At 27.0% G+C, this 72089-nt stretch overlaps 3 protein-coding genes across 5 annotated transcripts; all 3 read right to left on the reverse strand.

Annotated features, from left to right (window-relative positions):
* Nucleotides 1-9953: 9953 nt before the first annotated feature.
* Nucleotides 9954-10775, reverse strand: LOC145832218 (guanine nucleotide-binding protein G(i) subunit alpha-like). Its single transcript, XM_082939541.1, has one exon. The coding sequence runs from the start codon at nucleotides 10773-10775 to the stop codon at nucleotides 9954-9956; it is 822 nt and encodes a 273-aa protein (XP_082795667.1).
* A 5464-nt stretch (nucleotides 10776-16239) lies between these two features.
* On the reverse strand, nucleotides 16240-36129 carry LOC145831452 (dystrophin-related protein 2-like). 3 transcript variants are annotated; one of them, XM_082938713.1, is made up of 12 exons: nucleotides 35817-36129; nucleotides 35372-35605; nucleotides 31420-31599; nucleotides 31009-31232; nucleotides 30614-30785; nucleotides 29906-30060; nucleotides 29048-29263; nucleotides 25454-25606; nucleotides 24890-25076; nucleotides 24028-24713; nucleotides 21857-21897; nucleotides 16240-16984 (listed from the first exon to the last, which is right to left on the reverse strand). In XM_082938713.1, exons 1-11 carry the CDS (start codon nucleotides 36087-36089, stop codon nucleotides 21864-21866), a joined length of 2514 nt encoding a protein of 837 aa, XP_082794839.1. In that variant the 5' UTR covers nucleotides 36090-36129; the 3' UTR covers nucleotides 16240-16984; nucleotides 21857-21863. The 3 variants fall into 3 exon arrangements, with proteins under 3 accessions (XP_082794839.1, XP_082794841.1, XP_082794840.1); XM_082938715.1 differs by lacking the exon at nucleotides 25454-25606; XM_082938714.1 differs by lacking the exon at nucleotides 21857-21897.
* Nucleotides 36130-36450: 321 nt separating this feature from the next.
* On the reverse strand, nucleotides 36451-42986 carry LOC145831453 (septin-11-like). Its single transcript, XM_082938716.1, has 7 exons — nucleotides 42814-42986; nucleotides 41617-41892; nucleotides 41191-41325; nucleotides 40758-40979; nucleotides 40228-40452; nucleotides 37889-38094; nucleotides 36451-37116 (listed from the first exon to the last, which is right to left on the reverse strand). Exons 1-7 carry the CDS (start codon nucleotides 42967-42969, stop codon nucleotides 37053-37055), a joined length of 1284 nt encoding a protein of 427 aa, XP_082794842.1. The 5' UTR covers nucleotides 42970-42986; the 3' UTR covers nucleotides 36451-37052.
* Nucleotides 42987-72089: the final 29103 nt, after the last annotated feature.

The following is a 72089-nucleotide window of genomic DNA, read 5'->3' on the forward strand; positions in this document are numbered from 1 at the left end:
TAATAAGTTGCAAATGGTATATAAATACGTTCAAAAACCTTCCTATAATAGTACTTATGAAAACAATTGCAGCATGCAAAGGCATACAATTAAAAGAGTTAAGAAGTTTCGAAAGACTTTACCAAAAAGTAACCAAATTAAAACTAGATGCAAAATATTTTGACAAATGTTTTGAAATGAAGCTCATACCAGAATTTTTAAAGTCTAGTCTACCAGATTTAGAAGTCTACAAACAACAAGATTGGCAACTAAAGGTAGTATCTATTAATAAACATACCTTTACTTTAGTTTTACTTGCTAAATCTCTAAATTTTGTATTTACTTGAATTTATTCATACATCATAATTTAAAGTTATATTTTAAGATGTTTACTAACTAAAAATTTTTTCAAACTTCACTTAACATTTACCATTTGAGAATTAAACTAGTATAGTTTTGAAAATCTTTGTCAAATAAAATATAAAACAAAATGAGTGGTCTGTTAATAATAAGTTGCAACTGGTAAATAAATTTAACATTAAATTTATATTAAATAATTTTTGTTAAAAAAAAAATCATTCTTATAAGAAAGCATTATTTAAAACTTAGTATGTTTAGAAATTGTTTTTAGAAACTTTTAAAGATTAAATATGTTATCAAATTTCATTAGCTTACACTTTAAAATACATTACATGTAACATTTCGTTGTACAAATTAACCTTTAAAATTAATATGGTAACAACGTTTTTAGCAAAAAACAAAAGAGCTAGTGTTGCCTGATTATTAGACAAAGTGTAAAGTAAAGAACAAAAAGGTTATTAAATCTTGTTTTTGAATTACTATAAAATTACTTACTGGAAACTGTCGATATGGGACTATATTTACAATGTTCAAAAAAAGCTAACTGTTTAGAAGTTTGAAAAGACTTTTTACCTTTACAATATTAAAGTTTTTGTTATACTGAATTAAAAATTGTGCTTACTTGAAAACTTTACACTACTGCCTAACTGTTTTTACACATTTATTTAGTATATAGAGGAAATATTTTTAGACTAGATATAAATGTGAGAAAAAAATGTTTTTTGTATTTATAGTAGTTCATGTAGTTTGAGTGAATCACACAACTAACTTAATCGGTAAAAATGTAATATTTAATTACAAGGTTTAGCTGATAAATAAGCTTCAGTACAGAAAGAAAACATAATTCAATTTATAGAGTGTTGATTTATTAAAAACCATAGTAATATTCATAAGACAAAAATAACATAATCAAAAAAAAACAGTCTGATTAAAAAAACAATTATAAACTTTTTAACACTGTCATATTTTCTATTTGCAACAATTAAATCCAAACTTCTTGAACAAAATTATAACTAAAATAAGATAAAATTCAATTCTTCAAACAACAGGCTAACGTTTTTCTTATCTACATTTTATACTAGTACATAAGTAGGTTTAAAAACAGGTGTGTGTTACCTGTTGCTAAATTAATTTTAAACTAATAACATTTTTCTCATTCTTTATTAAGTTAAAACTAAAGTTTTTCATAAATATAAATATTTGAAGAAATATTTTTACAATGTATTTATTCAAGTTAGTCTAAAATATAATAGATGAAGATTGAATAGCAGACAACACTGACTTTGTTATTTGAATACTAATACTTGAAAATTATTCAACTAAACAATTTTGTTTAAGTTTTAAGTTTATGCTGGATTAAAAAGAAACATTTACTAGTTGGGAACATAATTCCAACCTGCACACAATTCTCACCCAATCAATTCAGAGTAAAAGGAAAAGGTATATAGATAAAATTTCCAAGCAAGGGTAAGAGACAACTGTTATAGTAAAAAAAATAAAATTTTTGGATGGGATTTGAAAGGGTGGGAATTAATTTGGGTGAGAATTGTGAGTATACCCTGCATATTACTGTAATAGAGGGTGAGTATAGTATAGTATCATTAAATCTAGTCTTTATTATACTGTTTGGATTTGATTTAAAATATAATCGTACAACATTGTACAAAATAACTCACCTCATACCAGTGGTGACTTCATAATTGGTGTAGTAAATTACCTTAAATTCTTAAATCTTAAAGTTTCTTTATTTTTGTAAACTTAACATATTTACATAATTTAAAATAAAGTACAATAACATTTGAGGCTTTTTTCAAATGCTCTTCAATCCTATGATATAATTAGGCTTTTCTTTGTCTCTACCAATTTTTACACAACTTGAGACTGATTATAAGTTGTTCTTGAGAAAAACTCTGTTATGAAAAAAGTTAACATGATATTTTAGTTTTATTTTGAAGTTGTAACTCTTACCTTTAACAAATAGCTTAGTAGCATGGGGACGGGTCAAATATGCACAAATACACTGTTCCTTGAAGACTTTTTTACACCAAGGGTCACTTTTTAAGTAGGGGTCACATTTGCACAGAGTGTCATTTTTGCAGGTGAGTAAAAAAAAAAAGTAATAACAAATTTAAATATAATAAGAAGGTTAAGGACCATTGGTCAGGGTTAGGGGTAACAGTGACAGTAAAAAAGTATTGATGTGTATAGAAAGTCTTTAAGGTAAAAGTTAATAAAAAGTCTTATAGTACTTCTTAAAACTATAAGCTAATGTTAGTGGGAACAGGTCTAAATTGCACAAAAACAAAATTGCACAAGGTTACTAAATTTAACAAGTGCACAAGGGAACAAAATTGCACAAAGACAATTTTGCACAAGTTAAATTTTTGCTCAAGAAAAAAACACAGAAAAAAAAAAATAAAAAAAAAAATTATTACAAAAAAAAGCTACCGACTGAGGGTAAGGGTTAGGGGCAACAGTGATAGTAAAAAAAAAAAAACAAGTTACTAACCAACGGTAGGTGTAACAGTGAAAGTAAATTAATTAATTAAGGGCATAGGGGGGTAAACACCCTTTTTTGTTTTTTGATCTTATTTTTTTTAGTTTTTACTAAGCTACAAAATGATTTTTACACATTTAAAAAATTCAAAATAATTTTTGAGATATAGCCGGTTGAAGTCAGAGGCAACAATAGGTTCCTTATGGGAGGCGCAAACTAAAACGACAAAAATAGGCTATTTCACTAAAAATCTATTTTCTCGTATGTTTTTTGAGATAACTTCCTGAAATTTTCAGGAAATGTTCCTGAATTTATTTAGAAAATTCTGTCAAAAGAAATTTTTTTTAAATTAAAAAATAAGAAAATTATATAAAAAATAAACAAAAAAAAAACAGTTTTTATATTCCTTTATTAATATTATTTTAATTTATGTTTTATTGCTGGTAAATCTCTATTAATAATATATAATAATATCTTGTACAGACATGTTAAAAAGCTTTGCTTTGTTTACTCGAGCGTGAAATTACTAACTTAAAACAAACCAAAGTTTATACGCTTCAATGCTGAATGACCATAGTAACTATTAGCATTTTACCATCTCTGATCTTGTAGTATCTGTAGCAAAACTACACTACTTGAAGCAAAAAAGTTACAAAAAACAAGCCTGAGAGTTGCAAGAAACTATCCTCAGTCAGCAGAGTTTTCAAAAAAGTTGATTAATAGAGTGAAGAATTACAAACAGCAAAAAAAAAAGAAGTTAATCTAACTTATAAGCATCAAAAAAATATACTAAAAAAAGGATATGAGATTTAGAAGAAAATACTTTACTTTTAAACAATAAAAATAATTAACTTTTTAAATAACAAAAAAATTCTCCACACCAATCCATTGACTATAGTTTTGAGATTTAACATTTTTTCTTTAATAATAGAAAACTAGCTTAAAATTTAAGAAAAATAACCAGAACTTTTTTTAGTTTTGAAGTAAAGTTATAGTAGTTTTGGAGTTTTTAAAATAACCTTTAAAACTAACCCAACATAGTCAGTGTGGCCTAAGTAGTCCTATTATATGAAAACTAATAAAATAAATACAAAACTTATAAACTTTTTTTTAGTATATATGTTTGCCATGGGTTTTGATCTTGCAACATTCAACTCAGAGAGTTTTCAAAGCTGTCATTAAGACCCCTTTGCCATCAGACCAAACAGTTTACCACTTTAATCAGTAGAATTAGAGAGTAATAAATGTAGGATTGATTGCAATAAAGACTCATAATTCACATGCTTGAAATCAATTATTTTCAAATATTACATTTAAATTGTTTATTTTTTATTTTATCATGCTAAATTTCAGTGTTTTTATTCAGGTAAACTGGGTAGCTTTTAAAAGATTTACGTAAATAGGGAAAACTACCTAATACCTAAATTTGTAAAACAAGTTTAGCATCTATCAATAAAAATATTTTAGATAAAATTTAATACTGAAAATAGCGCTTTTGACAAAAACATACCAAATAAAAGTTGTATTAAAACAAGCTTAGTTTAAATTTAGTATAAAATGTAATGTTTAAAATGTATATATATTGTTTTTAAAACGAAAAAAAAGCGCTCAAAAAATTTGGTCCAAGGACCTGGTGTACGAAAAAACCTTTCGGTTATCGAGTCATACACCAGGATGTCATGGTTTAATGTCATGTCAAGGCTTGTTATTTTTGTGGTTCATGTTGAATTATTAATCATTATAAACCTTCTCAGTAAATTAATTTTTTGAATGGTTATAGAAACACATGTTATAGTCAACTATTTAGTTTTTTTTTTCTACTAATCCATTAATAATATCTTAGAAACAAATTATAACCAATAATAAGCATACCCGGTAAAACAAACTACCGGAATTTGATTTTCAAATTAATCTTGATCAAGAAAAGAAACGGAGAAGTTAAACAAAAAAAGTATTTTTTAGTAATGCATGATAAATTTGGTATGTAAGTAGTATACTTTAAAAAGCCGTATTGTTCTTGTTAAAAATTTACAACAACTAATAGTCGTTTAAAAGTTTGTAACAAACGTAGTGCTAAACAGATTTCATCTTCAATCGGACAGTTACATTTTGAATTTATATTTTCTATTGTTTGTTTTAGTCTGAAATCTGTATATAAAGAAATTAGCTAATAAATAATTACACTAGTTTTACTGTTTCAAGCTAATAAGACATTGAAAACGTTAATTTAAAAAGAAGGAATGAATCTAGTTAATGGAAAGGAGTTGTTCTCATTTATTTTTTTAAAATAATCCTTTTGTTCTTTAAAATATTAAACACATTAAGATAAATCTACATGCCTTAAGCAACAAACAAAGCTCGATTAAAACCTTGTTAAAAGAATTCGGCCCTGTTTTAGGAGTTTAATAAAAAACACTTATCTATTTTACAACACCTACTTTATCATTTAATTTAATAGTACTAAAAGCGTTCTTTAACAAAAAATTTTACGGTATAAATTCTGAGCTAAGTTTTAGAATAACTTTGCAAAAATGTGTTTAATTGATTTTTTTCTAATTATTAATGTTTTCTACTATCAAGACAACAATTTTATTTTCTAATTGCAAAAATAGTAAAAACTATCGGACAAAACCTATGTTTATAAAAATATTGTTTACTTACTTCTATTATGTTAATTGCTATCACTAATAACTATACAAAATGAGTTTTAAAAGTTTCTAAAATATTAAACCTTTATGTTACCATAATATATACATTTCTTTTTGCTAGCCTTTTACTCAAGTCCATAGCACATATATTTGTATAATATAAAGTCAGTGTATATAAATTAAAAAGATAAAAATATTTTTTAGTAAGGTTAGAGTCGTATAACAAAAAGTTTCGTTTTTACTTAAAAAATTAAAAATCTATTGAACTCCTTAGAAATTCATTGTATTTAAGTATAATTACTACTATTTGCACATTGATTATATTTAGTTGATGGAGGCTGAAAACTTAATACAATTTAGAAAATTTTAAGTTTTAATTGACAGTTCAGTTTGTAAAACTCATCGTTCTATAATTATTTACCTATTTTATTTTTGTTAACTTCTAAAACTAGTTTTATGTAACTACTAATGTTAAAGTTCAAAGTCATAATAACGAAAAAAGTTATATATTACTAGGTAAATTAAAGCTTGTAGAAATTTAATTTCTTAATTAAAATTATTTACATGTGCAATTATTTAATCAAAAAAAAAACCTATTGTAGTTAGTAGCTAAACTAAGCATGTTCTAATAGTAATGTATATTTTACATAACTTAAGTATTAAGTACTTGTATATTTTGGTTAAGTATTATTCAAGCATTTCATATTTCTAATATGTTTATTTTAAAATTATATCACTATTTATTAAACTTGTAGCTGCTTACAACCCTATCTTTAATTTAACTTTTGTATCAAAGCAATTTTCAGTGTTTAAAACGAAAATGAATAACTTTGTGTACATCAACAACCTAAATGAGAGTATGAATGAAGGTGAACTTAAACCTTTACCAACACCTCCGGCGTACAATCAGCTCACAATGCCGCCAATGCACAATCAGGTCCTAATATCACCGATGCACTCCCCTTTTGTTCCACCTTACCGTCATGTACCGAGTACCAGCGTATACGTCAGAGGTATGGCTGATGACGTAGGAGATGTTTAGCTGGAAGAAGCATTCATACGATTTGGAAGAATCGTGTAAGTCAAGGTAATTGTTGTTTGATGTTTTATAGCTTACTGTTAAACTTTATCAGGTAATTGTTTTGATTTTATTTTAACTTAGATAAATAACCTATTCAAATTCTAAACATTCTACAACCAATAAAGAATTTAAACAACCCAAATATTTTTGTAGCTACAGTAACCTCTCGCATTTTCACGCACTCGTGACGTTACGCACTCTCGTTTAGTTACGCATTTTAGAATTCTAAACAATTCAAAAAAAAAAAATTAATATTTTTTTAGTATTGCACAAATTAGGTTTATTTTATATTTTTAATGTAAAATATATTATTTAATGCTAGCTCTTTTCACTATATCTTTAGACTTTGTAAACTTATGTTCCTTGACTAATTGATAAACATTTAGTTATACCTTAGTATATCAGAAATTTTGTTAACAATAAGAGTTTAAATTAGAATTCTGAAAGAAATATGGCTGTGTTAAATAATGAAAGTATAATGGAAGTTTAAAACCCAAACAAATAATTAAGCACTCTTGCCCTATATATGAACAAAGATCTAAAAAAGAAATCTAATTAAACTTCCTAGCGAAAAGTAGCAGTGATACTTAATAAATATAGAGCTTACACTTAACACAAAAGCTTAATTATAAATTGAATTTGCTAAGTAGAATAGAATATAAATGTTAAGTATCAAATAAATCACATATAGATAAAGATAAAATCTATTTATTATTAAAATTAGTAAAATTTTTCTAAAATGATATTTTTGCAATAAAACTAGCATATTTCATAAAATTGTATAATTTTGACATTTGAAATAAAAGCTACACTTTCCATTAGAATCAATTTTGCAATGCAGCTTTATTACAAATTAAATCTTTAACGCGCTAAATGCATACAATTTAGATGTATTTAATTCGTTAAAGAGTACACAGTGCATAAGTAAGTACGAATGAATACTAAAAGCTAAGAAAGCAGAGTCTTTTCAAGCTGAAATAAAAGCTAGTTTTTTCGCACATAGGTATACGCTTCTGCAGACTTGCAGAAACGTACCAAGCACAAGCTACGTGCCTGGTACAGTGTACAAGTTTCTAAATTGTTATAATTTTATATAGTTTGTACTTTATTTCTACGAGAAACCTATAAAACTACTTCATTTTTGAGTAGTTCTTTTAAAAACAGAGCTAAACTTGATATAAAAAATTTGTTACAGTTATGAACTTTAGTTTAATATCTTTTTAAAATGTTCAACTGCTTTTTCATTACGTTTATTCCTTTTTTTTATTCAGGGGTGGCACAGAAAAGTAGTCAAAACAAACCCCTAATATGTATATATATATTTTTGTTATACAGCAATGTTTATATAAATCATTGAAAACACTTCTATGTAAGTGTTTCTTTTTAACCTGCTAAGAAAAATTCTTCGATTTTAACAAGGTCTCTAAAAATAAAGTTTCTACTTTTTAAATAAATGTTGTCTAGAGTTTTTACCAGTTTTATCAAAAACAAAAGAGTTAAATAACTTTGTGTGCTAGGATTAACTGCTCACCTTATTTCAATTTTTAAAACAAATAAAAATTTTATAAAAGCATGTTGCAGTTGCAGCACAACGTTCATGTTGGAAACGGGTCAAATATGCACGAATAAACTTTTGCTATAAGGGAAATTTTGCACGATGGTTTGTTTTTTGCACAAAAGTAAAAAAATAATTACCGATCAAGAATAAGAGTTAGGGGTGACAGTGAAAGTAAAAAAAAAACTAACAAAAAAATAGTAAAAGTAGAATAAGCAATTAAAACAATAAAAAGAAAACAAATTTATTGACCAAGGATAAGGGTTAGGGGTAACAATGGTAGTAATAAAAAATAAATAAGATGAAAAAAATTATTAAAACAAAAACAAACCTGTACAAAAGTGTCTTTGTGCAAAACTGTATTTTTGCAAAAATGACCCTTCGTGCAAAAGTGACTCTTTATGCATATTTGACACCTACCTGTATACTTTATGTAACTTTCAGTATGTGTAACTTTTTAAAGGTATGTATAAAGTACACGTTACTTGTTGGAAACTTTAAATGTTATTAAAAAAATAAAATTGTCCTTTTTTATTATTGAAAGCCTTTTGGTTTTTAAATACACTTGTACGTTAAAGGTTTGTTTGATAAAACTACGAACAAGCAATCGCATGTAGAGCTGTCGAGGAAAAATTATTCTAGAAGCTTTTTTGTCAGCACTCGATCAGTGTATTTATCATATGTAATCTTTTGATTAAGTATTTTATAAGTAATTTAATAAAAGACCAAAATAGATGTTTTTTAGTAAGTTTGAAGCAAGTATAAATTAAGATACGTTGTACAACGTTTGGATAAGTTTAACTTATATGTTTAGAATATTTCTACTTGACAAAAAACACGACTTTCTTTGCACATGTGACTATTACGTCATATACTTACGTATGTATAAATATTCTCTGTTTAACTATGACCTTTATACATATTTGCTACAATTTTTAAACGAAGGTTTTGGCATTTTAATATGCTACTAAATAATTAAATATCAAGCATTGTTGAAAAAGTATTAAAACTGTATAGTTTTTCTATTAAAGACTGTTTTTGAAAAAGGCAGAACTTTTCTTGTAAATTTTATATAAATTTCTTATATTATTATTTTTTAAAATATGCAAGTAAATATTTATGTGTAAAATTTATAAAAAAAAGCTTAATGGATTAAGTTGAAAAACTGATGTGTTTTAAAATAAAGCAATGTACTTACCTTAATTAAATGTCTAATAATTTTTTTTAAAGACTTGATTAGCACAAACGTTTAATAAAAATTACAAAACGTTTTATACATAATTTTAATATTTTTTTTCATAGTTTGTTTGCAGCGAAACGTCGTAAGTCAACGAAGTATTTGCGTACAAAAAAGTTTGTTTTTGTATCTTGAAAAATAAAAACTTAATTAAAGTTATATCTTTATGAACAATTTTTTTTCTTGAACTTTAAAAATTTTCCTAAATTTATTTCGGTTTAACAATTCAACTATTTACAAATGTAAAAAAAATTAAGAAAATTTATTTGTTTTTCTTATCAAGTTAAATTATTATTTTTTTATTAAATAATTTAAAAACTATAAAAAAATTCTAAAAGGTGTAAAAACTTAAACCAGTGTATACATAAGTTATAACTATAATTAAGTCTAAAAAAAGTATGTTAGTAGACTCTTTAAAGTAAACAAGAATCATTGTTTAAGAGCTCGAAATAGTCATTTATAAAACAAAGTTGCTAGCTTTACACAGTCATTGTAAATTAAACAAACGTTGTCACAAAACTGCAACCTTCATATCTAAATCAAGCATAAAACCAAACTCAAACAACTTCCCGCCAAGATACACGTGGTAGTTCCAACTACAACATGTGGTAGACCTTCATCATGCTCCTGATCAACACCCACACCGACGTGCTCATCAGAAACTTCATGTTTACGTCGTCGCCTATCTCCTTGCTGTCCAGGTAGTGCGCGTACGTCGAAGACCCCTTCCTGTCCTTGCCGAGCAACTTGTCCAAGTGCTCCGACGCCTCCTCGAAAGTGTCCCCGCCCTCGTACTCGCTAAAACACTCCTTGAAACCCACCACCTCCAGCCTCCTAATAAACTCCTCCTTGTTGTAAAAGTACAGCAGGATGTCCGTCTCCTTGAACGCCTTCATGCCTTCCACCTGCTCGACGAACTCGAGGCACTTGAGCATCTTGTTGCTCGTTCGGTGGTTCCCCTCATCCGAGTAAAACTGCTCGTACCACAAGAGGTCGATCATGACGACGAGCATGCTGATGTTCCTCGAGTCCAGCATCCTCATCCACTTGTGCTTGCGGGCGTTCTGCACCCCGAAGTCCTTCAAGCTGAACCCCCTGAAGTTCTTGTACCTGTGCAGGGTCTCACCAATTTCCTGCTCGCTCAGCCACACCGAGTCGTCCAGCACCTGGTAGCTCGGATTTGTGTTGAAGCACCTGAACATTTGGCTCAGCAGCTTTTTGGGCGAAAACCTGGAGTCCGCGCGGGTTTTGAAGTGCAGCTTGAGCTGCTTGGGGCGGATCGTGTTCAGTTGAGGGTCGATGTCGATGAAGAGCAGCTCCAGCCGTTTTTTGATCTCGTTCTTGGTTTTTTCGATCTCCTCGTCTATTCTGATCGTCCGCTGCCTTTCAAGTTTTTTCTTATCTTTATCGAAGGGCATGACTGCGGGTGTTTTTGTAGTTATATCACATTCAACTTGGTTTATAAGTTCAGAGAATAATGCTTTTATATCTTAACTTTTGATGATTAACGTAAAAAATTAAATATATTCAGTTTTTTCTTAAATAACAACTAAAAATCTGTGTAAGTTAGTTGCAACTAAACTGTAATTTAAAATAAAAAAGTTTTTATACACAACTTGTAACTGATTTTGACTTATTTTTAAACAGAAAACTTTAAGTGCTATTCATAAAAAATAACTGTTTGACGTGTTTCACACGCACTAAGTATTTAAATAAGAAGCTATTGAAATTTCTATAGTGAAAAAGTAAGTTTCTCGAATTGAATTAAAAACAACGTGACTTGACTGGCATTGTAAAGGCTTTTTATAAACCATACGCATTTGTTTTATGTCATTAGTAAAATCTTAACCTACCTTGTTAAATTAAATTATAGCTTAGTTTTAATTAAAACATAAACAAACATTACACAATAAAGCTATAATAAAAAATAAAACAATAGCTAAAATTATTTTAAAATAGTTCAAACTTTTAAAATATTTTTAAATGTTTATAAATTAAGAAATATTTTTTACAAAATGTAAGTTTTATATTATTATTTTTATTACCCTTGCTAAATTGTTTAATTTATGTATATTATTACATCTATAACTTTTTCTTTTTTATTTATATGATATATAAATAAAAATGAATATATAAATATGAATTGTTTTTTACTATCCCTGTTATCCCTAACCGCCACACTTGATTGACAATTTATTTATTTATTATTTTTATTTTTTTTCTCTAAATTATACCCCTTACCCTTAGAGAAGTCATCGCGCAAAAGTGATCCTTCATGCAAAAGTTTCTTTTTGCAAAACTTACCCGTCTCGATCTAATCAAGTTTGAATTTAATAACTTAAACTTTTGTTTTAATATGTAAAAACTAGTATTCTCAATTTAAGTTAAAGGAGATAAACTATTATTCAAATCTGAACAATGATTAAAAAATTATAACAATTTATACTTATTAAAGGTCTTTAATAAAGTAAAAAGAATATTTTGTAACGAAATTTTTGAAATATTTTTTTTTAATAACTGTGCTAAGAAGAATTCGATCGTTGTACAAAATTTATCGAAATAAAGTAATAAAAATTTGTACCAAAAACACTTATTAAATATACATAAAACAAAAATATTCTGTATAAAAAAATTTAAAGCATGACTTATATAAATAACTAAGTTAAAGCGTATGTAATAGCTTAGTAACAGTGTGGACGGAAAATATAAAATATTGAAGCGTTTCTTTAATAATCATATACAATAAATGTAAAATTTGTTATACTTTGTAAATTAAGGCCAAATAAAGTTTTAGTAAAGTCAAGCAATGTTTTCAGTCAGCGGGCTATACTAACCAGAAACAAAAACAATATAAAAACAAATACCAATAAAACTACATTTAAAGGGTTAAATTCATTAATGACCCTCAAGTACCGAGTGTAAACTTTAAATCTTAAATAAATTGTTTCTTGATATATATTGTGGATCTCAGAATATTTGGTCAAATATCAAAAAATCTACGTGCTCACACCATTAGTTTAAAAATAGCTTTAAATTTTCAAAGTTGACCTTTTGCGGGTCGTATTCTGCTTACAGTAGTATGTCTCTAACTAGTTTGTGTAATGTACTATAAGCTGTGAATGTTTGTTGAAATTTACCAAATCAATATGTTTTAAATATTGCTGAAAAGTATTGATTGCTGGTATTTTTTAAATTTTTATTTTTTTTAAGAAATTTAATTAATGTTTTACTCTCTATTTCAGACACTCTTTTATTTAAATGATTTTAACCTTTAAATTTTTAGCTTTTTAACCTTTGCTTTAATGTCCAACATAAAGTTTACTGGTTTCATTTAACTTAAATCAAGTTAGCTTTTTCTCCGTTAAGGAATTTTCATTGTTAAGTTTAGACTGTTTTTAAGCACTTAAAACCAATTTATTGTTTAAACAGAATAATTACTATATTAAGAATACTAAACTTTTTAACTGTTTTTTTTGTTCAAGCTATAAAGTGTGTAGCTAAAAAACGAATTAAAGTGAAAGAAAAAAATTATACAAAATGAAAAGTAAAAGGCTAAAATAAATTACTACACGTTAACATTTTCTAATTTGAATAAGAATAATACATGATAAAAAAGAGCAAGTAAAACATAAGCCTTTATATTTTAAATTTAGATTATTGTAGTTTTTACTGCTACTGTCCTAGACTAGATGTTTAAAGGTATCCAAGTGGTGTACGACTTGATAACCGAAAGGTTTTTTCGTACACTAGGTCTTTTGATTATATTGAAATAGCGCTTTTTTGTCATTCAATAAACAATAATAAAACAGGTTTATGAATATTTGTGAGCCTACAGAATTACAATTTGTAAAAATACTTATAAAATGTAATTTTTTTTTTCTTGGTACTTAATTTTTGTCTTTTCAATGTATAACAGACTTTTGTTTTTACAAAAAATGAGTATTAGTCCTTTTGAATTATTTGATCAAGATCCGACCGGATGCGGTAGATCACTAGTTTTCAATGGAATTATGTAGCATGAATGATACTTAGAGCTTATAAACAAACTATACATAAATAAAAGTTGATTAAAACTCTTACTAGCTTTGGAATATTTAGAAACGTAATAACTTTTTTTATTATTATCAAACCAGTAAAAAAATACTTATCTCTTATTAAACTTCTTAATTGAATTTTTAAGTTTTTATTATTGACTACTGTTTTTTACTATTATTAAATATTATCATTAGTTAAAAATCGTCAGAACCGTAATAATATTTGGATCTTTTCAGTTTTTTGACAATAAAACTTTACAAAACAGGCACAAAAAAAAAAAACTTTTAGCTGTTTAATCTTATAACTTTTCCACTCTTAAGAATTTTTGTTTGGATTGAAAATAAAAACTTTATAATGTCTTAAGTTGAATTATAGTTTAACTTTTAAAGTTTAAGAGGTTTTTTGTTTTATTAATCAATGGCTATAGCTTTAAAAAACTATGAATATTAACTTTAGGTAAAAATATAAGAAAAAAATATTTTTTATATCACAGTCTTTGAATAGCTTTAACAACTTTACAAGAACAACTTCTTTTCAATTAAAATGTAGAGTAGAACAACAAAATATTTTTGGGAACATTATTTGTATATATTTGAACTATAGGTTTATTACGCGGTACTAGAGGAACCTTGGCTAGTCTCACGACAACTATGACTTTCTAATTGTTATTTCAGTAGCTTTACAACCTTCTGTTTAGATTAGTAGGGAAAAGGTCAAGTTGATACCCTGGACCAACAGCTGTTGTGAGAAAAAACAAGTTAGTTATAAAGGTTTGTTCGTGTGCTGTTATTAGTAGTAAAAAACCTTCTTTCAAAAGCTTCTTCTATATTTTCTGTTAAGGTGTAGAACTACTTTGATCAATATCTGGTGGACAGCTTTATGATTAAAAAACTGTTTTAGTACTGCTGCATGCGGGATTACACTTGACAGCAATACGTTGTTTTTACTACACTTCTGCGTTACTATATAGACGAGCAGTTCATTAAGGAGGATAACAAGTTTCCATTCATCAGCTGTAAGAACATTTTCGAGCTTATATTTGTTGTTAGCCACGTAGCTCTGGACACTTGTTTTTAATTTTTCATATCTTTTCAGCATTAGGTAGGTAACGTCCAACCTTGTTTCCGCATCTTGCACAAGTAACAAAAGTTTTTGCATTGATACTGTTGAACCTAAAGAAACTTGTTTTTTTTTTTAGTTTCTCGCACGCTGTAGAAGAATGGTTAAAGTGGCCAATAGTTTCACGGGCATTGGCTATTAACACACATATATTACTTTCTGATTTTTTTTTACTTAACACGTACTACTATAACTTTAAAAAGTTTTGGCCAGGCCTTTGAAATTTTTACAGAAGTTGAATATGAAATATTTTTTTAGATTTACATGATAAAAATTGTTCAAGTATCTATGTGTTATCCAGGTTTTAAAATTTGTTGTTTAAGGATTAAATGCTATTTCAATGTTTAGGCTAGGCCTCTTAAAATGTATTATATTTTTTTAAATAAGCCATTTTATTTATTTTAAATAAATACAATTGTTACAATTTGTTAGTAAAAATATTTTAAGTAAAATCAGAATAAACTGAGCATTTCAGAATCTTGACTATATTTATAATGCAATTTTAGTTGTAAACTTTTGAATTATGCAACTTTATTTTAAAACAATTTACCAAGTAAACAAATTAAAGCTATTTTTGTTGATTAGTTAACTTAGTTTGTTATTGGCATTTTTGTTGATTTAATCTACATAATTTGCCATAATTAAATAATTCATTTTTGATCAAAAGTATTTAATTACTTTTTTACCACTATTTTATGTAAAATTTTACTGTTTGTTCAAATTATTGCGAAAAAAAAATTACATCTTAAAGAAAGCACAGAATTTTTTTAATTATAAAAAGTTGTTATCTATTTTAAATTTCAAGCTTCTGAAAAATATTATTAAGAACAGATTTTAAGTAAAAGACAATTATTTCCATAACAACAAAGTTAGCTAAAACTACAGATTTATAAGTTTTTAAAAACTATAAGTATTTAAATTTTATCTATTCTATGAAAGTTAACAAAAACTTAAAAAGTTCCAGGTTTTTTTCAAAATTTCTCAATTCCAGATTTTTTTGCCTATATTGTCAAATTCCAGGTAAAGTGGCAACCCTGTGTTATACAGAGACTTATCAAATTGAATACTAATTAAATTAACGAGTAAATTTTTACTTGAAATACATTTTTGCTCAGCGGGCCGCAGTTTGCCGACCCTATGCTAGGGCCTAGAATAGGGGTTGGCAACGTACGGATAAAGAATACCTGGATTGTGATTTAGCTTTTACACTGAAAAGAATTAAAGTAAAATTTATTTTTTTGGTAACAAAAATTTTTTAATGTGCCCTTGATGTGATTTTCCAGTACACAACAGTGCGCGTCAAATGATTTATTCATTTCCACTTTTATTTTAAATTTTTAAGCTGAACTTTTTAAATTTCGTGGCATTTAAAGACTTTCGCTGTTAAACTTAGCAGTCTTGCCCATCCCAAGCTAAAAGAGCAATACTAAACTAATCTAAGCATTCAAATTTATATCAGGTGTTGAAAAGTGAACGTTATTTACTGATTAATACTTTTAAAATATATGCATACCTGATAACTTAATAATTGCTAAATAAAAGTAAGTTTATGTTAAAAATAAATCAAATAAAAGATTGTTATATATGTGTACGTTTGAAGATAAAACTGATAGCTATCCCTAAAAATTTAATTTAATATTTTGCACTCGAAAAATACTTTACAAAACTAATAATAAATAAGTTTGTATTGTTTTATAGGCATACAATACTTATAAATCAAGTAACAAGTTAGTAGAAAAATTTTTGTTCAGAAATAAAACAGCTTTGTTATTAATAACCAAGTTAACTTTGACGCAGCTTAATTTTTGACTTGAAATACTATAGTAATCTTTTAAGTTTCATTTTAATTTACTGAAAAGCAATGAATGTTGCAGTTACAGTTTTTTTTTTTTAGCCAACCAACTTTAGTACATAAATAAGCATGTACACACTCAATATTTGACAAACTCTTTCAAAAGCTGCTCTTTAAGCAAACAGTTATAAAAAAATGGAACAAAATCATTATTCGTACATGAGCAGAAAATTATAGCACAGTAATTAAATTTGAAATTTCACGACCAAAACAGTTTATCAAAAAAAAAGCACCGTTATTTAAATAAGTGATCTGAAAAAACTATATGAAAATGCTTGAAGCGCTGATTATTTGTTAAAAGGACTGAAAATGCTGAAAAAAAAAACTAGACTTAATCAATCGATATTGCTGGAAAATAAGTAATACTCAAGTATTACTTTTTGGTACAGATAATTAGCTGTCAAGAAAAAAAAAATTTGTTCAATGTGCGTAGTTGGAATTTAAACTCAATGAAAATTTTATTCTTTTATCTTTTAAAAACCAATGTCAAAGCGACTTTAAGCAAGCAAAAAAAGCGGAGCAAAAAAAATTCCTTCCACAAAGATATATTTTCCAACCACAAATCGTTTTTCTTCAAACTGAACTGTGCCTTGAGATCAATTCCGGAATTTCCCGCAAAATCTGCAGATAATATTGGATTTTTTCTACTGTTTTTTTCACTAATTATTTAAGCTACTCATAGAAAATTTGAAAAAAGTGTTACAAAAGTTATGTAAGAGCTATTTTGACTATTATAATCTATTAATTAATTTGTTTTACAATTATTTAAATAGTTATGATTTACGAAACCCATTTTTGTAAACGACAGTTTATAAAACAGATTTTACAAACATGTAATTAAAGTTAATATCATGTAAAATATAGCGGCAAAGCCTAGATATAAAACTTCTGTATGACCAAGCTTACGAGCATTGATGTTTTGCAAACAAAACCGTTGCTTCGTATAATCTGTTAGTTTCAAGAAAATCAATACTCAACCGAAATGAAGGGGAAAGATTTTTTCGGGAAAAACCACAAATTTTGCAACGAATCACAACAGAGAAAAATATTTAGTATTTTACAGCTTACAAAACATTACACATTTTGTAAAAAAACACAATACCTTTGCAGAAAACCAATGTTTAAGTATTTTGTCTTTTATTTTTCTAGATTAAAAGTTCCGCTAAAAAAAGAAGTTTTATTAGTGATAAAATAAACAAAAATATTGTTTGAAATGTAAACAAAAAACAAAATACCAAAATAGTAGAGAAGAAACATCAAACCCAATTACATTTTAACTTCAAGTATACTTAACATAGCTTTTTGCAAACTTTTTTTAATGCTAAATAACACTAAGAATTTACTTATAAACCTTTAAAGAAAGTATGTAAAAACAACACTATAACATATATCTACAGAGACAAAAATAACTCTTACATTTTTATGACCTTTAAAATTATCACAAACTTAAATTAAAGGGATTCAAGGGTCGATCATGAGAGAGATTAAGTTCTTTTGAAAGGCCAAACAAAAGTTAAATGACTCAAAACTTGCCAAGTGCAATCTTCTGTTGAACTTTTGACTTTACGTGCAAACATTTACTCACACTTGAAATTTAAAAGGGTTTGGCGATCCAGAACCACTTTACGATTTTTACAAAAACTGCTGCAAATAATCAGTATTACAACAAGTTATTTTTATAGTCATTTCCATTTAGCAGCAAAAATTTAATCTGACTGAGTTTATATTTTAATTCAAAAAACGATAATAAAGTTGTAAATGTTGTTTACTAACAAAATAAAAATAATTCTAATCCAATAACGCTTGTGTTTAGACAACGCGTCGTACGTTGTTGCAATGAAAATTACTTGTATTAATTCCCACTTGAACTTTGAAGAAAATTGAGCGCAATTTCAATTTTGGCCGTATAATCTCATGATCAATAAAAATATTACACAAAAAACATAAACATGTTGTTTTACATGCTAACAGAATATGAAAGTTGTAAAGTTTGAGTATAAACACCAAAATAAAACATATAACTTTGAAATAAAGTTCATATTTGTTATGCTGTAAACTTTAACGGTTTTTTAAAGGATTTTCAGGAATAAGAAAGCTTTTCAATGGTTGAAAAGTTTCATGATATCATTCATTAATTAAGTTTTAAACTTTCTCTTTAATAGAGAACTAATACAAAAAGCTAATTTACTACTCACTATTGTGTTTTACTATTGGCAGCTTACCAACTAAGTTCAACGTTAGCTAGTTATTTAATTAGTAAAAATTTAAATGAATTAAAACTAATACAACATTCTAAAAAAATGTTTAGCTAAACAATGACACAACAAGCTAATAAATTAGCGAACAAAGCGCGGACTTAATTAGCTATTGACTGCTTTTTTGATACAAATTTAATTAAATAATTGCAAAATAAAACAAAAATCAAAACTTAATCCAAATTGTTTAAAGAATCAAAATATAGCATTAGTCTTTCTTTTAAATTTAGTAATAAAACAAAAAGCATAATGTTTGTTCAATTTCTTCAACAAAACCATTCAAATAAAAACACATATATATGAAATAAAGTGGCGTGTTCATTTGAAATGCACTTGTGTTTATAAAACAATGCTTATCAAAGTTATATCACAATGGCACATTTATATATGAGCGCAAATGGGGAGTGTATGAAAACTTCCATATAAGCCGATATTTTCACTTCCTTACTAACGCCAATGCTATTTCTCACTTACTTATTCAAGCTTGCAAAAACTTCAATCAGAAGTATGCTTTATTTACTTTTTTTCTTGAAACAAAACTGCTCAATAAGTAAATAAATTTATACTTTTTTGAAATTAATTTTTTGTTTATTAAATAAATCCGAAATATACTTTGATTAGTTTACACATTTATCAAAGTTTTATAAACATCATTGAAACTAAACTTTAAAAACTAATTTTATATTATAAAGATGTGGTTTAATTATACAACATACTATAAATATTTTTTCTATAAATTTATCTTAATAATTTATCTTTCAAAATAAATTCAATATTATATTTTTGTGAACTAATTTAAGCTGTGGTTAAAAAATTATTTGGCTTTTATTTGTTAACTTTAATGTTTTTAGTGTGTATGCGAAAATTATCTGTTATCAACTCATTTATCAAGTTGTGCTGAAATGCAGCTCTGGCCGTAGATAAGACTTTTATCTAAAGTCAAACAAAAACAAAACTTCAAGGAAATTTATAAAGTTGAATTAAATGTATTTCATTAAAATGTATTTTTAAGTTTAATTAAGAAATATCAAAAATGGGTAGATTATTAAATGAATATGTTAGTAATAAAGTTGCATATATGAAAAAAAAAATCATGCCTCAAAAAAGTTTTATTCCAATTACATAAAAGTAAAAATACATCTTACCTTTTACCAATAATTTAACAACTTTTGACCTATTAAAGCTTTTAATTTAGCTTGCTAGGAAACAAAACAATGACCTTTTTATTAATTATTTAATGTATATTATATATATATATATATATGTATTTTCAATATAATTAGTGTCATCATAAAAAGTAGGCCATAACAAACACTTCATGCATTATTGATAATATGCGCGCTAATTACGTTACTCTAAAACCTCTTCATAAAAAGTATTTTTACAATGCAACGTATGAAACCAAAGACTGCTTTAAAAATGAAACTCTTGTAAATCGAAAAAAAACGGACGTGTAACAAGATTAAAACTCTCGGCTCGGTGCAAGTTATACCGAGTGGCTCATTTCAATGAATAAGTAAACTTAATCCGCATTGATTTGACTTAGAGGCCATTGAAAACTCACAGCCGCTAGAATGTGTCCACTGCGTGAGCGTAAAAACAAAGGACGAACAGAGTTTAAAAAATCCTTTTGTTCTTTTGACATTTAATTTCAAGTTTTCGTCAATGCTTTCAGCGTTTTTAAGAAAAAATGCTTGAATGGGTTTTTTGTACTTGGTAAATGCAACGTAAAGTTTTTAATGCTATATGCATTGTGTGAAGTATTTTTGTAAAACTAAAAAACATTATGTACTTTTTTTGAATATAAGCAAGTTGTAAAAACATACCCAACTATGTGTACAAAACAACCAAAACTATGCAAGGTTAATTTTATGCTAGAAAGCAAAAATATTGTTCAATCAATAAAAAGTTTATATACTTCAATATTCGGATCGATCACTGCTGTATGAAAACTTGATGCAAGGAAGATTAAGGAAAAAAAAATACTTGTGCAAAATTTATAAAGAATGATGATATCAGATATGTCAGTAGTAGTTTTACAAACACATTTAGTTTTTTTATTCATACTTAGAAATTATAAGACTTTTTTTATGGCTTTTGTTTATTTCTAGCATTTTGTTAAAAAACACAAATTTTACTCTTTTTCCATAAAAAAACAGCAAAGCTATTAAACTTTATTTTTTACAATGACTGAAAAAATTCAGCAGTAAAAATTAGCCTTACCACAACAAAACATTTTATTGCAAACATAAAAATGTCTGCAAGACTTTAAAAGAACAAAACGTCACATTTTGCAGCTGGAAATTTAACGACCTAAAAGTTATCGAAGGAAGTTGATAAAGTTTGATGTTTTTCTACTGATAACTTCATACTAAAAACAACCATTTGTGCCTTGCAAGTGAAAAATATAAATAGTAGTTGTACAAGAATTTCACTGTTCATTTTTGAGACTTGTCTAGAAAAACAGTTCAAAGTGATTTAAATTTTTATGATCATTTCGTGATTACGCATTGTAATGTTTTATGTAAAAATATGTAAGAAACCACTTTAAAACCGGCCAAACCACATTACGCTTGTGAAATGAACTAGTATGTATGAAATTATTATAAAACATTGTACATAAATTTTTGTACAAGTCGTCATGACTAAGAAGTTTAAGCTGCACAGGTAAATAATTTCATTGTTGTGCAAAACAATCCTCATAAAGATAAATTTTTCAAGCCACATTGTTTTCACGTTAAGCATAAAAAAGATTTTTTTTTTTTACTTTACTAATTTCTTGTTACATAAATAAGCCGAGGCTCAAAAAGATGTGAGCAATTTTATCAAAACAAAACATTGTATGCTAAAAAATTGCAGTGCGAAATGATGGTTAAATTTCATCTCACGTTTTTAGAACGTTCTGGCTTTTAGTGGAGAAATTTGTAGAATTACTGCACATAACTGCACGCAACCATGAGCGTCATATGTCTTCAGTAATGCATATTTTAATGCATTATAAGTAAAATATCACAAATGCGTTTTATTCTCACATTATGCTTAGTTTGAGCGTACTCTTCTGTTGCAGGGCAAATGGAAAAAGATCTTAATTAGTTTTTCAAACTGAAAAGTTCTACAATTTAATACTGAATTTTAGTTTAGGATGTTTGTTAAACAAAAAATTACAATTCTTAACAGGTTAGCTACCCAGTATAAAGCTAAAACAACATATTTTGATGTGTACAAAAACAGCACTAACGTTTTTTTCAAGTTATCTTGTTGCAGGGTGTGTTCTTGTCACTGCAAAATAATTAAATTGATAAAAAATAGTTCATTTGTTTACAACGTTTTTGACATTATAAATATACAACAAAGTAATAACCAAAAAGTTAGCAACACATAAAGTTTTACAAAAAGTTCTAGTTAATATCAACCTATTTTTTACGAAACTTTTTTTTAATTTTCTACTCATACTAGGTCAATTTGAAATAAAAACATACTATTTATAAAATACTTTTTCTATTATTTTATGAATTTTTTACATTAACAGAAATGAAGTATTGTTAAGCAATAAAATAGTTTTTAAAATCCTTTGAACTAGTTTTGTAAAATAGGTAAAATTATTTTTAGAGAACAATGTTTTTTTTTAATTTACTTTTTTTATATTTAAACCTTACTTATCTAGTAAATAAATATAATGTAATTCGTAGTATTAAAACTAAATTCAAAAATCAATTTATTTAAAATTGATTTAATAAGTATACGTTAAAGTCATACTTTCTCAAATCTTTATTTTTGCGTTTAAACTACATATTTTTTTATGCATCTGTTTAATACAAGCTTTTATTAATTATTATAAATTAAATAAATTAAATTTTTATTTGAGCTGTAAGAAGTAAACAGCAATTGTTTATTTGTTGTCTAACCTTGTATTTTCAATAACTTTTAGCGGTTACATATCAAGTTCACACAATAGTTTTAAAAACTAAAACATATTTTAGACACATGATTTTATTTATTCAAAACAAAGTTTGAAACTTATCGTTAAAAAATTAGTACCAACTAACATCAACTTGGTAAAATGTGTTCATGCTTAGAGCCGATACACAATATTACATAAAATATTACAAAAATTATCAGAAGAACCACAAACATAGTAAGAACAACTGTTTCAACCAAAGAATAAAAAAATAGTTTATACACAAATTAAAGACCTTACCATCAACTGATCATACATTAAACAAACAAAATGGGTACTAGAATTAATATCGTGCCAATATTGTGATATAAAAAAAATATTTTAATTTTTGACACAAGTAAAAATATATCATTAAATAAACCCGTTGTTTATGACTTTATTACAAATTAAAATAAAAAAGTTTGACAGATACAGTCACGCTTTAAATTTGAAAATCACTCATTATAAAATTTCACACACACACCATTACACGAAAGTATATGTAAAAAGAATAAACCACACATCATTCATGCATTACTATGCAGGGGGAAAAATACTCAAATATTTGACAAGCAATTAACTTTGTTTGGACAACTGCTAGTTGAACGCAAAGTGATTGTAATAAGCTTCCAGCACACTTTCCATGTCGCTAACTGTTCATGCGTTGTATTGTTTGCACAAACCCTCTCTTAACAATAAACTGTAATATGGCTATGAAGCTTTTATGTTTGTGACACTTTTATTAAAATGTATGATAATGAAATAAAAATATGACTTGCTCTCAAAATGTTTAATAGCTAACAACTAGTCTCTATAAATTTCTTGTTGTTACATATTTTAAAGTTAGTAAAGTTAATAAGCCTACAAAATTAATTCAATATACAGGATCTCTATAAACTAAATTTTTAAATTTATAAATGAACTAATACAGGAGTATTTATATATGTATTATTAATTATATTATAAATCCGCTTATCAACTTTTCTTCATTTTAAGTTTAGTTTTTCTTATGTTCTAAAATTAAGTATACATGTATATAATAAGATTATTTATATTTGTACATTAAGTTTACGTGTGTTTTTTGTTTTTAATAGCAACACACGAAAAAGTGTTCAAACGTGTAAGGTTTGAATGAATACTTAAACTTTAGCACCTAAAAAATTAAAAAAAAAAGTTTAAAAAATTTTTGTGTAATTATCTTTTGACTATTCTAGTTAACATTTATCATATTACATACTTTTTTTTGCGAAATAAAAAGGAATTCAATCAAAGTTTTTAGAGTAGCAATGTTTGGATAGATATAAGCAATACTAGAATAATTTTTAGCTTAAATAAAATTCAGTTTAAGTTTGTATATATACGATTTACTAGCTTCCTTATAACTTATACAAGCAACTTACCAGAGACTTATGCCAGCTGATAAAGACTAAATACATAATTGCTTGTTTTATAATTATATTCAAAAAATCAACCTGAGACTCATGCCAGCGGCAATCAACTTGTTTATGTAATCCGACGGAGAAAGCAGCTCCGAATTCTTCAAATTCCCGTCACGCCCGGCTGATTTCCCAACTTTCTCCCAATCGGCAGCTTCCACCGTCGAAAGAACTTCGTCCAAATCGAACAGCTCCTTCACCAGATCTTTTGCTTTTTGCGAAAATTTTATAACATCGTCTTCGGTATTCATAACTTTCGAGGCGAAAACTTTCTCCAGGGAACTTTTTGGCGGGCTCGTTATTTTTGTCAGCTTTTTCGGAACTTTTTCTTCAACCGACGTTGAAGCGAAACTGTCGCTTTTCGACGAGCTCGTCGCTTCCCGCTCCACTTTCGTCAGCGACCTGGGTCCGTTGCCGTTGGAAACCGCCCACACGTCCTCCTCTGACGTCATGACTTTGCTAGGGGAATCACCTAAATGCTTTGTAGCATCTCCGTTGATGTTGTCGTAGTTTTCTGAAACGCCGTTGCACGTCGCGTGGGGAGGGGGCGTGGTGGGGTGGTAGCCATGGAAACGGGGGAGCGGGGTGCGGAGGACGACCTGATTGCTGCGCATGTCGAATATGGCCGAGTGGCGGTTGCTATGGAGGTTTTGAATTGGGGAACTTCCCGGAAGCTGGTTGACGCAGCCGATTATCAAATCATGAACATCCGGGTGGTTTGACTGTATAGAATTAACTTCGGTTATTTATTTTATTATGTTTTAAATGCAAAGAAAACTATTTATTTAAATAAAAAAATCTTAGCAATCGTTTAACAACAAGCATAAATTTTTAGCAGCAGTATTTAGGTTTTTAACTGTATGCAAACATCTATAAAAATTAAAAACAGTTTCCCAACATTTTGTTGTGCTTTGGGGCTGTCGTCGGTGACGGCGGTGGATGCGCTCCTTTCGTCTGTGACGTCATAATGACTCTGCTTTCTCTTGAGTTTGCCGGTGAGCTTGTTCCTTATCACCTTGGTCATGTCTTTCAAATTTTTCGCCGAAGAAGACTGCTCGCAATACTCCACTATCGGGTAGGAAAACCTGAGATGTTTTTTTATTTATTTACAATCATTTATTGAAGTGTATGTATAAAAACGTAGTGAATGTTGCTTATGTAAAGTTGAACAAGAGTCTTAATCACTTAAAATATTAGTAAATAAAAATACTTTTTTTTATCAATATTTTTAAAACGAAGTAACAAAGCTATCAGTTGTAACACTATACTCCAACTTTTATACGTCAAAACTTCCTTTGTGTTTATGTTACCGTTAACCGAAAGCCAAACTTTTATGTTGCTTTAAAATAAAAATATTCCACAAGAAAATTGCATAAAAAATTCTTGAAAGAATGCATGAAACCTATATAAACTTTATTTTAAGAAGCTTTTTTAAACAATAACGTTTACATGAAAAGCCTACTTGTAAGAAGAAGCAACTTTTCGTGAAAGAAAACATTTTTGGCAGAAATTGCAGTTGAATTTTTTCAGACACCTGTACAAAAGACCTGAAATCTGACTTCTGCAAACGACACACCTGAAGTTGTTGTGTGTTACTGACCTGGCTCCGTCCAATCTAATTATACGTTTAATTTTTAATTGAAAGAAAATGCTATATTCTTATTGAAATGCAACTTCATTTTGACTTTATATCATACTAGTACTAGACTTTAAAGGCAGCAAAGAACTCTCTGATAAAATACATTATTACTTAAAACTTATCCTGACCAATATGCAAACTGTATACTCTATACAAAAAAGGGTTGGTTAAAATATTAAATTAGAAATAATAGTAATTAATTTAATAACAATTAATTTACTAGTACATAATACAAGGAGTAAACTAGTGACGGTTTGATTGCTTTTAGAGTTATAGTTATTATTTTAAATTTGTCAGCTATTTGTCAGTAAAAATTTATTAACTATTTTTCAAGAAAATAATTAGTTTTACAGCAGTTTAAGTATGGAACATATAACAAAATATTTTAGTTGTTTTTTTTGCTTTTAAACAACAAAAAGTAGAACTACACCCAAGTATATTAGATATAGAAGCTTGTAAAAAAATCCTATTTTAAAATGCTTTTTATTAAATAAGCAATTAAATGCATCCAAGTAAGTACTATTTCATGTTTTTTTTAATCTTAATGTTGAAAATTAGGATGAAAAACATTACACAAACAATAATTGTACTAGCGTGTTCTGTACTTTTATTAAAGATAATTATCAAATACTTTCTATACAATAACGATTTATGCTTTCTGTGAAAATTCAGACAATTTCAAACTTTATTCACAAACCAGTGATGTGTGTTACGTCATAATTGAACACTAATCAATTGTCACTTTGGTGTTTACTAAAACAAACTAAATATCGCCTCAGGTAACATTTGAATTAGAATTTTTCCAATTCCACACGTGAGGAATAAATTTTTAAAGAAATTTATCAAGTTCTAAACTTTAAATAAACAAGCGTTTAATTAAACCAGCTTCGGCTTTCTAAATAAGTTTAAGTACATCAAAGCGCTAAGATGCTATTCAAAAATCTCGTGAAAGCTTATGAACAAATGGCAGTGTTGTGAAAAAGTTAATTTCTGCTAAAAATAGTTTTATGACGTGTAGCACGAATGGTTAGATATTCGCGGTTAAGCTTTTCTTCATAATTTTATAATTCAACTTTTATAAACTTTATTATATCCTTTAGTGCAGTGCTTCTGAACCTTTTTCTAGTGGCGGAACCCTTTTCCAAAGTTCAACTTTTCCGCGGAACCCCTAATTTAATTTTACATAAAATGTTTAATATAATATTTCCTGCAAAAAACAAAAGAATTTCAGTGAAAAACTAATTTTTCAGCATTACATTATTAGAAATCATACCAATTGTAATAGTATTAATTCGAGTCAAACTCAAAGTGCGCCTGAGGCAATAGGTATTTTATGATTCTATAATAAATAAACGAAAACAAACATGATTAATCGCAACGTCATACAAATCTTTCCTTGCATAATAAAAACAAAATGAGAGCTACAAACAATAACGAAATGAACATGAACCTAATCGAATTCACAGATTACTGTAATAAACGGGTAATATGCCTAACAAAAAATAAATAAAAAACATTTAGTGCGAAGCTTTAACTTGTCTCTTAGCAACAAGCATGTCAATGTGTGGCTGGATTTTGGATAGACTGAGACGGAAACAGGCAGATAAGGTTGGAGTCAGCATTCAGTTCCTTTGCTTTGTTTTAATGTTTGTTACATGCGAAAAGACGGACTCGCAAAGATAAGTGGTGGTGAATGGTAAAATAAATTTTACTACACGCTTTGCTAAGACGGGGTACTCTGAAATTGCACATATCCAAAAATCTAAAAACTCCTTCCCTTTGAAACTCAATTTTAAATTGCTATCTTCAGATAGTTGCAGGAATTCGTTTTTTGTATCTGTAGGAAGATTCACTTCTTCTGAAGCAAAATCACACATAAAAAGATTCAAAATCCATAAATTTCCGATGCGAACATCTTCAGGAAAATAATGTTGAAACTTTATAGACAAAAGATCAAGATGGTTGTATATTTCGTCAGAGAAGTTGAATTCTATGCATTTTTCATGGGCCTCATCAAACCGGTGAAACATCGCAAAATTACCATTGCTAACCTTTGCTAATCATTGCTTACTGGGTGAACACCTGCTTTTTTAATTCAACGAGACAAACCAGTGTCCGCCCCTTCGACAGCCAGCGAACTTATGTTATTGAAACACCTGGCCTTTGTGTCACTTTTCTTTATAAAATTAACAGTTTTAATCGACGCTGAGAGAAATTCTTGTAATCAAGAAGGAAGATGTTTTGTTGCCAAATTTTCTCTAAGTAAAAAACAATGTATCCATTTAGCTTCAAGTGCTTTATCCTTTATTTTCCTCACTACACTATTTTTGGACCCAGTCATAGACGCTGCACCGTCAGTAGTACAAATGCCGACACATTTATTCCACTCTAAACCCTTGCTAACGAAATAATTTTCGACACATTTCATTTCATTATAGTAGCATTTTTTAAGTAAAAAATAAGCTTTTATACATATTAAATTTTAAATCAAGCTAATAGACATCTTTTTAAACATTTTTACAGCAATTGAAACAATATAAAATACCAAAATAAGTTTATGATAAAGATCTTTTATTTAGTTTTATTGTGTAAACATTTAGAATTTGTTTTGATCGCTCCTACATTGTTTGCTTTAGTAATAATACCAGTATTTTAATGACTTCACTAAAAATATAAATTCAAAAAATTTACAAAAATTTGCGCAACGAGGACACCTATTAATAATGAATATCTCTTAATATTTCTACCACTAGATACACACTAAGCAGATCAATGAATGCTATAACTATATATGTTTTCCATTTTATGTGTTCTATTTTTTTGAAGTTTTAAAGTTTTTTTTTTCTTTCAAATTTCTTTTTTAAGTTTCGAAAGGCTTCGCGGAACCCCTGAGAGGCGTCGCGGAACCCTAGGGTTCCGCGGAACCCCATTTCAGAAGCACTGCTTTAGTGCACATAATTATTTATATACAGAAGTTGTATTACTAAACTACTATTTATATATAAACTAATTTACGGTTGACAAAACACTTTCTTTTTCTTAACATCTTGTATCAAACTTATAAAAAATATTTGCATGATTACTTTCTTAAAGTACAAGGTAGTTTTAAACAACGTTGGTAAAAAAACAAGGCAAAAAAAAAATCAACTATAACTTAATAATTAAAGTATTTAAGTACAAGTTAAACAAAACGAAGCAACTGCATTATTTGTTCACCAATCTCTTCATAACAAGAAGCCATATACGAAAACATTTGCATGATTACTTTCTTCAAGTAAGAGAGATTTTGAATTAGTTTTATAAAACGTTGAAAAATAAAACGATTACAGTAAAGTAGTGAAACTATTTTAGGAAAAGTTTAAAACTAAATTATGTTTATCAGTTTTATTATTAAACAAAATGAAACAACCAAATAACCTCTTCATGACGGGAAGCCACGATACGCACATAGGTTCGCTCAGCAGCCAGTCGATGAAACCCGAAGCTTCCATCCCCTGCATGGTGGGTGGTTGCGTGCCTCCGAACGCCTTCGACTCGTTCACCTGGGAGGGAACCTTCATTATGGAGGCGAGGAATGCGTTGATTTGCGCGCTGCTGATTGACGGTGATTCGGCGGTTCTGCAGTACAAGAACCTGTTCGGAATATTAATGTTCAACATTACCTGAAAGTATCAATAATTAAATGTGTTTCGGTTTAGCTTTGAGGGCAACTACTTTGTTTGTTTTGTATTGGTATAAAATGTTGTTATGTTTGGATGCAATGGTTTTTTGACATTTTAATTCAACAAAACTAACATGTTTTTGTTTGTTTTATTATCTATAAAAAAAAAGTATTTTAACAAAAACTATTCAAAATATAAACTTAAGCGTTTGTTAACAAAAGATCCTAGCGAAACAAGTTCACTGGAATATATAATAATAACAAATTATACAGTACCCTTTTTTTATTACACTGACATATGTTTCTGTGTGTTAAACGAGTTTTCTTCATTTTCATGTAAGTGGTTTATATTATAATCAACCTATAAAAACCCGTAGCAATTATTTTTAATGGACACATGTATACACCTACTTGAGCTTCTAATCTTTCCTTACAGCATTTACTTTTTTACCGAGCTCAGTTGAAGTGTGTTGACTCGTTTAACACACAGAAACATATGTCAGTGTTTACAAGAAGGATACTTTATAGTTTGTTATTATTTTTAAAGCAAAAAACCAATTATCACATTGAGAAAGCAAGTTTTTTTATAAATTCCGACTATGTTTTCAATCAACCTGTAAACGTCTTCAACGGGATCGGAGCACATGCAGGCGACGGCGCTGATGAAACCGAAAGTTGAAACTTCTCCCCGCCTCTCCGCGTCGTGCAAGTTGAGCAGCCAGTTGAGAGTCAGGTCGGCGTGGACCGCCGCGTCGCTGTCTCCCATTATCTGAACATTTAAGTTATTTATTGCATTATCAAAATAAACAAAAACTATGCAAATTATAAATTTAATTGCTTGGAATATATAATAATAACAAATTTTACAGTATCCTTTCTTTATTACACTAACACATGTTTCTGTGTGTTAACCCGTTAACACACTTCAACGGAGCTATGAAATCAATAAAGTGTCTCCCATTACCTGAACATTAAGTTTAAAGTTATGAATGTGTTGAAAAAACAAAAAATATTCAAGACAACAATCAAACTTAAAGAATATTTCAAGTATCACCCATTTAACCAATATACAATTATGTAAAAAAAGTTTATCTAAATATTATCTCCCATTATCTGAATGTTCAGTTTTTATGGTAAAATATAAATCTATTTGTCCAATCTGGTCAATGTGTTTTTATAATTTATATAAACTAAAAAACTTTAGAGAAAATTTATTTATTTAGTCCTGACGCTTAATAAAGTTTTTTTTGTAACAAACATTGATATGTTGCTTAAAACAAAAAGGTTTGAGTTTTTATACAAACTTGATCATTTCCAAATACCTGGTACAGTTTCAAGATGATCCTAGCGGTTTGGTCGACGTCCAAGTTCTTGTTGAGGTCGACGACGTTGCAAGAACCGAGGCACGTCTTCAGCTGGCTCAGCGTGACCTCGTTCAATCCCAGAGCGTCGCGAAGCCTGGTCACCTTCATCGCCGTTCTGTAAGCTGGAAACCTGCGGAGGTGAACATTTTGAACAATTAGTCTAGGCAACTTAACATGCTTTTACTTTTTATCTAACTATTATGGAAAATTCCATATAATCTCACACGAAATGCTTTTTTTTTCTTGGTTAAGCCTATCAATACTGTATTGCCTTTATGGAAACTACAATTTTCAAAAATTGTTTTCGTAAAAAAACATTAAAATACTCAACCAATGATATAATAAATTCAAACCTGATGTCTTCCAGGTCCTTCATTCCCGCCAACGCTTGTGCCAGCATCGGATGGTCCCAACTCGTGGTCAGGGTGTCGTCGTTGGCGTAGTAGGGGATCCCGTTGTCAGGGAGAACCGCTCGTTTCCACGGGTGACGCACCGACGTTGCCATGACGAACGAGGGGTCGTCCGAAAGTCTCTGCGTCATTTCGGCCAGCTCCATGCTTCTTTCGTTCCAAAAATTCTAAAAAGAAATTTTTGTTAAAAAAAACAATATTACCTTATTTATACTTAATTGGGTATAATAATTAAAACAAAAAAATGTTACGTTTATTTAATCAAAATTTTCAACATGACTTTATTACAAAAACTTTCAATTCTAGAGGATAACTTGATCAAACACAGCAATCACATCAAATTCATTTTGAAACCTGAAGCCGCTTCCACGTTGCAACGCAGTCGTCCACCTCGTCTTGCTTCGCCATCTGCAGCTTGGCCGCGCTCAGCTGAGCCAGCTCCTTCTTCAGCAGGACCGCCCTGCTGTGCGCGGGTTCGACCAGCCGGCACCTCACCCGCTCCATCACCGATATGTGGTCGTGCACCTCGCCCACCTGCAACGTGATTATTTGAATTTTTATTTGTATGTTTACAACATATATTATTTTTTAGCAAAAATAAAACATTTTGAATGCTCACAATTTGTCTACTTAAACTGCAATATATCAAAAAAATATTTTTGTTTAAAAAAGTGGTCAAAATTACAGTAATTCTTTGTACTTCTCAATTATGAGCTTCATCCACCTACAATGTTTAGTGATTTTATCTGGCCTTCGTTCTCAAATATTTTACGCAACAGTGATTCTCTAGTTTTGAATATCAAATAATGAACCTCACCACACGACCAACAGCATCCGAGACAACCTACGACCGGTTTCGTCCTAGTTAGGGACGACTTGCATTTCACGCGACTATACCTACCCAATGAGTCCTTACTAGGACGAAACCGGTCGTAGGTTGTCTCGGTTGTTGTTGGTCGAGTGGTGAAGCTCATTATTTGTTGTTGAAAGTTGAAGTTTATTTGTTGTTAATTATTTGTTGTTAATGGCGCGAACATCACAACTTTGTTGATGATGGCCGAAATAAGTATTGGTTAGTTCTCAATAACAGATATTATTGATCATCAACGTTTTTATGACATGCACTATTTATTACAATAAAAAATCACATGCTCAAATTTTGTCTATTTTGACCGACATAAAATAAAAAGAAACATTTTGAATTAATTTCAACAAAACAAGTTACAGTTTAATCTCTAAAATTAGATTTTTTTTCATTACAATACACTTTTATCTGTTTAAATAACCTAGTAATAAAAAAAGATAATAATAATAAAATTTATTTTAATTTTATACTTTGCTTCAAAATGAAATTTTGAGTTATAAAAAAAGTAAGACTAGTTTAGTATTAAAAGTTTAGTTGGTTAAAATTGTTTGTAAGGTTTTATATATTTAAACGAGATGAAAAAAAATTAATTATACTTGTTTATTTTAAGTAACACTATTTGTGTTAAATTGTTTTGTTTACAATATATTTTGTTCTTCAACATGCTGTAGTAAACTTTTATCAAACGATCATCTTTTTTTTTGAGTTGAAAATATCATTCAAATGCTTGATAGCATTCTTTTAAAAACAAAGGGAGTCATGTCACTATTTTCAAACAATTTCTTAATACATATTTTACCTACTGCCCGCATTTATTTAAAACTGCGAAGTAACAATTTTATTACAACCGAATTGTTAAATCACTATACTTTTAATATCTATCAGTATTTCGCATAACCGTAAAAGTTGAAGCCAAAACGTGAGAAGGCTGTTCAAGCTCAACTACTTCCGCGAATTTGCTTCAAATTTTTTCATGATTATTTTTTCTAAAATTAAACCTTGCTTTACCTAAAATAATTAATTACAGCTTAAAAATAAACTTGTACCTTTAAAAATACCTTTGTACAACAACTTTCTTTTCTAATGGACATATATAAAACACATATCACATTATCTTATTAGCATTAATAAATTAATTTTATTTTACTACTGCCATTTTTTAAGTTTTAAACACTGACTATTTTAAAAGTATTTCTTAAGAAATAACATTTTTAAATATCAAACTACAATTAGTTTTGGTCTGATATATAATCTTTAATAAAATAAAAGCATTATGATTCTAAATAAAAATAATTAAGTATCAGTATGTTGTTTTGTTTTTTAAGTGAAATATAGGATCTGATTAAGTTACGTCGTGTTTTCAAGCTTTGTTTCAATACTAACTTTAAAAGATAAATTTTTCAAAACAGGTTTTAAAGTTTTTGCCTGTAATGTTTACAGTATTGTTTACACTTTGCAATTAGTGTTTTTATAACAAAAGAGATAATGACACATATAGTCCATTAAAACAATTTAATTACATAAATCTTAAAAAGGGGTCGGCAGCTTAAAAATTAAGGATCCGAAACTGCACAAAAACATACTTTAAGCTAGAGTACTGTAAAAAAGTATTTTGTGGAAAATTTATATTTTAAAAAGATAAAATTCTAAGATCAATTTTTTGAAGACAACACTGAACTGAATTAAATGAAGTTAAGTTTTAAACGTGGGCTACAGTTTGTCAATGTATGATCTTAAGTGGAATTTTAAACTTTGTCCTCAATATAAATGGCAACATCAGACTATGTCTCCCAAGCGAAAAAACAATGCAGGGTATAATAAAAAGACATGACCTGGCAAAAAAATTAAGCTAACACACTTCTTTGCAAGTAGGAAAGTCAAACACATTTGACGAATGGTTACCAGCGATATATTAATGGTTTGGAAGTTTTAAGTTTAAGGAAAATTTGGTTGCCTTGTTTTGCGAATTTAGGGCTGTAATTAAGTTCCGAAGCTGTGAAATTTTATTTATACTGGACTAACAATCGTATAGTTTTAGTGGTGCAGCGTAGATTAGCTATCTTTTAGCTTTTCGAGACAAAAAGTTTTTTTTATAACACACATACAATATATCTTTTTTATCATAAATATTTTTATGCAGTTATTGGTTGTTGATCTTCAGAGTTTCACAATTAGTTTTTAAACTTTTAAAATTACTAATGCTAAATTAAACTCTGAATGCAGTTTTGTCATTTACTTATTGCGTACTGTTATGTTCTACTAGCTCTTAAGTGTCTAAATTGTGGCCCTTTTAATATTTCAAGTTGTTTTTTATCGACTAACCATCTCAATTAAATAAAAATTAATATCGTGTTGGTTTCCATTTAGTTGGCTTTAAAAGTATCTATTTATAATATCATAGTAAAATAAACTTTATTACCGTGCTTTTTATTCTTAATAGTCATATTTCTACAACTTTATATACAACAAGTATAGCGGATGGCGAAATTAATAATGTTCGAAACGTAGCCAAAACATGATAAGAAGTGTATGCTTTACCTACATACAACTTAAACAACTGCGTTAATAAACATTAAGTGTACAGAAAATAATTAATTTCTGAATAAAACATTTCCATAAAAACTATACATAAAAACAAAAATTTGAAAAGAAGGTGCTTTGTTATTGCCATTAACCAATCAGTCAGCATGCTTTTTATGATCCAATTAAAGAAGACATAGGCGAATAAAGCGCATGTTGAAAGCTTACTTTTGTAGTTTTCTTAATACATTTTTAAAGTTTGCAAGTAATAACAAAAGACTTTTAAGAGTTCGTAAACCTCTTAAACAAAAGTAAACTACAATTTATAATAATCCAAACACAGGTCTGTTTGTGATAGATAAATTAATTAAAGCACATAAATCTTTTAAGAAAACTTTTTATTACAAACTTAGTGGAATTATTTATAATTGTTGACGTTTTGTCATGACAAAAATAATGACTCATGCTCTTTTAAATTAATTTGATTCGATGTACAATCAACATTTGTGCAATGCAACTACTTATTTTTATGTTTTAATTTTGATGAAACGTCATTCCAAGTAGCTTTTGTTTCTGTTAAAATACAGAAACTTTTCGTACATTCTTTTTTAAACAACTAAGAACTTCAAACATCAAGCAGCTACTCGTAGAACAACTCTTATATTTGTTGTAATTTAAAGGTAAATCCCCTAATATTCGCGGAGTCAGCAAAACAAAAAAATCATAATTTTTAATTAATAAATTTTTGTTTTTTGATTAATTTTTAATATGTTTGGGTAAGGTGGGTTAGAGATAAGGGTATAAATAAAAAAAAAATAAAATAAAAAATAAGAAAATGCTGACTCAGCAAATATGAGGGGAACTGCCTTTAAATTACAACCGGACTTATTTTGCACACACTTTTCGACATGCTCCACTGACTTTGAGCTGGCTGACGGGCGGCCACTCGGCAACCACCGCCTCCAGGTCGCCCATCATCCCGTTCAGCTCCCCGCTCGCCTTTGTGACGTCACGCAGGATGCGCTGCAGGTGCAGGAGGGAATTATTAAGGAGGCGGCACTTGTCGTGTGCGTGATGCACGTAGTCGCGCAGCTGGGCGGCGAGGGTGGTGACTATCTGCAGGATCTCGTCCTTGCTGCTCGCCGGTCGGGCGTCCTGTTTGTTCAAGTTTGTAGGTGCAATTTAGCAAGTTTTTACATAGTTGTTTGGAACTTTGTGAGGGTAAGTTGTACAAATTTATGAATGAATTTATGCAAAATATTGGTTATGTTTTAGTTTAGCTTCTTTGCTTGAAGTTAAGCTTGTACTGATTAAAACCAATTTGAATTAGTTTTCTCAATTAACTTAATAAACGATAAAAACCCACATTTTCCTCGACCCCGTAAAACTTCAGCTCTCCCCCGTCGACCACCTCCTCCGTCCTCCGCAACGCCGCCATGGCAACGCGCTCCACCCCGTCCAAGCCCTCCCCCACCCCTTCCACTTCGCTCAAGTGCAGGGAAACCCCCTCGAGCGACACCCTGTCGACCCTGAACGCGACGAGCCAGTCGTTGAGCTTCTTGGCGCGCGCCAAGCACTCCCTCACCTCCGCCAGCCGCCACTTCAAGTCGTCCCCCGTTCCGTTCTCAAAACTGGCCATTTCACGGTTTCACGGGTTCATTTTTTACATTTATTTACTTTTCTGGTTACAAATATTAAGAAAACGTTAGTAACACTGATACGACGAGTCGAGAAAAAAAACACCAGAAATACTTTGTTGAATGTTTTATTAAATGTAAGAAATGTCTCTCTTTTTAGCTGTGAAATATTTTAGTGGAAATGCGGCGGAAAAAAGACCATCAGAGAAAATTTACACGAAAAATACTGATAACATCAACATAAACATACTAGTAAAAACTAATTCAAAATATTTTGGATCTTAAAAATTATTTAATAAAACTTATTACTTTAATAACTAATGCAAAAAGATTTTAATTCTTTATAATTCAATTTTTAAATCAGCAGCTATTTAGCTACTTAATAATTCAAAAACTAATCCAACAGACACAAAAAATAGTCAGCAAATATTTATGACTTTCAAAAATCACTAGGTAATCATGTTTATGCTAAATTAATTCTGGTAAATTTGTCATAAGTATTTTTTTTTCAGTTTTAGAATTTAATGGTATTTATGTAGAAGCAAAGGACAACAAGTGTAATGGTAATTAAAAGTATAATAATTAAAAACAAGTAATTTAAACAACGAAATTGCCCATTTAGTAAATAAAAATGCATGCCTCAAAATAAACTTCAACACTGAAATTATATACACAATACTAAGCTGGAAAACGTTGCTTTAAAAACAACCTTAAGTTTTTGCATAAACATTATTCGAATATTTAATTAAAGAGGCTGCTATTAAGTTTCAAGTTACTTGAAAAAAAAGGCACAGAGCCTGAAAACCACGGAAGAATTTACAAACTTTTGGCATAAGCATGCATTGAAAAATATTTTTGCCAGCCTCAACTTTACATAAAAAGTTTTCGTGATAAAACTCTGCTGAGGTCGAGACTTATGGCTGACTGTAAAAAAATGCGAAATAAAGTGTTCAACAAAAATGTTTTTATTTTTTCTTTCCTTTCGCAGCAGCCATTGAGTGGTTTTGATCCAGAGTTTGTTGCTTTAGTCTGTTTGAAAAATATTTATTGCTAAGTCAAAATAACCTTGAAATTTAAACAATACAAGAGTTTAGATTAGAAGTAAAATGACTGCTGGATTTTTTTTTTCTTATTTTGTCAAAGCATGATTGTAATAAAGTCAGTAAGTTAAAGATACAAGCTGCTAGTTGTTGAAAATGTATTTTCATCGCAAAAAAAAAAAAACTAAATAACCTAAGTCAAGCCGTAAAAAATCGGATATCTGGTTTATAAACAAAATAATAAATATTTCACTAAAAGCTATAAGTTGAAAAAGAGTTAACTGTAATATATTATCAATTTAAACATTAGTAAATTGTATTAGTAATTGTTTGAACCAGCATAAATCACCACACTTTTTTTACTTTATATTTCCTATCAGCAACCAACAACAACTTTCTAAAGACAAACATCTAATTAAGGTGAACAGTAAAACAGAAAATATTATTTTAGTTATTCCAAAGTTTAACGTTCACCTGTTAAAAAAAAAGTTCAGGACAAAAAGTTTCAATTAGCTCAATTGTCAATGAAACCCCTTTAATTTTTTTCATAGTAAATGCATGAATCAGTGTGAATCATTTAAATCATTAAAACTTTTAACTTTATTTTCCTCGCCAGCAACCAACAACAACGCTGCAGTTATTCTGAAGATCAACGAAATCTATTTTTTTTCATATTATACAGTAAATGCATGAATAGTAAGTGTGAATCACTGATTCTTTTCACTTTATTTTTCCTTGTCAGCAATCAACAACTTGATCACCTGTTGAACCCCTCGATCTCGTCCTGCATCGCCTTCTTCCGCTCCTCCAGCTTCCGCTTCTCCTCCCCGTGCGTCTTCTTCAGCTGGTCGTACTTGTCGTGCAGCTCCTTCTCGCTCCTCTTCAGCTCCGCCTCCTTCTCCTTCACCCGCGCCACGAACATCTGCCGCATCTCGTCCTCCTTCCGCTGCAGCTCCTCCATGTGCTCCTGCGTGGTTGGGTGCTACGTTGAAACAACAGAAGAAAAGTTTTAGAAGTTTTTTGTTGAAAGTTTCAAAAGTTGGCTTGGTTTAAGAACAGAGTTCTTAAATCAGGTTTTAAAAAGTTTGAAAAAATTAGTCATATAAAAACCTTAGAAAGAAGAAAGGTTTAGTTTGATCAGCTAGTTTTACTAATGTAGGCTTGCCAAAAGTTTGCTCCAGGTTTTCAAAAGTACACATTTGTGGGTATGTTTTTAGTTTAAAGTTATGTCTAAGTTAAGTTTAAGGTAAGAAACTGTGTTAAATAGTACAAAAACATTGAAAAGATACCTGCAATGCTACTTTAAATATGATTTTTAATTTAAAAAAATTTGATGATGGCAAAAATTTTTTACTTATATGATAGATTTTTTGTGTCAAATCGAAATTTGACTACTGAAGGTGTTTAAATTGTTAAAAATTCTAGGTTTTTTAGTCTAAATTAGCAAATTCCAGGTTTTTCCAGGTGTTCAGGCAACCCTGGAATAGCTAATATAATTACTATAGGAATTAATCAAACATTTTTCTATGTACTTCTTTATGAAACTTTTATATAGATTACCAAATTTATCACGAGCAACTTGTTTTTAAAAGTTAATAAGCTCTCACCAACTTAGTGTGCGGAAGATACGTTTAAGATAATATACAAATAATTTAAAAATAGACAAACTGAAACGAATATTTTTGAGGTTTGAGAGCAAAACTTTAACTTTATAAAAATTAAAGTTTTTTGTGAGAGAGCAATTATTATTTAAGCAGAATATGGATATAAAAAATGTTTGAGATGTTTAAAATAGTTTTGTTTAGTTTAAATGAAAAAAAGTTAATAAAAATTTGACTAGTTATCTAGAATAGCTACTTGAATAGTAATAAAAATATTTTATATATGTTACAATGAAGTTAAAAAGTTTATTTTTTGTAATAAACTTTTCGAGTTAAAATTTATATTTTGTAAAAGTTTTTTAATTTGTTGGTATTAAGGCATTATTTTATATAATAGTTGAAATATATCTAGAGAGGCTTGATTAGATTATCTTTTATTGATTTTTATGAGAAACTGATGAGCAAAATTTTGGAAGAGTTGTCTGAATATATACTTAATTATTCATCATTATTATATTTAGATACATGTTATGTTTTACCTTATATTATTTTATTTATATCTTTAACCAAATAAAAGTCTAACAAAGATGAAATTCAACAAAAAGTTTTAAAATTTGAACTAAAGCATAATCAAAGGAATAAAACTTCATAAATGCAATTAAAATTATTAAAAGCATTTATACTCAACAGTTTCTAGGTACAGCTTAAATTTGTCTCTAAATTTTATTTGAAGAAAGTATAAAATAAAAATACCATTTTAATAATAAAACAATGATTGTACTATGATACTTTTGGTGAAATAATGTTTGTTCATACATTATAAGTTATATAATTTATGTTTAATTGTTTAAAAAGTATTTTGTTATCAAAAAGGCATATTTTATGTATAGACTCTTTTAAAATGTATTAAGATAATAAGCTAAAAGTTTTTTAAGGTTTAAGTATTACCTTAAACAATATTTAATAAACCTAACTATTTTTTTACCTTTCTATATACTTTATAATAACAGTTAAGTGAGTTTAACTAAGATAAAACTGATTAATTTAGATTTAATAACTTGAAACAGGCAATAATTTTTTATTACAATTAATTAGCTAATTAAATGTTAAAAAATTTAAAATGTAATTAGCATTTGAAAGATTAAATATTAAGTTTAACTCAACTATAACAAACACATTTAACCTTATTAATAACTTAAATAATTGTAATTTGGTGTTAAAAAAAAGTTAATTAACTAATTTATGCTGATAGAAAAATCCAATAGAATTATTATGAAAGTTTAAATAAAAAAATTAGAAAAAACCCACTTTACAGTAAAACTTATAACTTAAAAAAATTTACCAAGCTTTTAAAACCATGTATTTCAAAATTTTAACCCTAAAATCTAAACAAATGTTTTTTTAACTTATTAGAAAACTAAAACAAGCTAACAAAAACTTGGCCCCATCAAATCAAGTAGATACAATATTATACCACAACAACAAAGAATCACACAAACCTGTCTTTTTGCCTCATACACCTCCTGCAGGCTGAAGCTCTTGTTGGCGCCGCCCTGGAACCCCATCTCGGTCAGCTTGCTCCTCCTGTACAGCTCGTAGTGCTTGAAGTGGGTCTTCTCCCGCAGGTCCTCCATGTTGGTCCGCACCAGCATCTCGCGCAGCTTCACGAAGTCGTTGTGGTTCTCGTTCTCCACCTGCACGATGCCCCACGGGTACTGGCGCGCCTGTTTGATAAAAAATCAGTTTGTTTTTGATGTTTGTTATGAAATCAACTTTGCTCTTTGTTATTCCGCTTCTTTTTATAAATCATCTTTTTTGCGAGTTATTTTGGTTTAATAAAATATACAAAACTACATAAAGTAGTAGGTAGTATCTTATATTCAATAAAATCAATATAAAGCACACCAACATACAATTGAAAGAAAAATAGACGACCAAGTATTTTATTTAATAAAAAACCTTATTTGCTTAACAAAATTTTATACAAGAAAGTAATTGAATTTGGAATAAGCTAAAACTTTACACTTACCTTGACCATTTTGTTGCCAATTTTGATCTCATCAGTGGAGCCAACGACGGCAAAGGGAACAATTTTGTTCATGAGCGCGTTCGTATCGGCAACATTTTCATCGTCGGTGGGAAACTCGTAGATCTGCACATCGTTCAACTCGTCCATTATCTTCTTCTTGAACTTGACGAGTTCGCTCTTTCCAATGATGTCAGCCTTTGCTATCACTGGGATCACGTTTACCTGCACGAATTTGAAAAAATAAAGTAAAGACTGTGTTTCAAGAAACTATGAAAACTCTTTACTTTAAAATATCAAGTTTCAATCAACAAAACTACCACAACAAAAAAAAAGCTTAAGTTGAATTTTTTTTAATTGTAAAATTAACTCAATTTTTCGAGTTCATTTTTCAATAACATGAGTACGTAAATTTGTAGAACATTGTTCTTCCAACCTTGCTGTCAAGATGCTTCATGGTGAGAAGGTCGAGGGTTTTGAGGCCGTGACCGGTGGGGCAGATGAAGTACAAGCAAGCGTGTATGCGGGTGTCGTGGTAGTTGTACAACGACCTAGAAACCTTCAGCTCTTCCTGTTTTGTTTGATTGAAATATATTTTAATGCTCTTGAAATGCTCTTAAAACAATTTGAGCCAGTATTTTGTTGTTAGAGTTAAAAAAACTGAGTTAGCAAATATTATTTTTTCAATTTCCAAAGCATTTAACCATTTACTCATTTAACAATATTTTATACTTAAAGTTTACAGTAGTTTATGTTGTTCCAATATTTTTATGTCGAATATTTATTCAAAAAATAATGACTTAAAAAATGCTAAAACTTAAAAAATCTCAAGAGATCTCAAGTTACAAACAACAAAACAAACCTGCAAGTAGTTTTCAAACTGCTGGTCGATGTACTCGACGATGGGCTGGAAGGAGTTCTCCTTGTTCATCTGGTCGCCGAAACCGACGCTGTCCACGATGGTCAGCTTCAGCCTCACCTTGCTCTCGTTCAGCTCGTAAGTGTTGGCCTTCAGCTTCACTCCCGGCATGTTGTGGTGCTGCGGCTCGTTCTCAAAGTTGGTGTTGAACAGCGTGTTCATCAGGGTGGACTTGCCGATGCCAGTTTCACCAATGCACAGGATGTTGAAGCAGAAACCCTGTTGGTAACAATGATGATTCAGATCGTAAAATGACATTTTGTATAAATGTATTATGAACATCACGTGCTAACCAACTCAGTTTGGTAGAGAAGTTCTTTAAATTAATAAATAATAAAACTTTATATTGTATTTCATTCTATAAATATATAAACTAACCAAAATATTTGTTAACAATACTGTTATAAAAATCATCAAAATTTTAAATTAATGATTTTAAATAACCATACTAATATAATAGCTAAAGGATTTGTTAACTATATAAATTAGTATAAATCTTACTTTTTGTGTAAAAATCATTCTGAGATAAATTTTCAACTTAAAAAATATTCAAGTATTTACAGTGTTGCATAATATAACAAACTAAAAATATAAGTATTTTTCTTTAGCTTAAATTGGCATAACGCTTGATACTTAATATTTGATTTATGTTAAATATGTTATTATTTTTTAACTTCGATTTTTGTTTATTGTGAACTTACATGGTTTATACTTCAGAAGAAAAACACTTGACAACAAAAATTGGAGTTTTTCAAGTAAAAGATATAACATTTTTTTTTATATAATTGTTATAAGACCGTTATATTTAATTTATTCATTAAGTGTCAGTTATCTATCCTGAAAAAAATCAACATCTGAGATTCGAAATATTTTTGCATATGATAATAAAAATAATACTTATTTTCTAGTCTATGCATTCAATAGCCTTATTACAAAACTACTAATTACATCTTAAAGTTTATTAAAATAAGCCAGTAGGTTATGAGTTCAACTAACCTGTGTTCCAAAGGGTCTACCTTTAACTTACTGCCAAAAAAACATTTAACTGGTAGTTTATTTTAGAGGCAAAATTTTCTACAGTTACCAAATGCATTCAAAAGGGTTGATTATTATTAAACAAAGCACACAAGTTTTTCAAACCTGGTTGGTGGCCTTGTTGACGAGCTGATCAGGCAAGCTGTCGAAACCAACATGACCTGACAAGTTGAGAAGTCTGGTGCCGTTGTTCGCCTCTTGCGGGGCTGGGACATCACCTGCACCTGCTAACACTTGAGAGTCTTCCTCCATATTTACCATACTATATTAACAGTCTGATAACTACAATGTTAGAGTTTTTTTATTCTTATTCAAGAATTTATGAAAGTAAAATGTTAGCACTAGATTTCACAATTTAAAATTAATTCTGTGTTAAGTTTAACCTTAAAAAAAATTAGAAAATTGCAGTTTTATAAAATATGTGTAATAATAAAAATACAGAAACTTTACACATTTTAAAACTAAAAACCTTTATTTAATTATCATTTTTTATTATAAAGAGAAAAAAATGCTATCAAAATAATATATAACTAAAAACCAAACTGTTTACTAGTAAATATTTAATAGAAGGAAAGTTCTACCATTAGTTTTCAATCTATCATTAAAAAATTATTTAACAATTTTTAAGTTTTGACTATTTTTGAGGAAGAAAAATTTATCAATGGAACAAAAAGGAATGTGATTAAATTACTTATTATGTGTTATATAAACAGCTAAGCTACTAATAACAATTTACTATTTTTTAAGCTTAATGCATTTTTGATATTCATCAATTAAAGTTTGAGAGTTTCATCATAGCTTCATAACAGAAAAAAAAAATACTACTCAACTAAAAACATATCACCTCTTACAATTTTGAGTAGTCTTTTTAAAAAATTCAAAATTTAATCTTTAAAAATATTTCTTAATTTTTTTATTTAAACTTTTTTGTTCTTATGAGTTGTTAAAATTTTGAGGTAGACTTTTAGTAAAATTTTAAGTTTTGGAAAAAAATAACATTGATGAAACTGATTCCATAGGTTTTCTTTCTGCAACTGTTTACAAAAATATATCTCAAAAGAAAATTGAAATTTTTACACTCTAAAAACTAAACAACAGTTCATACTTTAATTTTTTTCAATTTTAACAAGTAATTATTTTGGCAATAATCAACAAAGTTTAGATGTTTTGTGTCATCAATAGTGCCTATAATAATAATATGTCCTTTGTAAGTACAAATTTAAGGTTTCTCAGATGCTGTTGTTTATGGTTGTAGAGTGAAGTTATTTATTTATTAAGTTTTATTTTTTTACTATTTTATTTTTTTATTAAAACATGGACCCTCATCCATACTTGTTTTATGAGTTAAATTCAGTACATAAAACTACTAAAATCAATTCTGATTAAGACTGAAAACTTACTAAAATACTAAAAATTGATTCTAAATAAGTGATTTTTTTGAAAAATATTTTTGAAATTACAAACCAAGTATTTCCCAATATTAAAGTCAAAAAAAATAGATTAAATAAATCACATTAAATACTTTAAAAACTTTTTTGTTTACAGAAACTAACTGTAAAAAAAATAAAACATGTGCAAAAATTTTAAACACAAGTTTTTGACTGTAGTTATGTTTTTTAATTGTTCAAACCTTTCATAAGAAACTACTTAAAAACTTATTGAGCTTTGAATGATACCTGATAGTCAATATAAATCTTGTCACAATATAAATGAAAACCTTTGTTACAAATTTTATGTTATAACATGTTTAAAAAACTTATCACTCAAAATAAATTATTGAATTTTAAACAAAATAAGAAAACTATTTGTTTTTGTTCTTTTTATGTTTTTGAGTTAGATTCTATATGCAACATTTACTTATTGTGAAAAATTTTACAATAAAACACCTCATTAAAGTTTATTTTATTAGTAAATTTAAAATTTACAACTTATTAGCTATATTATTAAAAAAAATTTAAACTTTATAAAACGGTCTTAATACAAATTACCATTTATAAACACTTGGTATGTAGTGAACAAATGTATATAAATTAACTAGAAATAATTGAATTAGACAGCTAAAAAGGTGTTAACTTTACTTAATGCTAATCTATATAAAGTTTATTTTTTATAATTCTTTTTTTCTATTAAGTTTAATTTAAACTTTTAATAAACTTATATAAGAAATTTTAATTTACAGTTAATTGTGTAAAAACATAATTAATAAGTTTAAATTGACTAAACATATGTAAACACTTTTTAATCTAACATTAACTTATTTTAAAATATATAGAAAATATTTATTATGTTTCATAATGATTAAAATGTTCTTTACATGCTTTAAACAATATTTTGGTTGTAATAAATTAATATTGTGATTTTAAAATACAGAGTGTTTTAATATCTACAAGTAAAATTGAATAAAGACCCATGCTGATTGAAATACTTTTATCAAGTTGACTTTTTTTTTATCAAAATACCTTTAAATACAACAAAAAATTATATAACAACTAAAATTAAAAATAGAAAAACTAATGTTTTAAAGTACCTAATTTGTATAAAGGGGTTTAAGATTTATTTTTACTAAATAATTTGTTGCTGAGAACTTCAACACTGTTGTTAACAGTTTTGTTTACTACTTGTGAAACTACACAAAAAATTTTAAGTAAAGTAGTATTGAAGTCTTTAAGTTTTGTTGGTTCTTTATGCAAAATATAACTATAGAAATAGATCATATTAATTTAACAATACTTTAATATTTTTAAGCAACAATTATTAGTTTATTAATAAATTTACTATTCTCATACTTCTTCATTTGTTATAAAATTTATAATAACTTACATGATTTAAATAAAATGTTTCAACTTAACAGAATAATAGCTTCCAGTTTTCTTTTCTCAGAGATACCAAGTAATTAAAAAAAAAATTCTCAGAGATGCTAAGTAAAAGGGCATAGGGAGGGGGTAAGGCACTTACACTTTAAGGTACGTGTTGATCTTATTTTAAACTGGGTGTTGAAGTGTGTTGATTAGTTAACACACAGAAACATATGTTGGTACAATAAAGGAAGATTACTGTATAATTTGTTTTAATAAATCTAATAACACATTTTCTTATTTTTAATTTAAGATTTAACTGAGAAAGTTAGGGCATAGGGGTCAACCTTGTTTTTTAATGTTGAACTTTTTGTTAATTTTATCTATACTATCAAACCTTTTTAACACCTTAACAAAATTCAAAGTAACATTAAGATTTAAGTGATCAAAGTGGGTAAGCTCAATAGTATCTCAATCAAAGTGGGAAAAGCTATTTCACTACAAATGTATTTTTTTCATTTTCTAATTGATCTTCTTAAAATTTTCACAGTAAATCTTTAAATAATATTCAAATCTTTCAATGCAGAAACTTATATTTGTGAAGTATATAAGTTTAATAAAAAACACACTATTTTTGTTTTATATTATATATTTTTTTTTAAACACTAACATTTAAAGTCTTTTAAAACACAAATAAAATACTCTCTGAAGATTTAAGGTTTTTATAGATGATAGACAATACACTTAAATTAAAAAAGTAATTTACCCCCTTTGCCCTTAACAAATAATTTATTTTCTTTTTTCAGTGATCTTTGATCACATTTATTTACAAGTTTGAGTAATATCGATCAAACAAGATTTTGAGAAAATAAATTTAGTATTTAAAGATGATATTTGAAAGAAAAAACAAATGTGAACACTCACAACTAAGATCAATGCATTGGTGTAGAGAAAGACCTCTCAGTCATCAAGGTGCGCACCATTTGCTGGTAACTAATACTTTGAGCTAAGTTTAAAACATAATGAATAAATAATAAAAAACAAAAACTTAAAAAGTAATTATATTTACATTAATAATAAAAGTTAAGTTTTAAATAGTAGGTACCCTTTTTTAATCCATTACTGCCAATATCAACCATGGAAACTGTAGTCTACTATGGACTCCACAACCTCTCCCCCCTAGAATCCAATTTTTTGACCATTTACATTCACATTTTTGTTGTTGCCCTTTCTACAAAAGTAACCATAAAAGTGCAACAAATATCTTATAACTAAATAAGATGGGAGAATTGGTATGGTCACAATACATAAAACATTTAGTATAATACTGTAACAGCACCTTGTATTTTTAAATAGTATCTATAGTTTAACTAATGGTGTGACAAGATTAAGCTTGATATTTTTCTGATTGTTTTATAGGTAAATTAGAACAAAAACACAGAAGTTTTTTGGAATAAAGTTATTATAGGCTAGTGAAAATAATAAGCACTAGTTCAAATTCACTGAATTAATTTTAGGGTTAATTAAATAACTAATAAATGTTATCAATCTGATTAACTTGAATAATTGTAAAAATATGGGCACAGCAAGTATTACTACGCCATAAAAACAGCATACAAAAATTAGTTTAGTTTTAAAACTTGTCCGGGAACTTAAAATGTAATTTGTTTAAATATTTTTTCATTTAAAAAATTAAATATTTTAAGATTTTATTATACCATCTCTATTTTTTTAGTATTTAAATAATAAGTTAAAAATTTAAAAAAAAAATATAAAAAAATTTTAACTTAAATAAAATATGACGTAATTTTACAAAGTTATAAAAAACAGTTTGATGAGACAATAAGAAAATTGCTGATAACAAAGGAAAAGAGAAACGCAGTGTTATTTTTGATCATTTGCATCGTTGTACACAATATTAAAACGCTAATGGCGATAACAATTTTTAAGTCCTCAAATGTGTGCTAGAGTTGAGCTTGATAGTTTGGCTTTGGAATCAATGGAAAATAAAAATTAAAACTAAATACGCAAATATCTAGAAACAGAAACAAATATCCCTACACCTACTTACAATAAATTAATACAACTTAAATTATTGTTAATATAGTTCTATAAGCATTTTTTTAAAACTTTGCAACTTTACTTTATAAACAGTTAAACTTAATTTTATACAATCTTTAAAACTGTTTAATACAAAGCTTAAAGCTTTCAGAAAAGAATCAGGGATGCGATTGGAAACGCTTCAAGTTTGTAACTTTGTTAGAATGGAAAATATTATCATATTATAGAGCAGAAGCAGACGGTATTTGTAAGCAATAAACTTTCTACTGACAATAAAATGTTTTGAATATTTTTACAACACTTATAAAACGAATATATATTATACTTAACGGACAATCTGATTTGCATATTTGCTGGGTCAGCAAAGTTTTTAAAGCTTTTTTTATTTTATTAATATTCGTTTTCGCTACATTTTGAAATGGAATAAACATAATTTTTTTTTAAAGGCGACAATAAGTAATAACTAAACTTAACTCAATTTAAATTAATTTTTAACATTCTTACAGCTTAAATAGACTTATATATAACTAGTCATATAGTATTAAAAAATACTACAAAATTTCAAATTTCAATTTTTCATCAAACCAACAAATCGATGCATTCACGGACTGTGTAAAAATTAAAAAACAATCAGAACTGGCTGAAGAACTTAAGCGTAATCTAACAAATATTCGAAAACAATCTAATACATCTTAAAACTATATTTACTCTTTTAATTCTTTGTTATGCAAACACGATTTTATAGTTGGCTCCATATTCAAAGACGAAGATTCATATTCAACACTATTTAAAATATTTCAATTTTCACAAATAATATCCTTGTAATATTTCGTACAGCTAATCTAATAAACCGCTTTTCTTTAAATTATAAGTTTCAGAAAATAAATACAATTATTGACGTCATAATCGGCTGTTTAAGACGAAAATGTTGTATAACCAATGTTTATCGTACACTATTTAAAATATTTCAATTTTACTGATAATATCCTTGTAATATTTCGTACAGCTAATCTAATAAACCTCTATGCTTTGGATTATAAGTTTCAAAAAATAAAAACAACTATTGACGTCATAATCGGCTGTTTAAGACGAAAATGTTGTATAACCAATGTTTATCGTACACTATTTGATTTGTTTCAATTCTTACTGATAATATCCTTATAATCTTTCGTACAGCTAATGTAATAAATCTCTATGCTTTGGATTATGAATTTTTTATCAAACAAACACCATAAAAAAAAAGTCCAGTCGACTTCTGATTTACGTAGAAAAATCGACTAAGTTTTTGTTTTGTATATTCAACTAACTTTTTTAATACTTTATAATTACTTTAAGCTTACGATAAATGTACTTTGTATTTAACTGCTAAATAAATTAAGACCTTTTTTTGTTGTTGTACTTTCAGTAGTATTTAACGAAAAAAAAAAACAATAAGCGAAACTATCTAAATTTGTTCTAATCATAAACTTGTTCCTTATATAAAAAAGGTTTCAGAAAAATTCAGCAAAAATATAACAAAAAATTTGGAAACAATTGGAATCATCATCATAGTAGCTTTCAGAACATCTAAAGTTTGAAACTATTTTTCACTGAAAGAAAAGATCAACAAACTTTACAGAAATTGCATCGTTTATAAGTTTCAATGTCCAGGTGACCTGGATACCCAATATATTGGAGAAACGGAGCGACAACTGTTCGTCAGAATTAAAGAACATACAAAACCTACAATAGCGCAGTTTTTTCACATATAGAACAATGTAGAATATGTCAGAATCATAATGATATTTTTAATTGTTTTGAGGTAATTAAATTTTGTAAAAATAGAAATATTTTACTTGCAGTAGAGGCTATTATGATTAAAAAACTTAAACCTAAACTTAATCACCAACTAGGTCCTGATAAAGGATCTAGAATTACAATTAACATTTTTAAATAATTCATTTTTGTTCTAATTATCTATTTTAGTTTTTTATGATTAATTTGATTAGTTTTATATTGATTGCTTCTTTAGTTTACTCGTATTGTGTTTGATTAATTAGTTTTTGTGAGTATATATTTTGTTTTGACAAGGAAATTAGTTAAATTTTGAAAGCATTGCTCAATAAACCGTTTAAATGAAAAAAAGTTTTGTTATTAGCAATTAATTGGTACATAAAATCATGTAAACACCTTTCGCTATATTCTGTTTATATAAAAATTGCTCGAAAGACTGGTATTTCTTTGTCTCAGTTAAGGAACCTTGAAAATAGTATGATTAGAACGGTAATGAGATTTATGGATATTAAATATTTAACTAAATGTGAAGAACTTGGGATAATTCCAGAGTTTTTAAAATTCAAACCTCCAAAATTGCTAGTGTACGATAATGTTGATAGATTCTATAGAAAAGTTCTGTTAGAACAATTAAAAATTGCAAGAACTCAGTATAATATAACTAAAAACAACAGAAATGAAATACTAAAAGTTATCCGCAACAAAACTAGCATTAGTCAGTATCACCTTCTCTTGAGTTCTATTAAGGAAAAAAGTATTAAAGAAAAATTATTGGACAAAAGGTAGAGACATAAGAAGAAAATAGCTTCATTATGGAACAACCAACGTAAAAGTAAAACTCCAAACTGTATCATAAACAACAGTAGTCATGAATTAACAATTAGTGAATCAAATGCATTAATGTTTGGCCTCAAGCATTCTATTTTACCAAAAACTATAGATTAAATTAATATTAAAGCTTCAATCGAATCCCAAATTAAACAAATTACTAAAAAGGAAAATAAAACATTATCTTATGACGTTACTGAGCAAATTAGAACTAACACTATTAAATTTATCTCTGAAAGCAAGAAAGTTTGCTCAACCAGAAAAAATAAAGCGGTGCACAGAACACTGAAAAATTTATCACAAAATGAAAGGATCAAATGTCTTAAAATGGGCAAAGGAAATGGAATAGTTTTATTAAATACTACTGAATATATTAAGAAGATGAGTGTTATTCTAGATGATACAAAAAAGTTTAAAAAACTTGATTTTAACTTAAATGAAAATAATCACAGTTATGAAAAAGCACCTTGGTATAAAAAAGAAAAAAGTATATATAGTTACATCAATAAATATATTAAACCAATAGTGGATGAAAAAGTTTACTTCAGTCTAATTCCTAAAGGTAGTCAGCCAGGAAAAATGTATGGAATGGCCAAACATCATAAAACTGGCTGTCCACTTCGACCAGTCCTATCAGCTATAGACACACCTGAATATAGATTGTGCAAATGGTTAGAAATACAACTTAAACCTTTACTGAATAGTAAATGGATAATAAACTCAAATATTGAGTTTATGGATTCTTTAAAAACCATAAAGCCAAAAGAAGGTGATGTTTGTAGAACCTTTGACATAAAAAGTCTATATACATGTGTTCCATTAGAGGAAACGATAAACATGGTAGCAGACGATGTATACTCAAAAGAAAATCTTTCAGTATTCATAAAATCAAAAATAACGAAAAAAGTATTCAAGAACATACTGAAAACTTGCTCACAGAGCATCTTCTGTTTTAATAATCAAGTATTTAAACAAATAGATGGACTATCTATGGTACCGCCTTTGGCCCCCCTTTTGGCCAATTGGTTCGTTAGCAAATTAGAAACAGGTCTTCTAAATGAAACTCAACCTAAAATGTACACGAGATATGTGGACGACATTTTTACTATCTTTTCAAATGAAGAAATGGCAAATGAATTCAATCAAAAATTAAATACTCTACATCAAGATCTTGTTTTCATAATGGAAACATGTACATCAGGTAAACTTCCTTTTCTTGACATAAGTGTTAAGCTGGAAGAGAACAAATTTACTACCTCAATTTACAAGAAACCATCAAACACAGATGTTCTATTAAATTTTCACTCTTGTACCCCGAAATCATGGAAGAAAAACTTGATTAAACAATTGTTCATCAGAAATAAAAGATTAGTGTCAGAAGAACTACAGAACCTAGAAACAAATAGAATAAAGAATCTTCTTTTGAGAAACGGTTATCCGATTAACTTCATAAACAAAGAAATAGAAAAACTTCAAAAATTAGAAGATAAGCCACAAATTCCTAAACAACAGTATTTAACAATTCCTTATATAAAAAAGGTTTCAGAAAAATTCAGCAAAAATATAACAAAAAATTTGGAAACAATTGGAATCAACATCAAAGTAGCTTTCAGAACATCTAAAGTTGGAAACTATTTTTCACTGAAAGAAAAGATCAACAAACTCTACAGAAATTGCATCGTTTATAAGTTTCAATGTCCAGGTGACCTGGATACCCAATATATTGGAGAAACGGAGCGACAACTGTTCGTCAGAATTAAAGAACATACAAAACCTACAAATAGCGCAGTTTTTTCACATATAGAACAATGTAGAATCTGTCAGAATCATAATGATATTTTTAATTGTTTTGAGGTAATTAAATTTTGTAAAAATAGAAATATTTTATTTGCAGTAGAAGCTATTATGATTAAAAAACTTAAACCTAAACTTAATCACCAACTAGGTCCTGATAAAGGATCTAGAATTACAATTAACATTTTTAAATTATTCATTTTTGTTCTAATAAATTTGTTTTAGTTTTTGAAAAGATAGAAAAACTGTATTAATCAAAAAACATTCAACACAGAATATTAAAAAGAAAGTTAAATGCTGTCATTACGTTTTATCACAATTTCATTGTGACTTGTCACCATCTTACATAAACTTACATAATGAGCAACTCCAATACAATTTTAAGTCTTAAATTTTTTTAAACTGTTCTGGCAGCATTTTAAGGCAGCACTTGTGGTACCATTTTAGGTAGTTGTCGCATTGTACCTAAAAATTGCTTGTCTAAATAACTTGATATTGATTTTTATTAGGTTTTTTTTTAACGAAAATCAACTAAGCATTAAAATGTAAACAACTTACCCAATCATAATTATCTTCTTTACAATTCCTATAACTTGGAGTATGCATAAAGCATTTGTAGCAGATAGTTGTGTTTATAACTAAAAATAAGTTAGTTTATATCAGTGTTATATATTACAAGCTAAGTATATATGTTAAACTAGAAAAATAAAAAACTAAGTAACTTCGTAGTAAAAAGTAATTTTACCTCCTTCATTTATTAACCAAGCTGCCACTTCAAGCCTTTTTAATTTTAATGTTAAGGTACAAATTTATGGTGAAGTTTAAATTTTAGTAAAGTTTCGAAAAAAAAAAAAAAAAAAAACTAACGATGAGAATCTATATGTAGGCTTCTTTATTTCTTCTAGCGAATTTTGAAAATAAATATTGCTTAATTAAAAATTTTTTGTGAAAGTAGTAAATGAGCTTTAAGTTAACAAAAATTTTAATGTAGCTAATTTTAATTAGGATGTAAGCGTAACTACCAAAAATTTAAAAAACTATATCCTTGTAATAACTATGAAAATTTAAAACTTATCTTGGTTGCTTTTTATAAAAACTTTTAGTTTCCAGAAAGTAGTAACTACATAAAAACTTTTTAAGAGCATGCACAAAACCAGTATTACAAACAACTTAAGACCTAAGTTTTAAAATGTAGTTTTTTGAATTGGGGAAAAATAGAATAGTTCGTACCGTTTATTTAAGTTATCCCTTCAGTCGGCTTTGGCAACCGCCACTTTTTCTCGTATACATTGTATTATTGTGTACTTTAATTATAACATACATTTCATGTAACACTGGATAAGCTTCTTTAGTTGTGATAACTTTACTTAAAAGTAAAAATTAACAATAACAAAATTTAAACAATAATAATTGTGTTAGAGCTGTTTATAAATAATAAGCTTTTACAAATAAAGTACAAAGTTCTTTAGATCATATTTATGCATTAGAAAAAGCTTTTCAAGAGTTATGTCAACTGAAGAATTTTTTCTAGTTTGTACACAGATTCTAATGTTTTTACTGATCAAAACCTTATAGATTTATAAAACTAAATTTTAAGGCTAAAATAAACCCGATACAATGAGTCCAGTCTGAAAAAATATTTTTTCTTTAAAATTTGCACACAGGTATTTAGTTATTAAAAGTTTAAGACCACATAACTTTCTACCTGGAAACATAGTTTAATGTGAAGTTAGCATTATCAGCAGTAAAGTATTTACATAGTTTAGCAACAAAAGTATTATCTTAAATGTATGTGTCTTTTTTTTTTTGGTGAAAAAACATCTAAACTAAACTAAAAATATAGAAAAAACATTTTTTTTGTTTTTTATCAACTTTGTTTAATTTTTAAATTTAATCAATGCTGCAATTATTTTTCAAAGTACTTTAACTTTTTTTAAGTAGTAAAAACCTATGAACAACAGTTAAAATTAAATTTATTTTTTTTGTTTAAATGTTTTAATTTTTCTCAGAAAAAATATTAATAGTTTTAAGGACTATTTGAAAATATAAATTATATTAATACATATATAAAACTTTACAATGAGATAATATATAAAGTAAATAAAAATAAGGCATGAAAATACTTAATCGGTATTTTTTATTCTTAATTTAATCACATTTTGTACAAAAATAGTTCAAAATTTTATAATCAAAGAAAAGTTTATGTTTTTTACAGGTCAAACAAAAAATAAATTGAGTTTTTTTTTGCTGGTCTTTCAACAGCTTGACCAAAGCTCAGTATTTTTTGAAGAAATTTAACTTTAAAATGTTCTACATGGACAGAAATAAAAAACATGTGCATCATAAAAAGTTAAATTTGAGTTTCAAAAATATATTTATGTAAGCAACTTTCAGTTTTTAAAAAGACGACTATAAATAACCTACGAAAATTCAAACGAAAATTTTTACCTTTGTTTATTTACTAATAATTAATCGATAAAATGCTTAAACCATATCCGAGGCAATTAAAATCAAACTCGCGAGAGCAAAGCTGTAAAACGCTTTTTTTCTCGAAAAAATCGTGATCAATAAATTACTGAACAGTAAATATTTTTTGATTTACAAATATTTATTCATGGGTTTGTAGTTTTGTATAAAATTAGTAAAAAAAGCAAGAAATTTGTTGAACACCTTGCTTTTATTGTTAATGCTTCATATTTTTTCTATAAATTTCCAAAAGCAAACAACATATGCATTCGCTTAATTGAAAAAAATAAGCGTATCTTAATTAAATTTAATAAGTATTTTTTGTAAAAATTTGAGAATTGTAAGATTTTTTTTTGTAAAAGACTTTAATAGCGTACAAATTTGTTTGTTCTTTTATCAATCTCATACATAATATCTCATAATAGTTTTATTTAAAGTTTGAAAAATAACTTATTTTAAAAAGTAATAGTTTGGTTAAAGTGATACAACGATTCGTTGTGACTAATTCTGCCTGATGAGTTCTAATGAAAACGAAACCTGCAGAATGGATTGTTGTGATCGTCGTGCGGTGAAGTGTTGTGCCAGTTGCAATTTAAAGAGATGCATTTCAGCTTTACTGACGATGGCCGAAATAATTCGTACTAGTTTAAAAGACATTTGTGTTTCATTACAACTTGCTCCGATTGTAGTGTAAGGGTGTTTCCACTTATATTTGGCGAGTCAGCAAAAATATTTTAATATATTTTTTTAAATACATACCGTTATCCCTAACCCACCTTACCCAAACATATTAAACATTTATCAAAAATAAGTTTTTAATAAGTAATTTTTTTTGCTCACTCAGCAAATATTAAGGGAAACACCGTTACATTACAACAAGACTCATTACAACTAAAAACTCAAATTTTCTTATTTTTTAATGCTTTTTGTAAGAGTAAACGCTGATATAATAATCAAAATTTGATTTAGAATTTTTAAACTAGATGTATACTACTAAGTATAATGTTCATATTTTACTTAATCGTTACGATGCTCGAATTGGTGAGTTTTTGTGTATGCAATGTCGATGTTTATCATTGTGAACTTGGATGCAACAAACAATCCTTTTACTTTACCGAAAATCTGTTTTGTGAAGCAAAAAGTTTGTTTTAGTGTTTATTTATTCCTCTAGTACATGTTTGAATAAATAAAAGTTTTGTGGTTTTTATGAGAAACAGTTTATGTTACTTTTTTATAGTTTGTTCTTTGTAGAGGAAAAAAAAAAAATAATTTTGTTTTAAAATAATGGCTAAATCGAAATGTCTAAAACTTTAGAAATTTTGGAAGCACCCAGAAGTTCTCTATTCGAACAAAGAAGCGTTTCACAGCCAAAAAGGTGCTTGATGAAGTATATACAACAAAGAGTTGCCATTAAAAGAAGCGAATTATACATTAAACTGTCTTGGGAATACACAGGTTTTTTGTGTATGTTATAATATCAATTTAAAAGTTTTGAAAATTTATTAAAATAAGAATAAATAATTTTTAGAAAAAATGTTATGCATTAGAAATATGTTTATTTTAAGTTACCTTTGTTTCAACTGAATATAAAAAAGTGATTTTCATAAACATTAAAAAAATTTTTTTTATAAGATATCAACAAATGACATACATCATTTGAATTTGGTTTAAAGCAATTTTTATAATTCAGAACATTAAAAAAACTTGTATTTATGTTTATACTTTCTACTTATTAAATTAAACAATTAATATATTTTCAAAAATTATACTAGCTTAAGTTTCAATTCAAGATAAAATACCTTTATACTTTTTTTATTTAATCCTGTTTTGATTTTTAATCATTGAATACTTTTAAAACTTTATTGTCTAACAAGGTAGTTTTTAAAATTTTGAACTTCAAGTATTTATTTATTTCATTGAGTTTTTAGAAGAATCATACATAAACAGTAAATTACAAGTAAAATCTACTTTAATGCTTTTAAATGAGTATAAATAATTTGTTAATAGAAAAAATAGTAGTTACACAACAAATTTTATACAATCAAATGAATAAAAACACAATTTAATTTGAAGGTTATTAGTTGATTTAAAATACTGTTAGCAAAAATCAATAATTTTTGTTATGAATCATGAATATATAAAAAATTTCTAAAGCGCAAACTACTTTTGAAACCAATAATTGAAAGCATATTTAAATGCAAAAGCTATGTAGTAAATTTTTCGAAGTTAGTTAATGCAGTTTTTTTTTTTAATTACAAACCAATCACTATATAAATACTTATAGTTAAACTTTAGATATTTCTCATACTTTTGTAAATTAAAACGAACATTAAGATTTTACTACCAACAAAAAACACCGATGTTTCCATCTAGTTTTAAAAGTTTTTACTGTCAGCTTTTATTTACGCGCATACTTGAGTTAAATTTGTTTGACATGAAAAATAAGGAACTTGAAAAATATATTGCTTTGTTTTAACACTAATGTTTGTAAGTAAATCTTCTAAATATTCAAAAATTTTTAACGGACTAACATTTACTTTATTGTCTATTCAAGGTTATCTTAGTAAAGATGGATTTACTGTTTCTATACAAATATTTAAGCAAACTTCTTTGTACACCATTAGCATACCGAAACCAGAAAGAAATTCTGCTAATAAAAAAGTTAGTGTCTGTTAAGTAAGTCGTGTTTGTTGTATTAATAAAATAACTTAATTTATTTTTTTCTTGTCAGATAAAAGTTGTTTTTTCACATTGCTCCAATCTTTACATTCCGGATTTCGATTACAACGCAACAATAAGAACTGCAAGTGGTAATAAACAAGGCAAAATGTGCAGAACTCACCAATACATACCAGGTATGAAATAATTTAAACTTATAGATTTTTAAATAAAAAAACCGATTTAGGTTTTTCATTACAACTTAGTACATCAAGAACTGAGATTTCTATACTATTTAAAACAATGTAAACAGTTATTAAGCAATTTGAATAAATTTCAATTGAACCTAGATTGTTGCTTTTTGGACAACCCAAAAAGTTTCTATATGTGCGAATTCGTAAACTGTGAGGGTGAGTTTTTTTTTGATGTATTTTTTTCAGAAACATACAGACATAAGTAAAGCTGTTTTCTGTTTTCAATTCAATACTAACATTAAAATTTTACTATCAACAAAAAACACCGATGTTTCCTTCTAGCTTTAAAATTTTTACTGCACTGTCAGCTTTTATTTACGCGCGTATTTGAGTTTAACTTGTTTGACATGAACCTTTGAGAGCTTGAAAAACATATTGCATTGTTTATTACATTTGTTTGTTACATAGACGTTATTAAGTATATCGATTAAGTTATTATTAAAATACAATTTTATAAAAACTAAAATTTAATGATGTGTACAATCGTTTATTCATAATTTATTAGACTTCTACTGTAGTAACAAATATTAAATATTTTTTGTTAGCTACTAAACAAAAACAACCCCTTATAAGTAATTTATAAATTACTTACCTACAACACAAAATTAATCAATGAAAATACATTATCTTTTCAAAATGATATACTGAAATCTTCAATAGTACTAATATCTTATTGTTTACAGAAAGCACATACAAACAAAAAAGCACAAAAAATACTTCATTCAAAGGTAATGTTATACGCTTTTTCTTTGTTACATTTATCATGAAGTTGTAAGATAATTTTCATAATTTAAAATGCTTATTAAGTATAATTTTTAGTTTGTTATAAAGTTTACGTATATAATCAATAGTTTATAAAAAAAGACTAGTTACATTAGTTGTAATCGAAATGATTTTTCAGGTTTTGAATGGATAACAATTTTTACAGTTTCGGGATTGTTTGTGCTTTTAATATTAACTTGGATAGGTTACACGTTGTTATTTTTTTTTCATTTGTTTGTAAAGTATACTAATGTTAAAAAAAGAATTTAAGCAATAGCTTTACGTAAAACATGATTAATAGTTTTTCAATTCACAACTTATTTTTATATTTTTTATATTGAATAGTTTTTATAGTTTTGCCTAAGGTTCGCAAAAAATATAGATTAAAATGTTATTTTAACTTATTTAAAATTGTTTTTAAATTTTGATACAAAGCTGTTTTATTAAAGTTAAAAATTCAAAGTCGTAATAAAAAAATATTTATTAACATTAAAAACAATAACAATAAAGTATTCGATCAGGCTGCATGATCCGACAAAGGTACTATTCATGCCCATCGTGCGCAGTCATTCTTATCCCTGAAGGCAACAATTTGATCGTCGACGTTTGCAGCACTTTCGCCCAAGAAGTCTACCAAGCCATCGTCGCCACTGGCAAATACGACAAAGTCTTTTTCAACGCCCAACAAAAGAGTTGTGACGTCACAAAAAAACTTAAAATGTTCAAGGAGTCGATCGAAAGTTGTCAACTTGCGGTCGTGGTAGCGACGCCTTACGGTAAGAAATGCTACGAGAAGTTGTTGGCAAGCAGGGACTTTTCAAAGTTCAGAGGGGATTTTTTCAGCTTGGGATGCTACGCGCTGCTGCACAAGAGAAAATTGAGCGTGAGTAAGGGAGCGAAGATATTCGTCGCTTTCAAGAAATCCATCCACGGAAACGTCGTGGATTTTCACGTTCACAAAGATCTGAAGCGAAATGCCGAAAAGTGTTTTAACGTGAACAACGACAAATTGTTGGTTTTAGACGCGATTAAAAAGTTGTGAAATAAGTTAGCAGTAAATTTTTGTACGATTCATTTAATCAAAACTTTTTGATTAACTCCTTTTATCATCCTTTAACCTTAGTTAGAAATAAGTTATAAATAATAATAAATAATTTTGTCGGTTGTAACTAATTGAAAATAAAATTTATTTAGACTATTTTTAGTTCTAGACTTTTAGTTTATTTGCTTTCGAATAGGTTATTTTTTTACTTGATTAAATCTTTTTCACTTAAAAATTTCATATATTTCAATAATAAGTTGTCCTTTTTAAGCATGTTTTGTTTATCTTAAAGTTTTTCTTAAAACTCATAAAAAAAATTATCTAAAATTTCTTCAGCTAATTTTGTACATAGCTTTATAAAAAAAACAGATAGTATTAACAAGCCAAGTACAAAACTTAAAATACTTCTTTGAATAATTTATTTAACTATTTAAGAAAGAGCTTATTTATTTAAAAGTCTAACAGCACTAATAAATTTATTTAGAATGTTTTGTTAAAACTTTCAATTATATTCTTTTACAAAACAAACTTTAAACACTAATAGCTTTTTCAACTATTAAGGTACTGAACTCTATTAACTAAAATATAAAAATGTTCTTTTGAAAATTAAAAAATTAAAATAAAAAAAAAGTGAGTTTAGTAAAGTATAAATGACGCTTTGAGATATTCTCAACATTATCAATTAAACATTCTCATAAATTTAATCATAATCTTTTATATTTAATAAAAAAAGCAAACCTACTAAATGTTTTTTTTTTCACTACATTCTAAATACTTATCTACTTATCTTTAAGGAATGTACTAGTATAATTATAAAACAACACATGGCTTAAATTTAGAACATATATAAAAAATGATAACTGTGATACACAAAAACTTAATAATAACAAAGTTGAAGTAATAAAAACATAAAAACAATATATTTCAATTTTTTATGTAAAAATTGATTTAATATGTTTTATGTTTTAAATAAATTGATTTAGTATAAAAAATACATATTTTTGTGTAAAATATTTTTAAGAAATGTTATCTGTTACAATTGTTACAATTTAAAATTTAATATCGATTAGCAGTCAAACTAGTCGTTACAAATAAGGTTTTATTTAATTTTAAAGAATAGTTTGATACGAAATATTTCTACTAGTAATTTTTAATAGTTTTAACTTTTCATGCTTGTTAAAGTAAAAAAGTTAAATTGATTATGGTTTCTAAGCTTTTTATGTAAAGCAAAACCTGCAAAAGCAACAATTAACATTACAAAAATTGTAATAAACACTGTTAATGCTGAGTTGCAACCTCCATTCACTTTCTTCGTATTTTGTGTTGTAATTTTATGGTAAAGATCCATTAAGTTTTTTGAAAAAATGAAGAAATTTCTTGAAGCTGATTTTTTGAAAACCTAAAATTTAAACTAAAGTTATAAGATTATAGCTGTTTTCAAACTTTTTCACAACTAAATTTGTTTTTAAAAATACTAACTTTTGTACAATCTAACTAACCAAAGAGGTACCTTCGGTAACTTTTAATACAAAGTTATTTGAATTTAAAGACAACTTCAAGTTTTGAATAATTTCTTTATTATATTCTTCTTTTGTTGAGTTAACTAAAAAAATATTTTTTTTTGAAGTAGTTTTCTTGATTTTTTCAAATTAGACTTTATTGTAATTTAAATAGTTTGATTAAACTTTAAGCAACATTTCATATTTTTAAGTTTTGAGTATTTCAATCACGTAAACTAAAAAAAAAACGTTTTGTCAAAAATATAATAAGTAAATAAAACATCTTAACCATTTTTTTCTAAGAATAGTTGCTGAACAACAAACGTAAAAAGCATTAAAACAAAATTTTTTTAGAAATATATAAAAATAATAAAACAAATATTTAACGTACAAATGATAATATATATAATAACATTTAAGTAAAATTATTAAATTTGTCATTATTTTCATAAGTTAAAAAAAACAAAATACCAGCTTTTACCTGTATTGTTTAGGTGTAAAGACAGTCGAAATAATACAAACAATGTATTCTGATATGTATAAAACTTCACATCAGAATTAATTTGAAGTAAAGTAATATTTGTGTGTCTTACTACTTCCGTTATGAAAGAATCTAAAAGAAAATTATCACTTTTTTATTAATGATATCAAAAGAAACTTAATTAGAAAACACTTTGAGCTTAAAAAAAATCAGTTTCATAAGATAATTTTTTTTTTGTACTTAAAAAGTTGATGATATACTAGCTATAGTATTTTTAAAAACAAAAGAGTACCTCGAAAAGCTTGGATGTTAGTTTTATTAACTTTTAAACTTTTTTCGTCAACATCATCAAACTTCACAGCGTAAAAATTTGAATTCTCCTCTGAAAAACAAGGAGAAGTATCGAAATCTTCGATACCAACTTCATAATTAGAAATTACAAATTCGGTTTTTGTATCAACAGTTGTGTTTCCCTTCAAAAAAATAGGGAATTTTATCTATTTATTTATACTTAGTTAAAAAAGACAGGGTTACTTAAAGATCTTATAAGATGACATTATTTAAATAGTCTTTTTTAAAGAATAATATAGTTAAAATCGTAAGAAAATCTACAAAACCTTGGGTTTTCATTTATTTTTAAGTAGTCGAAGTTAATATGTACAAAATTAGGTTAGAGTTATAAATACTTTAGGTTATTTTAAGATTAATCGTTCAGAAGTATTATACTATGTATCTTGAAAAGTTATTCTAGTTTATTGAAAATTCAAAGTTTAGAAAAATAGTTTACTTATTACTTATATAAAATTTTTAGCTTACATACAATTTACTTTAAAATTACTTTTTAATTTATTTAACAACTACAGCCAAAACAACTTAAAAAAATTATGAATGTGTTTTAAAATAAATTTACATAAATTTTAAAGGAAGTAAAATGAATTTTCTAACTTCTTTATCTTTAACTTCGTATAAAATACTTTCAACTCTTGTGTAGTTAGTTTTTAAATCTTGTACAAATTTTAAAGTTTTTTTAATTTTTTCTCCCTGCAAAAAAATTGTAAAAGGTTGATTAGTCAAATTTCATTGCAATTTATGTTTAAAAACATTCTTGACATCACTTTTATTGTAGATTAGTGAATAGATTTAGGCTAACCAATTATACTAGAATCTCAATTTCAAAAATGTGCAAAGAAAGGTAAACATAGGTTATGAAAATTTAAAACAAACAGTTATGTATCTTCCAAGTTAAAAGAAAGTATACATGGTTGCAGTAAAAACGAAAAGTTTAAGCTAAGTTTTAAATAAAAGAGTTATATTAAGAGTATAAAAGTGTTTACTTGACTAAGCAGTCTAGTATACTCTACGTTATTTTAAAATTAAAAAAAACACAAATACTACTTTTTCAATAGGTAAAGAGTTATTATTTGTTTAAAATTAAATTTATGATAAGCTTTATTTATAAAACATTTAAGTAAAACATTTAACGTTAAAATTATAATAAGCTTTAATTGTAAAATAGTTAAGTCCAGAATTCACTTTGATAATCTTATACTTTTATACACTGCGTTTTGTGCAGCTAAAGTAGTTTAAAAAAAACGTACAAAATCTTTAAAATATTTCTTTTTTTCTTTTTTAGATCTTTTGATAGTGGACTTAAGAATATTAACTAATTTGAAAAACAAAAAAAAGATTGCTAAAAATAAAAAAACAATTAACGTTCTATTTCTATTTAACGACATACTTTACCTGATTTTTGAGAAAAAAAGTATTAAGAATCAAATGTTTTGAAATTAAACAGAAAGTTTTATTTAACAAAGTACTTTTAAGTTTTTACAATCTACAAACCAAAGATATTATCAAATTAAAAGTATATGGTTATTGGTTGTATTACTTACATCAGAGCCTTCATGTTTATTTATATAATAGTGAGAAATAAATTTCTTTGTTTCAGTTACGGATCCAGCAAATTGATATTCTTCAAACGAAATGAACTCTGATATGTGCGCTATGGATTCCTAATATTTGTTTTGTAATTTTTTATATAGCGATAAATATTTTGTTGCTTAAAGATGCGCTGCAAAAGAATTTATCCTGCAACTGTCAATCAAAATAAGTTTTTTATTCGTATACTTTGCACAAAATCTATGTAAAAAGATTTTAGTGAGCAGAAAACATTTTGCTATAATTAGCTTTAATAGTAGTTTTTAACATTCCATGAAAAATATACAAATTAAATTAGCATAGAAATACTACTTAAATATTTATTAAACTTCATAGTTTTATAGATTCCTAATAATTGTTTTTTTAATTTTCTTATGCAATAAATATTTTTCTAATTTCAACCGTTAAGCTAAAAGAACTTAAGTATTCTATATTACAACTATAAATGAAATAAATTAACACATTTTTTTGTCTTTGTACACAGGTTTTGAAAATCAGTAAAAAGTTTCTGACATTTAATCTTATTTGCAGCTTGTAAGGCTTTAAAAAAAAACTGAGATAGCCCAAATATACCATCTAAAAGTTCAACAAACTTTATGGTTGGAGAGTATTGTGCTGTTGATAGCCTCAATTGAAGTAAAGTTAAATATTTTGCATTCTTCGTTTATAATTTTGTAGTAAACATGTTGGTTAAAGTCAAAAATACTGAAATGTTTTTTGCAGTTAACTTTACGAAAATTTTGCATTAATGGTTTTTCAATAAGTTAATTAGTTTAAAAAGTTTTTTAATTGTGTACTATTTACTTTAAAGATCATATTAAAAGTTTGCTACGTAAATACAAGGAGAACCATCAACTCAAATATTTAATATTTGTCAAAACAATGTTTCACTCGTTTGAAATAATTCAATTGAGGATCTCGTTTGTGTATTTAAAAGTTTAAGTTCAAGTGTTAAATTAAATAAATAAATAATATTTTTTTTCTGCATAGTATTTTATTTGCAGTAAAAAAATGGTATTAGTTATTATAGAAATCTATAAGCAATACTAAATTATTTAAAAATTCATATAGTTGATAATTATATCAACTTAAACTTAGAGTTTCTTGTGAGCATTAAATATAAGTATTTAAATAATTATCAAAAAGTTACTGATGAAAAAACAACTAAAGCTTACTTTATTTACTTGATACAGAAATAGATATTTCCCTTTAAATGAAGTTTTTGTTTGAACTGAACTTTTGTTACTTGTCGTTTATTGATTACAGCTAAATACAAACAAGGTAATATTTATACAGATAACTAACTAGTTACTATAGTAGTTTGTATTATAACGAGACAAGTTTCTTTTAAAGTCGAAATGCATGTTCATGGTAATTGGGTTTCTGTCTTGCTCCAAAAACGATTCGGTTGTTGAAAGATGCAGTTTTTCTTGGTTAAGATGCGGTAGCTTTACATTTGGCACATCTTTTCTACCTGATAGATTTATTTTTAATTTACACTAAAACCGTTTTTTTTTAAAGTCTTAATTAGAAATTAATTCTATAAGGTTTTTTCAATTGAAGTAAGCTATCTACTAAGGTATTTTTTCTATTACTTAATATGGAACGAAGTCAGCATTTTTTTTTAAATTAAAAATTACACTGAAAAAAATTCCATAAAATGTTTCATAGCTAAACTTTATCTATGTACTATTACAAAAATAATCTTCGATTGACGAAACTTGATAAGTTACTGATAATAAATTGATAAGTAACCGATATCTTACTAAAAGTTATAAACACAACCTTTGCATACAGCTATTTGAGGTGTAAACAGCTCAGTTATCTGCTCAGTGTCCGTCAAAATATCACGAAAATCAAAATAGACTTGCTTACTGCTTCCATTTGCAAAGGTCACCTGATGTTAGTTTTTAAAAGTAAATTTGCCAGTTTGAAATAGTCTGACGAGAGAGTGAAAAAACTACACGATTACAAAAAAAAAATTACAAAAACTTGTTTTTTATTAGCTTTTCACGAAGTAAATAAACTAACATTTAAGCTGAGACGTTGCAAAACTTTTCTTTCTCCTACTTGATCAAAAACTACTTTTGTTTCGTACATAATTGTTTCATTTTCAAAAAGCAAACACGATTCGTACATTGTTTCGTTCTTAACACCACATTCATCGTACTCTTTGCATAATGAAGTGTTCTTTTCAAGAAATTTTTAAATTTAGCTTATCATATGATAAATATTTCATAGCTAAAAAATACTTTGCAATGGCTTTTTTTATTTAAAATTTACCAATTACTTTGTTTCAACTTCTTTCAATGATGCTAGAATGTTAAAAAAAAGTAGTTTTAAGTAAACACTACAAAAGTAGAACACTTAAGTTTTTTCAAAGCTACTCTAAACTTTTATAACTAGTGTAAAATTGATAAAACTGTGTTGATATAAAAATTTTAAGTAAGAATCAAATAATACAGTATACTGCTAAATACGTAAAAAAATCCTTCACAACAATACCTTCGTCATAATTGCAGGGTATTTTTTGTTAAAGAAAAACCCGTAAGTGGAACTATCCAGTTTGGTTTCAACAAAATTGTTTTGAAAGATAGTTGACTCATTGTAGTTTATGTGGTCTACTTCACATTTTTTTTCAGTAAATTTTTGACTGAAGAAATCCCAAAAGTTACTATTTAAATCCCAAAAATTGCTTTTCGGTACATCTGAAATCGAATGAAAACACTACAGATAGAAAACATAAAGTTTACTTCTAAAGGTTCTTAAAAGAAATACAACGTTCACAACCTTTTTTACAAGGTACATTGTATACATTTTAAATGAAATTTGCACAAACTCAATTAAAGAATAAAATCATTCGAAGCGGGCCGCTTTACTTTGCTTATTTTACATTAAAACTACATTTTAATTTAACTAAACCAAAAATTATAAAAATATAGTTATAAGTTCACAACAGGTTAAAATCAATTTGATTTTTATCGATATATATCATCTTAACAAGCTTTTTTTTATTTGCTGTTTAAAATAATAAATTATAAACAAAAATTTAGTCGCACGCAGCAACATACGAGTCTAATCCCACTAACATACTATGAAGTTATATAAGCTAAAGATAAAGATAAACAAGAAAATATTTATATACTTAATTTTGATTATTAGCTAAAGATAATTGTAGGTCAGAAACTTACGGCCCACCTCGCGACGAGTGTTTTAACTTTTAAATAATTTGTGAATAATAAATTAAGTTTAGTTTTTTTTTGTACCAAATGATTTCAAATGTGCAGCTACTTTCGTTTGCAGTATACAGTAATGTTTATGAAGTGATAAATTTTCTCAGAGTTATAAAAAAAATACAAGCTTTAAAATTACACTATATACTAGACTTTTTATAATTTTTCCAAACTGCAAAAAAGCTTTTCTGTTGTACCACGTCGAGTTGTAACTTGCCCACTTCTATCATAAAACGGTGAATAAAAAACTGAAATCATATTTAAAGAATCTTTAACAATTTCAAAATGTTAAATTATGTGAAACTGGCTCCGGCCAGCTATTATTATATAAAAAATTCTAATCCGGTAGATCACTAGTAAAACGTTACGCACAAATTTAATAATATTAAAAAGTATTTTAAACTCGATTGTAAAATATACCTTCGAAGTTCAGGCGTTGTTTAAATTTGTAGTCAACAACCTGTTCTTTCTTGGTCTGAAATTTAGAATCGAAGAAAGATAAAGGCTTACTGAACCAAATTTGTTTCTTTTTGTTCAACGCATCATTAACAACTTCTATGGATAAAAATTCACCTGTAAAAATTTAAACAAGCTAGTTTTAATTTGCGTGTAAACATTGCTTTACACAGTATTAAATAAAAAGATTAGTTTAGTATTAAACGTTAGTTTTTCCGTAGAGCTTTGTGAAAAGCCTTTTTAGTATTAAGTTGAAAATTACTACATTAAACTCTTGAGGTCATATAATTTGCTACATGATGTTGTTTTACTTATTTAATTAAAATATAAAACTTAGTATCTTTAAAGATACAACTACTACTTTGAGCATTTTAAAGCCAAACTTTTTTTTTAACGCTTAAAACACATTTATTCTAAGCTTGACAATTTTGTGTGCAATAAAATAATTATGAGGATGTAACACATGGTGACGTCATCAGGGCAGCATCAGAGAAACACAACTACCTCAAGTGTTAACAGTGTTTTTATGTAATTTCGATTTATTTAAAGTAAACAAATAAATTATGGAGTTAAAATTTAAGACATTGCTCCAATGAAAATTTCAATTCATTTACAACTATATAAGATAGATCATTTAATTTTAAGCTATCTTACACTCCTCTTTCTCCTCATATGACGTCATCATGCTTCACAGCCGCTTATGACTAACGTTTTTTTGTTACTTCAACAAAAACTTTATTGTTGAAAAAAATCTTTAATGTAAAGGTGCACACCAAAAAAGAAACTAAAGTTTAAATTCCAAAACAAATAACCTTCATCATAAGCAAAAATTTTAAACTGATAAGATCCAGAACTTATTTGTGGAACAAAAGACGTTGCTTCTTTATACTTTCCACTGCATTTCAAAGAAACAGTCAAGGTAGTTAAGTTTAAAAATGCAAAACAAACAAATATAAATTTAGTCATTTTATTGAAATGCATTCTGTAAACGAAAGTAAGCTTGTTGTTATAAAGGAGTCGGCAAGTTTTTTATAATAAAATTGTGTTGACTATATTTGTTAAATACTTTAATTAGTAGTTGCTAGTAAAATTTTAATTTAAAGATACTACTCGAGAAGTTATTCATTTATTAATCTGTTTACTTTTTTATCACTTAATGTATTGTATTAAAACAACCAAGGCGTTTTGATACTTTAAAATAAAATACATATATAACTTTAATAACAAAGTAACTACTTGGTTTTATAAAACCTAAGGTAGTCTTAATTATACTAAGTACGCACACTAAGGTGTTAATTAACTTGTGAAAAGCGATTTCGCTTTATATATATATTTATATAAAGTCGTTGTAATACTTAAAATTTATACTTAATAGTCAAGATAACTATGTAAATATAGAAAACCTTTAGTAAACACTGTAGTTTTTTTTTATAAATCTACAAAATTTAATGTGTATAAAAAAAAATAAAAACATACTTTTTTATCTAAATAAAAAAAAACTTTATATTATAAATTACAATGATAAACTTTAAAAAAATTAAATCAGTTTTCATTTTTGTACTTTCTAAACTAAAAAAAAACGTTCTTCATAACATAAAACTCACTTAACTCATAAAAACTTTATAAACACATTTTAGACTAATAAAGAGTATATCTAAAGTGTAATATGCCATATGGCTTAAAGTTTAAACTTAACAATTGATTTTCTAATGTAGTAGGTCAAAGTGTTCTAAAAGCGTGATTACAGCAGCAACAGTCTAGTATAATTTCAAACCAAATGTATTTCAAAGTTTTATTTTAAAACATTACAAGTTCTTTTCAAAACAAAATAAAAAATGAGTAATCTGTATTGATAAGCCTGTAAAAACTTTGGGTTCAAATGTTATCATTTACTCTTTATTTTATCTTTATCGATATTTTGATATCTTTTGGTAGAAATAGATATTTTTGTGTTAGTCGCGTACATAAGGTTATTCAACTAAATATATGATAATGTATCATGTGAACTTAGTTTAGCTACAAGTTTTATTTATTAAATTAAAAAATTTTTTAAGAAAGAATATACGCCTTTAGATAAGATAAGTTTAGTTTATGTTTCATTCGTTTCGTAAATGTTGTATTTTATAACTAAAAGTTCTATTTATGTTTTTTTAGCGCTGTACTTAATTGGTTGTTTTATCATGTACGAGATAAAAGTTATTTGAAAATAATTTTACTTGCGAAATCTGGTTTTAATACATACAATTTATTTTGTGAGTTTACAGATCATAACAATTAAAAACGTTAAAGTAATTAAAAAACGTAAAGTAAATTTTACAGTAAAATAAACAATATCATATAAGTTTTATTTTAAATATGCTGAAAAAAGCTTAAAACTATGGAAATAAACCAATTAAAGGCGATTTAAAACTACTTTCAAAACTAATAGAAATGTTTGTTTAGAAATAATGTTTTAACGATATTAACGTTGTCAAAATAAACCAAAACGAATCAGTTTTAACAAGTATAACTTATATTTTATTACAACTACTTCATAAGAAATTCGAAAATCACTGAAGCAAAACACAAGCTTATTGTCACTATTAGAAATGTTATAAACATGATCAATTTGTAATCAACGCTCCAAAAAGGTTTAAAACAAAAATTAAGGTTTTAATTTTTATAAATTACTTAGTAACAATTTTTATTGACTTTGGTTTTTACTTAAAGTATTTGAATTATCAAATGTTACTTATGTTCTTCATATACATTGTTATGAAGTAAAACATCTATCAACAGTTTCAAATATAAATATAAAATTTCTTGTAAAAACGATGTAAGTACAAACTTTTTTGTTACTTAATTTGATTAACAAAATTTCTATGTTTGTTAAAATGAACAATTCTACTAAATCTGTAATTGAATTGTTTATAGTGTTTAGAAGAAAGATAATTCGTAATTTAATAAAGCATCTACGCTTAAGAAAAAGTATATATTAATCCTCCCTAGTCTTAATTTTATAAATTTAATGTCACATTACGTTAATATTGACAAAAATATACTGTTATCTGTAAAAAATGTTTCATTTACTGTTTATTCATTGTTAGCTATCAATAAAAAAACTCCTTTATTGATTCAAGCTAGTTTGTTTTAGTATTGCATGTGATATTTTTCTTGATGCATTATTTTTATTTATTTATACAAGTGTTTAATATTTTATTTTGTTCCAGAATAAAAACTAATAAAAAAATTATTATTATCAAAGTATAACATGATATTTCATAGCTTCATGTGTTTATACTAAATTAAAACTTGTGTATAACCTACGTTGCTTAATTTTATACACTAAAAACTTTACTTCAAACTTTTTTCAATTTTCCTCAAAAATAATAACTTTGAAAAATTTATTAGTAATAAATGAAAATTTTTATCATTCTTTACGCATGAAATTACAAATAATTTTCTTTTAAAAACAAAGTAGGAAAAAATATTAAAGTAATGTAAATTTAGGCTTAAGTATATATTGTTAGAATCAATCAAAAACGAAATATATAAAAACGAAAAGATTTTAAGGTTAGTTTTTTTAAACAAACTTTAATTGAAATGAATTAAAATGATAACATTTTCGATTACAAACATTTCCACTAACAAATTATGTTTTGTTGTTTAATTTATACAATTGTGTACTCAAACTTCTGTTGACTATACCTTTATTACTTACTTTAGGTAGTGCTCGTTAGTAAAAAAAACAAAAAACTTTATTCACTACTTAGTAAACGTTGTATTATTTCATTGATCTATATTTTGTATTAATTTTTTTTAAACTTTTTGAAGAAAACAGTAAATATAAAAATTCTACCATCATTTACTTAAAATTGAGAAACATTTTTCTTTATGTTTGCAAATCTAAGGTAAATTTAATTTTATAAGTAATTAAGTATAATCAGTTTATTAAAAGGAATTACGTTGTTTTTTGATAAATGAGTATTAAAGTAGTTCAAACTACACTATTAAGCACGAAGGCTAAATGAAGCCAAACACTTTCTGCACTCGACGTAAAACTAAAAGCTAGTGCAGTAGAAACAAGTTTGAGCTTTTTTTTACAATAGAATATTACAAACATATTTTTATTTTTGTTTATGAGCAACTTTATGACTCTTTTAATTAATTCTCTACCCGTTTTCTTTTGCATTTATATGTCAAATTATTTTAACGAGAAGCAACTTGAAAAAAACTGTGGCCCGAAAATATTTTTTTTCTTTTAATGTGACTTTTGAAAATCCTTTCCTACAAAAATTTGCAGCTCCTGAATTAGTTAATTAGGTTTTTAAACTACGTAATGAAGGTTTATTAACCATTCTTAGTACAGCTAAAATTTTAAGTTAATTTTATAATTTGCAATGCGAAATAAGTTATAAAAAATATCACGCTTTTATAAGTTTTTTAAAGCTTATCATATATTATTATTAAATCGTTGAGCTTTTTTTTTGTTGATCTATCTAAATTTAAAATAGTAAAAAAATGTTTAAAAATATAAGTTTTTATGTATGTTAAAACAAAATACTTTGAAAGAACTATTTGTCCCGACATGACGTCAATAGATATTCGTGGTGGATTACATGACAGTTCAAATTCTTAAAAAAAAAATATTTAAAAGACTATATCTCAAAAAGTAAAATAAGTTTGATAAAAATAAAAAGTATGTATGTAAATCTTATTAAAATCAACAAGCCACTTTTTATTTTTCGCTAAATTTCAAACATTTTTAAGATATTTTAAATACACTAAAAATAACTACGTATTTTACTTTACCTAAGCCATATCTCAAAAAATATTTAATGTTTCCCAAGAAGAAAAAAATTGCTTGTAGATATTAAAAGAACCTGCATATATTTTATATACATTACTTCTTTAATTTTGGCCTTTCCAACTTTTTTTTAAAGATTTTGAATTGTCGGAACTTAAATTGTCCAAGTTTGAATAGTCGTGCAACCTCCCTGGTGTGCGACATGATAACTTAAAAATTTTTTGTGCACCAGGTCCTAGAACCAGATATTTTGAGCGTATTTTTGTCGTTCAATAAACTTTACATAATTTAGGAACAAAGCTAGAGTACTAAGCTTTAATATAAAAATTTATTTTTTTTCCAAAAATATTCCTATACTAAAAACAAATTTCTTTCAATTAAAGCTCACCTAAAACCAAAAACAACTTTTTAAACATAATCTACACTAGCAAAAAAACCTAGTTGTAAATATGTCACGTGGGTAAAAGTTTCAACTGAATAATCGAATTTCTAATGTAGTAGGTCAAAGTTTTTGGTTTTCCAAATGCGTGATTACATCTACAGTCATTCTTTTAC

Source organism: Thalia democratica, chromosome 3 (assembly GCF_965202585.1).
Source record: "Thalia democratica chromosome 3, ktThaDemo2.hap1.1, whole genome shotgun sequence".
NCBI classification, from domain to species: domain Eukaryota; kingdom Metazoa; phylum Chordata; class Thaliacea; order Salpida; family Salpidae; genus Thalia; species Thalia democratica.

Coding starts and splice junctions, on each gene's coding strand:
- LOC145832218 (XM_082939541.1), bottom strand. CDS start 10,775: ATGCCCTTCGATAAAGATAAGAAAAAACTTGAAAGGCAGCGGACGATC.
- LOC145831452 (XM_082938713.1), bottom strand. CDS start 36,089: ATGGCCAGTTTTGAGAACGGAACGGGGGACGACTTGAAGTGGCGGCTG. Junction 35,606..35,816: donor TTTACGGGGTCGAGGAAAAT/GTGGGTTTTTAT, acceptor TTGAACAAACAG/GACGCCCGACCGGCGAGCAG. Junction 30,061..30,613: donor TCATCTTGAAACTGTACCAG/GTATTTGGAAAT, acceptor TTAAATGTTCAG/ATAATGGGAGACAGCGACGC.
- LOC145831453 (XM_082938716.1), bottom strand. CDS start 42,969: ATGGTAAATATGGAGGAAGACTCTCAAGTGTTAGCAGGTGCAGGTGAT. Junction 41,893..42,813: donor TCAACAAGGCCACCAACCAG/GTTTGAAAAACT, acceptor TGTTACCAACAG/GGTTTCTGCTTCAACATCCT. Junction 37,117..37,888: donor GAGATCGAGGGGTTCAACAG/GTGATCAAGTTG, acceptor TTTTTCAAACAG/ACTAAAGCAACAAACTCTGG.